The sequence below is a fragment of the Ictidomys tridecemlineatus genome, chromosome 15, assembly GCF_052094955.1.
Source record: "Ictidomys tridecemlineatus isolate mIctTri1 chromosome 15, mIctTri1.hap1, whole genome shotgun sequence".
In the NCBI taxonomy this organism is placed as follows: Eukaryota; Metazoa; Chordata; class Mammalia; order Rodentia; family Sciuridae; genus Ictidomys; species Ictidomys tridecemlineatus.
Window position 1 is genome coordinate 16400265 of NC_135491.1, and position 72089 is coordinate 16472353.

The 72089-nt window shown below is 38.6% G+C and overlaps 2 protein-coding genes and 1 pseudogene across 17 annotated transcripts in view; 2 read left to right on the forward strand and 1 right to left on the reverse strand.

The window, feature by feature from the left end:
* Nucleotides 1-220: 220 nt before the first annotated feature.
* Nucleotides 221-35073, forward strand: Znf793 (zinc finger protein 793). 6 transcript variants are annotated; one of them, XM_078033176.1, is made up of 8 exons: nt 409-663; nt 1446-1574; nt 3945-4039; nt 10659-10793; nt 14691-14736; nt 17453-17588; nt 18353-18448; nt 22271-27888. In XM_078033176.1, exons 5-8 carry the CDS (start codon nt 14722-14724, stop codon nt 23251-23253), a joined length of 1230 nt encoding a protein of 409 aa, XP_077889302.1. In that variant the 5' UTR covers nt 409-663; nt 1446-1574; nt 3945-4039; nt 10659-10793; nt 14691-14721; the 3' UTR covers nt 23254-27888. The 6 variants fall into 6 exon arrangements, with proteins under 6 accessions (XP_021576024.1, XP_040135440.1, XP_077889302.1 ...); XM_021720349.3 differs by lacking the exons at nt 409-663; nt 3945-4039 and adding an exon at nt 221-402; XM_040279506.2 differs by lacking the exons at nt 409-663; nt 3945-4039 and adding an exon at nt 222-354.
* Nucleotides 35074-43597: 8524 nt separating this feature from the next.
* On the reverse strand, nt 43598-59508 carry LOC120887947 (uncharacterized; annotated as a pseudogene). Its single transcript, XR_013431169.1, has 3 exons — nt 59037-59508; nt 51380-51657; nt 43598-46839 (listed from the first exon to the last, which is right to left on the reverse strand). The product of XR_013431169.1 is annotated as an uncharacterized LOC120887947 (transcript).
* Nucleotides 59509-59793: 285 nt separating this feature from the next.
* LOC110597012 (zinc finger protein 568) overlaps nt 59794-72089 on the forward strand; it is a 71950-nt gene continuing 59654 nt past the window's right edge. Inside the window, exons 1-4 of one of the 10 annotated variants that reach the window (XM_078033119.1) lie at nt 59794-59984; nt 61245-61307; nt 63859-64132; nt 66692-66750. In XM_078033119.1, coding sequence (XP_077889245.1) covers nt 64099-64132; nt 66692-66750 — 93 coding nt within the window. In that variant the 5' untranslated portion in view covers nt 59794-59984; nt 61245-61307; nt 63859-64098. Of the gene's footprint in view, nt 59985-60019; nt 60193-61244; nt 61308-63858; nt 64133-66691; nt 66751-72089 lie in introns of those variants that run through there. The other 9 variants (XM_078033113.1, XM_078033117.1, XM_078033111.1 and 6 more) reach the window with 9 other exon arrangements.

The window sequence follows — 72089 nt, forward strand, 5'->3', positions numbered from 1 at the left end:
AGCCCCGCCATATTGGTCACAGGAGGCTTGGGTGTCTTTGTCTCAAAGCAGGGGCGACTTATGTGTTTAGAGACCCAGGGGGCACTTGGTTCCTCTCTCCATTAGAGCCGCATCCTCTGGTCCAGCAAAGAGTTTAGTCATCCGTTGTACGGTAGAGTCTTAAAAATGGCCGCCCCCATCCAGTGTTCATCATGCCGGCGCCGCCATCGTTGCCTCCCGTTAAAGCTTTGAAACCCCAGAATCCTGTTCTCTGGAAGGTTACCGGGTGGAGGCTGACAATCTCTTAAGTCGCGACTGAGGCTGCGCACGGGTCACTAGGGATGGGAAGAGCTTATACCACCGTGAGGGTATATGGTAGGGCGATTGCAGATTAAAGGCGCCGATCCAGGATAAAAGGGAATGGTCAGTGTGAGAAACAGTCAAATATGTCTAGTGTGGTGACCGGGGACTACGGTGGCCTAACTGGATCAGTTATGGGTACCTGTAAGGGTCAATGTCGAAGGGACTGTGCTGTGATTGGATTCCGAGTCTCTTGGGGGGGAGCCGTATTGGGGGACGGAGGTTTGTAGGAGTCAGTGTCAGGGGTCTGTGAAGATGTTCTGCGAATGTATTGGAATTAATAAACGAAGGTTCTTTGAAGTGTCTTGATTGGCAGGATGCGTGGTCAGTTATAATGTTTTTTATGGGTCTGGGGCCAAGTGGGGCTCTTAGAAGGCATTGATTTGGGGAGCATTAGGGCTTCGGACCATCAGTGATTCAGACTTTACATCATCACTGGGGGATCTGATGGTGTTAATGATTGAACTTTTGTAGATCAGGGAATGAAGAGTAATAAGCAGGGGTCAGTGATTGGGACTCTGAGTTGTTCAAAGGGGTGGGACTGTGGAGGTCAGCTATTGATCCTGGATCATTGGAATATCGAGGTCAGTGTGGGCTCATAATTGGGATCTGTGTAATTTGCTGTTTGGCAAACGGATTGTATCAGTGAACTTTGTAGTCTCTGACCACAGTTTTGTGGTCAGATTTGGACATATGGGAATATCAGTAACTGCAAGAATCTCTGGGGATCAGAGAATGGGGGCCCATGAGTGGGAACATGTTATGTCAATGATTAGGACGCTTATGGGGTTTGGTGATGAGGAGGCCTGTGAAATTCAGAGGTAGGGGACAGGAGAATCAAGAATTTGAGGCTGCCACCCTGCATAATGGGAAGACATTTCACCCTTGTGACACTGCTCTGCTGAGCAGCCAGTTGCATCAGATCCCTCTTGTTGGCCCACCTAAAAACTCTTTTGAAACTTCCATCTTAAAAAGTTACCGGCGATAAAAATGCTTTAAAAGAAATCAAGTGCTAAACTTTATCTAAAGTAACATGTTATTAAAGATATGGCTTCTTTTGCTCTTGTCAGGAATTTGATGCATATTTCTTTTAATGATTTCTTTAGTGTTCTTTCTGGGAAAAATAATGACATGTCCATCTGTGACAGCATCTCAGAGTATGCCTGGTTTCTTACTTGGACGCAACCAAGATGGGTGTGACCGCGCCTGTGGTTAGACAACAAAGAATTTACTGAGTAAGTATCTAAACTAATAATGTAAGATTTGGCTGAAAGAGCAAACTGAGATTGGAAAATGCTTTTATCTAGATTCATCTTAAAAATAAATTATCAGAGGGACTGGGGTTGTAGCTCAGGGGTAGAGCACTTGCTTAGCACATGTGAGGCTCTGGGTTCAATCCTTAGCTCCACATAAAAATAAATAAAATATACTGTGTCCATCTACAATAAAAAAGAATAATTTAAAAAAAACAAATTATCGCAGGAAAAGAAACTAGATCTGGAATTCACTGTGTTCTAAGAGTCATTTCATGTTGTCATGTATTTTTTAGGGATGGCACATTTGACCTCCATGAATCAGTTCCTTATGAGTACTGGTAGAGCAATTCAATAAAGATAAAAACAGAATTTAAAGCTACTATTAGAAAATGTTGTTTATTAAGTTAAAATTGAACTAATAGTCACTAAGATGGCTGAGACAAGATTACAAATAAAATAGAAATAAAGAGATTTTAACTTAATGAAAAGGTGCATTGCTAAAACAATATTTTAATTGATTTTAAAATTTTTCAGTCCTTATGTTATCTTTAGACAACACACAATGCTTATAATATCTTAAGAAATAGAGGAAGCCAAAAGCTAAGGCAGGTAATATATATCAGAAACCATACAGGACAAATTTTTAATTTTAAGGTCAGAGAGTATTTTTCAGTTGCACAGAATAAAAGATAAGTAGTTGTTTTGTAAGCTGAAGTCATAAGCCAGAAAAAGGTGTTCAGGTATTTCCTTGTTCTCCAAGCAAATTCCCTTATTACCTACACTGTGCTCAGTATTACATTTGGGAGCAAACAATGGTAACATAAACCTTTTATTGAGATTTAAGATGCATGCAAAAATTAACATAAATATACAGCTTAATGAATTGTCACAAAGGGAGCACTGGTCATTAATACACTCAGATCAGAAAACAGTATTATAGCACCCCGAAGGTCCTCATGATGCTCCCTTCTAGTCACCCAACCAATGGGAACCTTTCTCCCAACTTCTTACATCACAAGCTAATTTGACCTATTTTGAATTCTAATTTAACTGAACTCTCACTGGGGGAATAGAATAGAATAGAAGCAAGATATAGCTCTGTTTGAACAAACTTTTTAAAGTTTCAATCTAGAATATTTCATTTCTAAAACAGACGTTCATCCAGGTAATTAAATATTCCTTTTAAAAAACTGAGATATAACTTACATATATCAGGTATGCTTATTTTAAGGGTACAGGTTAATGAATTTTTTGTATTACAGAATCATGTAGCCACAACCTAGATCAAGATATATGTTATTTCAGCTGGGCACAGTGGTTCATACCTGTAATCCCAGTGACTTGGGAAGCTGAGGCAGGAGGATCGAGAGTTCAAAGCCAGCCTCAGCAACTTAGCGAAACCCTAAGCAACTCAGTGAGACCCTGTCTCTAAATAAAATGCAAAATAGGGCTGAGGATGTGGCTCAGTGGTCAAGTGCCCCTGAGCTCAGTCAATGGTACCCTCCCAATAAAAAAATAAATGCATATATATATACATGTATATATTTATGTATATATATTATTTCTTGAAGCCTTTTTTACTAGTCAGTGCCCAAGGCCACCCAGAGGTATTCTGGGTATCTAAAACAATGGATTACTTTTAGTTGCTTTTCTTTTTGAGGGGGGTGTACTAGGGATTGAACCCAGGGGTACTTAACCAAGGAGCCACATCCCCAGCCCTTTTTATTTTTTATCTTGAGATAGGGTCTCACTAAATTGCTTAGGGCCTCACTAAATTGCCAAGGTTAGCCTCGAATTTGCGATCCTCCTGCCTCAGCCTCCTAAATTGCTGGGATTACAAGTGTGTGGCACCATGCCTGGCTATTTTTTTTAAATTGACACATTATAATTGTACATACTTATGGAATATAGTGTGAGGTTTCAATACATGTATACATTGTATAATGATCAAATCAGGGAAAGTATAAATTGCCTTATATATTTATCATTATTTTGTGGTGCAAGCTTTCAAAAGCTTTCTTCTAGCATTTTTTTTTTTTGTAGATGGACACAATGTTTTTATTTTTATTTATTTTTATGTGGTGTTGAGGATCAAACCCAGGGCCTCATGCATACAAGGCAAGCGTTCTACCACTGAGCCACAACCTCAGCCCCTCTTCTAGCTATTTTGAATATATAATACTTCATTGTTAACTATAGACACCCTGCTGTGCAGTAGTACACCAAAACAGATTCCTTCTCTCTACTTTTTGCTTTTCTTTCTTTCTTTTTTTTTATACTGGGGATTTAACCTAGGGGTGCTTAACTATGAGCTATATTCCTAGCCCTTTATTTATTTCTTATTTTGAGACAGGGTCTCACTAAGTTACTCAGGGCTTCACTAAGTTGCTGGCCTGGAACTTGGAATCCTCTTACCTCAGCCTCCCGAGTCACTGGGATTGCAGGTGTGTGCCATCACGCCCAGCCTCCTGTCTACTCTTAACTTTGTACCCATCAACCAGCCTCTCCCCATCTTTCCCTTCCTTTGACCCTCTTCAGTCTCTGGTAATCACTATAATCACTATTCTATTCTCTACTTCCATGAAATCAACAACTTCTCTCTCTGTCTCTCCTTTTTTTTTTTTTTTTTTTTTTTTTGGTACTAGAGATTGAACCCAGGGGTACCTAATCACTGAGGCACATACCCATCACTTTTTTGTAGTTTATTTGGATACAGGGCCTTGCTGAGTTGCTTAGGGCCTTGCTAAGTTGCTTAGGCTGACTTTGAACTCATGATCCTCTTGCCTCAGCCTCCAGAGCTGCTAGGATTACAGGTGTGCTCCACTGCACCAGGGTTATTTTTTATTTTGAGACAGGTCCTCACAAAACTGCTTACAGTCTTGCTGAGTTGCTGTAGCTGGCTTTGAACATGTGATTCTCCTGCCTCAGCCTCCCAAGCCACTGGGATTACAGGCATTTACTACCCTGCCTGGCTTGACATCAACTTCTTTACATTCCTCATATGAGTGAAATCATATAGTATTTGTCTTTCTGTATCTGGCTTATTTTGCTTAACATAATATGCTCCAGGTCCATCCATGTTATCACAGCTGACAGGATTTGATCCTTTTGTTGTGAATAAATAGTATTCCATTATGTATATAAGTACCACATTTTCTTTATGCATTCATCTGTTGGACATTTAGGTTTATTCTAAATATTGGCTATTGTGAGTAGTGCTGCAATAAACATGGAAGTATAGTTGTCTGTTCGACATAGTGATTTCATTTCCTTTGGTTGTATCTATTAGGGTATATTACCTATTTTTCCTCATAAGGGGATTGATAGATTATTTTTGCCTATTTTTGAATTTGAATTAAATCATATATTCATATAATTTGAATGTGATATGATTCAAATTGAATCATATAATCTGAAGCCGAACACCAGGATAAAATTCTAACCTGAGATCCTGGCTTGGCCACATAAGATTGCCCGTTTTTCTTTAAAAAAAAAATATATATATATATATATATATATCTGTGTGTATGTGTGTGTGTGTGTGTGTGTGTGTGTGTGTGTGTATAAATTGTCGTTGGACACAATACTTTCATTTTATTTATTTATTTTTATGTGGTTCTGAGGATCGAACTCAGTGCCTTGCATGTGCTTGACGAGCGCTCTACTGCTGAGCCATAACCTTAGCCCCTAAGATTGCCTATTTTAGGATATTCTCTCCACAAGCCAAAAACTTGCACAATGAAGTGGACCCTTAGAGTTTGGGGTGGATTTTCGGGCCAAGATCCTATCAGTGAAGTTAACAAGTTCAACAAATTGACAAGTGAGGGAAGCCTCTTCTCAACAGATAGTCTGGAATTTCAAAATCCTTTATCTCTTAGGGACTGACCATTCTATGCAGAGACCTGAGCAAAGCAAATAGAAAACAGATCTCAAAGGGGTTTCTGGCCTGGGTCCAAGGCATAAGGGCTCAAAAAATGCTGCATGTTTGGGGAGACTGTTGTGCAGGTTTCCAGGAAGATGGTACATTTACTTTGAGGCAGAGAACAAGCTTCTGTCTCTCACATTCAACTGATGTATCTGAGAAAAAGTGAACCTCTTCCTTCAACTCACAGGTCTTCCCTTCCGTCTTGTTCATTTTCTACAAACAAGGGTTTTTTTGTTTTGTTTACTTCTGTTTTAAAATAATTTCAGACTTAGAAATGTTACAAAATAGAGCAAAAATTGCTGTTATATCTTTCATTTTGATTCTGTTAACATTTTGCTATGTGTGCAAATAATTTCTTTTTCTCTATATATATGTGCACATTTATTAATGACATATGTGATAGTAATTTGTAGACATGATCCTCTACCCTTATGGCTCCTTAAATACAAGGACAGGGCTGGGGCTGGGGCTCAGTGGTAGAGAGCTTGCCTACCAGTGAGGCACTGGGTTCCATTCTCAGCACCACATAAAAACAAATAAAGTAAAGGTATTGTGTCTATGTACAAATTTAAAAATACAAAGACATTTTCTTACATGATCACAATAAAATTGTTGAAAGCATAAATGTTAAAATTTAAATATTAACATTTTAAATTGACACATTATAATTGTACATATCAAGCTATCGCTTGAGCCACATCCTCAACCCCTCATGATTATATCTTATCATTTTTGACCGTAACATTTATAAGGAGTAGAGACCAGTTATTTTTATAGAATGTACCTCAATTTGAATTTTTCTGATTTTCCTCTTATTGAGAGTCATGTTGTATATCTCTGACAAGAATAACACAAAAGTAACGTTATATACTTTTCAATGTGCTCCATCAAGTACACGATATCGTTGGTTTGTCACATCAAAGGTGATGTTAACTTTAATCACCTGGTTAAGGTTATGTCCATCAGACTTCTCCACTGTAAAATTATATTAATAACTAACTTGTGGAGAGATCATTTGAGACCATGTAAATAAGCTCAAAGTTTCTTCCACTAGTGTTAGGCAAGAATCCATAATGATTCTGGAATGAATTAATTACTATTATTATGGTTGCCAAATGGTGATTTTGTAGTTACATAATTCCTTCTGCATTTATTATCCTTTATCTGCTCTGCATTTATTTGTATGAATATAGTAATATGTCCTTTTTGCAATAAAATAGGAGATGTAGCCAGGTGGCACATGCCTATAATCCTAGGTACTCAGGAGGCTGGGCAAGTTCAAACCCAACTTTGGCAACTTAGTGAGACCCTGTCTCAAAATAAACTATTAGGGCTGGGGTTGTGGCTCAGTGGTAGAGCGCTTGCCTAGCATGTGAGGCACTGGGTTTGATCCCTCTAACTACATAAAAATAAACAAATAAAATAAAGGTATTGGGTCCGTCTACAACTAAAATATTAAAAGAAGAAGAAGGAAGAAGAAGAGAAACCTAAGGCCTGGGGTTGTGGCTCAGCTGTAGAGTGCTTGTCTAGCACGTTAGGCACTGGGTTCGACTCTCATTACCACATAACAAATAAATTAAAAAAGTGTTATGTCCATCAGCAACTAAAAATAAGAAAAGAAGAAGAAGAAGAGAAACCTATCTATCTTCACTTGGAGAGACAGCAAAACCGAGAAACTAAAAGCACATGATGTGCAGTGGATCTGAATCTCAGTGCTGCCTAATTACTTCACCTCTGCAGGGCACTATGTCCTGTCTGTAAATGGAGTAGAGGAGAGTGTGAGGATTGAATGAGTCAGTATGTGGAAATAACTTAGTGCCTTATTTGAGGTCAGGGCCTAATAAATACAAGCCCAGTTTATTTTTTCCTATTTCTGCCTTCTAAGTTTCAATAATGTTTTATTCAATGCATCACAGTTTTATTTGTTCTTTCCTAAGAACAGTTGCATTCCTCTGTGAAACTGCTTATTTTGATTTATCATGATTTTTACTATTATTACTATTGATATTAGTATATATTCAAATAAATATATAAACATGAGGATATTGATAAAGTCAAAAAATAAAGCATCAAAAAGGAAAATTCCTTTCAATTCCTTCACTCAGAAAAAAACAACAATCCATATCTTCATAGATTTAGACTTACATAATTTTTTTAAAAAATCTTGCTTTCACGCAGTTATAATTTATACATCAGTGTATATCACAAATGCTCTTCCAAGTCAATGAGTAGTTCCTTGTACCTTCATACTTCTCCATTTTTATTTATTTCTTTTTTTCTTTCTTAGTTTTTTTTAAAATTTATTTTTTAGTTTTAGGTGGGCACAATATCTTTATTTTATTTTTATGTGGTGCTGAGGCTCGAACCCAATGCCTTGTGCATGCCAGGCAAGTGCACTATCACTGGAGCCACATCCCCAGCCCTTGTTTTGTTTTGAGACAAAATCTTGATTTGTTTTCCAGGCTGGTCTCAAACTCTAGGGTTTAAGTGATTCTCCTACTTGAGCCTTCTGAGGAGCTGGGACTATAGGTGTTTACTACCACACCCAGATTTTACGTCATCCTCATTTATTATTGTTATTGTCATTATTTGTTGTTTGAGTGTTAGGTATTGCATCTCAGGGCTTTGCACATCTAAGCAAGCATGCTACCACTGAGCTCTATCCCCAGCCTTCAATTATTATTTCTAATGCCCGTTCCATCCTGTGGTTTATCATTATCAGTCAGCTCATTCTTCAATTGCTAGGACATTTTTATTGCTTCCAATATTTTATTTTTACAAGTAAAACGAAGATGAAGTTCCTTGTACCTTCATTCTTTTCCCTTATTCTAATCGATTAGATGGCTTTTATAAAGCCAAGTTAATTGTGTTAGTCAGGAGCAGAAAGCAAAGCAAGAAAGATTTTTAAAACCTGAATTTGGGCAGAAAAGTGTCAGTAAAACTGGAGCTAAGGAATGTGGTTGTTAAATGTATTATAGCTACTAAAGAAACACTAAAGACTGCCCAGAGACAATAAGAAAGATGGCTTGAGTATGTCTGAAGCATTGGCAAGACCACTCCCATCTCAGGCTCGAGGGTGTAAAAATAAAAATTCCTTTGCAAAGAGGCTGTACAGAGGGCCCTAAGAAGTTGTTCTACCATGCTCAGCCACACAGGTACTCAAGTATCACTAGCTTCAGAGGCTGCTGAAGCCATGGTTCCTGAGGGCTGGGCTACTACTAGAGATGGTGGCAGTCCTTGGTGCCAACCATGTGGTGCTGGTTCTGCAGCAATGCAGAATGCTGGAGTTAGGGGGCCTATTTCCTTATGTGTAGAAACAGAAACAGGCTGTCAGGCGCCAGAGAGCCTGGGTTCAAATGCAATCTCTAATATTTATTGGTGTGTGACACTGCATGAGCTACTTAGTCATTCTGTGTCTCAGTTTCCTCATCACTTATTTCTTATTTTTCCCTTCTTTGACTTACAATGAGAAAAAAAGACATTTTTCTCATACATTGTTCACTTGCCTCTCATAAACAATCTTTTTTGTTCTTTTTTGCTCACTTTTTGAAACCGGGGATTTCTTGGTTTCAAAATGAAGTTCTTAACTGCTGAGTTCCATGCCCAGCCCTCTTAGTTTTTTATTTTGAGTCAAAGTCTCATTAAGTTGCTCAGGACCTTGTTAAATTGCTGAGATGGCCTCAAACTTTCAATCCTCTTGCCTCAGCCTTTGGAGTTACTGAGATTATAGGCATGTGCTACCATGCCTAGTTCTATATTCTTCTTTTTTCTTTTTTTAAGAGAGTAAAACTTTATTTTAGGACTCACAGTTTCAGAGGTTTAGTCCATAGACAGCTGACTCCATTCTTTGGAGCCAGAGGTGAGGCAGAACATCATGGCTGAATAATGTGGTGGAGGAAAACAGATGGGAACATGGCATCAGGAAGCAGAGAGAGAGCTGTCCTCACGGTGACAAAATATAAACCCCAGAGGCACACCTACCTCCCAATGACCTGGCCTCCTCTAGCCACACTCTACCTGCTTATAGTCACCATCCAGCTAATCCCTACCAAAGGATTAATGCACTGATTGGGTGACGGCTCTGATAACCCAATCATTTCACCTCTAAGCCTTCTTGAGTTGTCTCACATGAGCTTTGGGGGGGTCAACTCATATCTAAACCATAAAATTCCAGCTGTGGCGCCCAAAAGCTCATGCCTATCTCACAAGGCAAAATACATTTAGTCCATTTCCAAGAATCCCCATAGTATCAACAGCTCCAAGATTGCCCAAAAAGTCCAAGTCCAAAGTCTCCTCTGAGACTCAAGGCAAACTTTCAGCATGAACCCCTGTAAAAGAAAGTTACAAATATACAATATATAAAGGTAGAGAGTAAACAGCTCCATTCCACACGGGAGAAATAGGGGCATAGAAAGAAGGGATGGGACGAAAGCAAGACCAAAATTCAGTTGGGCAAACAAGTCCTGTGGTTCATGTCTGGCATCTGGAGCACGTAGCATGGTGATGTTCTCTGTCCAAAGGGCTTGTATAGCTCCACCCTATGGCTTTTCTAGCTGCAGTCCACTTGGCCTCTCTCTTGGCTTGTTTCTGCTTGGTTCCTGCAGCTTTCCTCAGTAGACATTCCACATTTGGAATGTCTGGCATTTCTCAATCTTGGGGGGGTCTCTACTGCAACTTTGGCTTCCTTCTCACATCTCTACAGGGACTGCCTACAGGGACTTCAAGTCTGCTACAGCCTGCCTGGCCCCCTAACACTCCAGCATTCTGCATTGCTGCAGAACCAGCACCACATGGTTGGCACCAAGGTCTGCCACCATCTCTAGTAGTAGCCCAGCCCCCAGGGACCATGGCTTCAGCAGCCTCTGAAACTAGTGATACTTGAGTACCTGTGTGGCTGAGCATGGTAGAGCAACTTCCTAGGGCCCTCTGTACAGCCTCTTTGCAAAGGAATTTATATTTTTACACCCTCGAGCCTGAGATGGGAGTTGTCTTGCCAATGCTTCAGACATACTCAAGCCATCTTTCTTATTGTCAGTTGTGTTCTCCACAGGTCTCTGCAGGCTTTCCCCTTGAGGCCCAGGGAATATTTGGGGAGGGAGACTTGGCTGATACTCACCAAGGGATCGGCTTATTTTCAGGTTCCCAGGTGTCCTGCAGATGTTTGGATCCTGCCATCTTGCTGGACAGTAGGGCTATCCAGCTCCTGCCAGCCCTCAGGGCCACAGAAATTCGTCCACCTCTGCAGAAGACCCCGCCAGTGTCTGCAGCTAAGGGTGAGTGAATGCTATGAGATGAAACTGTCAGGGGTTGGCAGGCCAAGTAAAAGATCCCATCTGGTCTAGGAACAGGAAATTTGGAACAAAAATCCTCTTATGAAGGGGTCAACAAGGTCCAAGACATTTTTTTTTTTTTTTTGGTGTGTGTGTATGGGTACCAGGGATTGAACTCAGGGGCACTGAACCACTGAGCCACATCCCAAACCCTATTTTGTATTTTATTTAGAGACAGGATCTCACTGAGTTGCTTAGTGCCTCACCTTGCTGAGGTTGGCTTTGAACTTGCAATACTCCTGTCTCAGCCTCCCAAGCAACTGGGATTGGCTGACTTCTTTCTTTCTTTCTTTTTTGTACTTGGGATTTAACCCATGAGCACTTAACCACTGAGCCACATTCCCAGTCCATTTTCATATTTTATTTAGAGACGGGGTCTTGCTGAGTTGCTTAGCAAAAACTGGCTTTGAACTTGCCTTATCCTCCCAAGCCACTGGAATTACAGATGTGTGCCACCACACACAGCAATCCCAGACTTCTTGCCAGAGCAAAGTCTGCCAGGTATAAGGAAATAGCATCATCCCTGAGCTAGAAGCAAGAACCAACGTAAGGATGTTATTCTTTTCCTTCTTCCATGGAACCTCTGTGGCTAAATTATGGGAGAAGAGTTGACCCCAAGATCCAGGGAGACTAAGAGTGAGGGAGAGTCAGAGAAGGCCATGGTCACATTGTAGATGTGATAGGCGTGTTCTTTCAGAGGCACATCTGTCTAGCTTTTCATTCTATCATTGTAGGGGATGGTATGTGGCCACTTGTCATTTGTGCCACTTCACTTGGCCTCAGGGAGTATGGGGAATTAATTCTGTCTTGAACCAGTGGCAGAAAAATCCCTGAAACCTCAGAATGATGGTAGTAGCAGGATCTGTGGACCTACTGTCTGTAATTTTTTTAAAAATTATTTTTATTTGGAAATTTTATTTTTATTTGGAAAACTTTAAAGAATATTACTTATGTATCTTTTATGTATAGGGCTCATACGTATCCTTCATATAGATTCATCTAGATAAAGCTATGTGTATGCTTGTGTGTGTGTGTGTGTGTGTGTGTGTGAGAGAGAGAGAGAGAGAGAGAGAGATGTGTGTCATATGCTCTCTGTGATAAGTGACTGTGTTTTTTTAAATATTGTTTTAGTTGTAGGTGAACACAATATATTTATTTTATTTTTATGTGGTGCTGAGGATCGAACTCAGTGTCTCACGTGTATGAGGCAAGCGCTCTATTACTGAGCCACAACCTCAGCCCATGTGACTGTTCTTTGTGTGTGTGAGTATATGTATATATAATTCTTATCCTTTTTTACCTCAACTGTTTTAGTTAAGTTGTAGACATGATGCTCCTTTACCCATAAATACCTTAGTGTGTATTTCCCAAGAATGAGTATATTCACATAGCCAGCAGTTTTCAGAACCAGGCAGTTAACATTGATTTAAGGCTGTTGTGTAAGACAGTCTATATTCACATGTCAGCTAATAATGTCGTTTTATAGCTCCTTTTCTTTTATTGTTCCAGGATCCTATCAGGATCACATGCTGCCTTTAATTGACACTTTAGTCTCTCTTCTTTCTTCCATCCCTTCCCACCTTCCTTTTGTGTAGTGATCAATCCCAGGGCTCTTTTTTTAAAAAAAATATTGTGATTTAATGTTGTGATTTTTAAATATCACTACAAATTCATAGTTTTTACAGGCTAAAAGTCTGTGACATGCGCATTCATATGAAAGCACCAGACCATAAGATATTCATATGTTTAGCTTCAGTAGATATGACCAGTCTTAACACTCATTCTTGTATGGCTGGAGTCTCTTATGGCTAGCTCCTGTGTCCCTTGCCATGACCCACCCACTGAGGTAGTATCCTTGCTTTTTGATGCTCAAAATTGTGGAGGTATATCTTGTATTCTTTGTTCCAGATGTGTAATCAGCCATTTTCTAAGGAGCTCCATTTCTATTTGTTGAACATTAGTAGCAGAGGTCATAATTTGGATACTAGCTGGGAACATTAGGCTTTTCTACTTGAGGTGACATCATCCCAGATCATTTCAGTGAGAATGGCCACAAAAACCTAATTTGAAAACCTTATTACATTGGTGGTTTTAGCACAGTTCTAAAATTAAACATTCAGGTTCATCAGAAAATATTTGTTTATTCTCTTAAACTATAATTTGCCATTTTCTTTTAAAATTTGTCAAGTCATAGTATTTCTTATACATCTGGATTAAAAACAACATAGTTGTTTTATGTTTAAAATTGTTTTTTGTTTTTATTTTTGTTTTCCGGTTGGGGGTCTTACTATATTGCCCAGGCTGGACTTTTATTCCTGGACTCAAGTGATCCTCTTGTGTCAGCCCCCTGAGTAGCTGGGACTATAGATGTATGCCACTGCACCTGGCTTTGAAAATAATAATAATAATAATAATTATTATTATTATTTTAAATATTTATTTTTTAGTTTTAGGTGGACACAATATCTTTATTTTACATTTATGCGGTGCTGAGGATTGAACCCAGTGCCTTGTGCATGCTAGGCGAGTGCTCTACAACTGAGCCACAACCCTAGCCCCTATTATTTTTAATATATTTTTTTAGTTGGACATAATATGTTTATTTTATTTATTTATTTTTATGTGGTTCTGAGGATCGAACCCAGGGCCTTACACGTGCAAGGCGAGCACTCTACCACTGAGCCACAAACCCAGCCCCTGAAAATTAATTTTTTAAACTATATTTTAAAAATATTTGTTTTTTGGGGGCTGGGGATATAGCTCAGTTGGTAGAGTGCTTGCCTTGCATGCACAGAGCCCTGGGTTCAATCCCCAGCACTGAAAATAAAGTAAAAAAAATTTTTGATTTTTAGTTGTAGGTGGACAAAATAACCTTTATTTTTTATTTTTATGTGGTGCTGAGGATTAAACCTAGTGCCTCACTCATACTAGGCAAGTGCTCTAACACTGAGCCACAACCCCAGCCCCTTAAAAATTATTTTTACGACCACATTTAATAATCTACTAAATGAATAACAAGGTGTAGCTTCCATTAATTATTTAGGACCATATTTTGAGTATATTTTACTGTTTACAGTTAGTTTGTTTTTCTCTGAGTTCTTTGTGGGAGGCCATTGTCGCACGTGATTTGAGTTACCTCCCTGGCTGGGTGAGAGGTGCTTAGACATGTTAAAGCCACCCCACACCTTTCCCAGGTCCGAGGACTTGTCCGTGCAGAGGTGTGCCTGGACTGACCTGAAGACCCAATGGCCTGCCCTGACCTTGGGATGCTGCCCCCCTTAACCTTCATTGGATGGGATTTTCACTTGAATTTTTAGTTCCCCAATAAAAGCTCACTCCCTGGCATGAGCTCCCCCTCTGGCTAGTCTCTTCTGTAAACCTCACCACCGAATTAGGTGGCTGGTGGCGGGAGCTAGGAGAAGCCGAGCTGTGTTAAAGGTAATGAGAGTCTGACTCTTTAATTTAAAACTCACTAGCAATTACTTATGCATCGAACCTTCTTTTATGAAGCTCACGCTGGTCACATGGCAGAGTTCTTTTTAATATTTTGATAAGTTATCCCTTGTTCAGAATACATTTAGATCTAATTATTTAATTTTTAAGGTTTTTTTTTTTTTAAAAACTTCTACTTATTTTTTAGTAGAAGCTTTTCCTCCTTAAAAGGTCTGTTTTATGTGTTCACATTCTGACTTGAATGGTAGCCATTTTATTTTTTTACCACAGTGATTTAAAACACAGAAGATTTACATAGGGAATTTGCAAGTTCCAAGACAGATCCCATCCTCACAGCTGTTTTCTGTTCTTCCTCCATCCTCTTCCTCCCCGTCTCTACCTTCACAGGTCTCCACTCTTTTTCCAAGAACAGCAGAAAATGATTGAGTACCAGGTGAGTGTGACAATAAGTGGCCAAATTTCCCTTCTTGGGGAAAGTGTTATAGAAAACAATGTACCCATTATAAGCATAGACACTTTGTCATGGGATGATTCTCAGGAAAACAGATTTGGAGATGGATATTTTAACACAGAGGGTTTATTGAGGGGGATCTTGGAATTCCCCTGAGGCAGTGAAGAAAGCAGGATCAGGCAGAGGGAGTTCTAAACAGAGGCCTGAGCTGATCTTACAACATGGTGGTAGCTGGGCATGGTAGTACACCTGTAGTACCAGTAGAGGTGGGAGTTTGAGGCCAGCCCCTGCAACTGAGCAAGACCCTGTCTAAAAAATTAAAAAATAAAATAAAATAAAAAAGAAAGGTCTGGGGATGTAGTTCGGTAGTAGAGCACTTGTCTGACATGCTCAAGGTCCTGGGTTCAATCCCCAGTACTACCAAACAAACAAAAAGAAACTATAGAGCTGGGATATATACCTGAACTGTGGTAGGAAGTTCCCACTGGCCAAAGATAAATCTCAGAAAGGTTTCGAGCCTGCAGCATCCAGTCTTTCAGGAGGATTTGGGTGAAATACCACAGCCTCCTTTCTACACGTAAACATGATGGAAAGACACTTAAACATACTGCTGTACCCATAGTATTAATACTTAGAACAACTTTTTTTTAACCAAGTATATAATGCTTCATAGAGAATACATGGGGTATGACTGACTTAGCTAGTCTCCCGTTTAATGGACATTCAGGTAGTTTTCAAGTTTGATATTATGAGCACCAATGCAAGGAACATTTCTTGTTTGGAATACAGATGTACAAAGTAAAGAATCCAAGAAGAGGTCAGTAACTGTGATCTTCCTTGGAGTTCAACAAAAAGGCAAAGACAAATTAGCCCTTGGTTTGCATTGCTCCTAAGGAAAAAGCACATGTATATTTCTAGGGGAAAGCTAGCTTTTCAAGGTACTTCTTTATGAAGACATTTTCCTGAGAGGTTGAGGCAGAACAATACTGCTGCTTATAGAGTGGCCAGGGTGTATCTCCTTGGAAGGCTGTTAGAAATGCAGAATGGCAGGCCTCACCCCAGACTTCCTGGAGAGGGTTTTCTGTGGGTGATCCTGGGAATCTGTTTTTAAATGGCTCTGGGTGATCCTTGCACCCAAGGTATGAGAAGCAGTAATATGGTAGAGTTCTTACCAATAATAAATGCATAAATAAGTTTAATGTAGAGGTTCATTAGTGTTTCCCATGCAAAAACTCTGGAGTCCTTTGCTCCCCAATGATATGACAGTGTTGCTATTGTTGTCAGAGTCATAGGAAGTTCTAAATCCCTGTCATTTGTAATCCACATACATAATGTTAGATGTCCACCTAAAATGAGCAACAAGAGACCAACTCTATTAAAACAAAGTTGACTCAGGAAGAGCAAAGTACACATTGCCTCATATGTTTGTCATTTTTTGGTGGTTAAAGTGTTCAAAAACCTTCTTCTAGCTGTTTTGACTATACTGTACATTTTTATTAACTATAGTTACCCTGCTAATGCAGTAGTACCCCAGAACATAATCTTCTTACCTACTTTTTTTTTTGTGATACTTGGGATTGAACCTAGGGGTGCTTAGCCATTGAACCACATTCCCAGTCCATTTTAGTTTTTTTAAATACTCTTTTTTAAAATACCTTTATTTCATTTGTTTTATTTTTATGTGGTGCTGGGGATCAAACTCAGTGTCTCATGCATGCTAGGCAAGTGCTCTACCACTGAGCTACAACCCCAACCCACCCCCATTTTATTTTTTGAGACATGGTCTGGCTAAATTGCTGATGCTGGCTTTGAATTTGCGATTATCCTGCCTCAGCTTCCTGAGTCACTGGGATTATAGGGTTGTACATCTTCTATTTCTATTTCCCTTCCTCCTCCTCTTTTTCTAATTCTTCTTCCTCTCTCTCTTTTTTCTTTTTTTTTTTGTGTGTGTTTGTATAGACTCATTAAACATCTTTTAGAACTCCACTTTATTTCAGCTATACCTGTTTGCATTATGATTCTAGTGGTTACTCTAGGAATATAATATGCACCTTAACTCTCCAGTCTGCTTAGAGTTATATCACACCATGTCACTCATCCATGGCCTCCCAGATATGCTTTGTGCACACATTTATCCATCATCTCATCACTCAAAGGCCTTTGTGTACTTTGCCTATATCTCTGAGTAACTTGCCACCTTTAAAATCACTGTTTTGCCTCCGTGCCTTTGTTCACACAGCTCCCTGCAAAGGGTGCTCTTCATCATCCTGTAGAGAAGACTCAAGTCCACACAGCCCTGAGCTCTGAAGCCTAATCAGACCCGGAAAAGTTCCTTCTCTGCATACTATAGCATAGGTGTCCTGCCATTACAGCTGTCATGACACTTCCATGCTGATAATTCTACAGATTGTTCTCCCTATGCCAGACAGTAGCCCCATGAGGTCAGGAATCATCCATCACTGTGTTCCCACTAGCCAGCACTAGGCCACACATGAGGGTTGTTGACTCAAAGTATGAATGACAATGGGCGGGTGGCTTCCAACATGATTTTTATCTTTGCCACCAAATATAGCACAAAGGTAGGAATATAAATGACATCCTAGGTAGATGGCCTTGATAAGCTGTGACCTGTGAGAAGTATAAGTCAATACCATCCACCGCCACCAACAGTTTTCCACATAACTTACTGTCATTTCAGCTTCAGCAGAGACCTGTGTCATTCAAAGATGTGGTTGTGGGCTTTACCCAAGAGGAGTGGCGCCGGCTGAATCCTGCTCAGAGGGCCCTGTATCGGGATGTAATGCTGGAGACCTACAGTAACCTGGTCTCAGTGGGTAAGAACAGCTTCATTATACAATTCAGAGTATACATGACTTGCTCAGTTACCAAGGCTGACCTCCTGCCTCAGCCTCCTGAGTTGCTGGAATTATAGGCATGTGCCACCAGAACCTGGCAGGATACCATTTTGTATCTACAGTAGAAGTGCTTCTTGACCTTCTAGTAGTCAATACCAGAGGACAGTTCTGAAAATAACTTCAGTGGAACTATCCCTACAGAAAATACCCAAATACTAGCATTTTAAAAGCATATAGATTTAGTCAGCTTCTTAAACATTATATTTTAACTTTTCCACAGTATTTCTTTATCTACATAGTACAGTGGCATTGAAAGCCAGAATGTTGGATTTTTAAAAAATGTTAGCTGTACCCATCCATCACACTGTAGCCTAAAGTCAGAGAGCAAGAAAAGATGGGAAATAAACCTTTTTTAAAAACTTTATGAGGTGTAGGTACTTTTAAGTAGCATTATTTTGCATAAATGGAAACGAGGCACAGAGAAGTGCACTGATTTGCCCAGAGTCACCCCCCAGGAACACAGTGGAGCCAGAATTTGATCCCAGCAGCTTGGCTACAGAATGCATTTCTAATCCTTGTGCTGTGTTGCCTCAGTGGGTTTGGCCTGAGTTTTGATCATCCTGGATTACTAATTCCATTGATTCTAGATGAGTATACAGTTCCCTCCCAAGAGCATTTGTTGTGCAGCATTCAATACTGCTTGAGGAGCTCAGCCCAAAGCCTGGGTTATCTTCCTGGAACAGGTTACGAAGGCACCAAACCAGATGTGATCCTCAGGCTGGAGCAGGAAGAAGCACCGTGGATTTGTGAGGCAGTGTGCCCGGGCTGCCATTGTCAGGGTAAGTGTGATAACTCTAGCAGAAGGGGTACCATGGGAAGCCGGCACCTTTAAAGTTTTGTTTAGGGTATTGCCTGACATTTTTCTTATCACTTCAACCTTCTTGATGACACTTTGACCTCCATGTGTCCCCACATTATATCTGGGTGTGTTCCTCCTGCCTCTACTTTAAATCTCAGCTCTGCCCTTATGTGCTTGGTCCGTCTCCCTTCATCCAGAATCCTTGGTCTATCTCTTGAGGTCATGTACCCCTCATGTGTCATGAACATTCTGGCGTTCTTACAAATAATTCTATGATTCTTGCATTCCTGCTCTCTGTTCTAACACTTTCTCAATGAAATGCCTTGGATCTGCCTGCTGTATCCACAGTCTATTACCCCTCATTTCCTTACTCCTTGAACTACTCCTATAGATGGAAGAGTATGGGATTGCAGAGGAGGAAGCAGGGAACTCCACATGGGATAAGCTGGGCCCTGTCCTTTTTTTTTTTTTTTTTTTTTTTTTGGTACTGGTTATTGAACCCAGGGGCACTTAACCACTCAACCACATGTCTAACCCCTTTTTTACCCCTTTTTTGTTTGTTTTATTTTGAGACAGGGTCTTGCTAAGTCCTTAGGGCCTTGCTAAAGCTAAGGCAGGTCTCAAATTTTCTATCCTCCTGCTTCAGCCTCCTGAGTCACTGGGATTACAGGAGTACACTAACACACCCAGCAAACTGGGCCCATTTTAACCACTCAGAATTTTCTAAATGTAAAATATCCCAACAATACCCATGGTACATTGAGGGTTGGTGACCCATTTTTTTCTTTTTTCTTTTTTTTAAGTTGTAGATGGAAACAGTAACTTTGTTTACTTAGTTTTTTTTATATGGATTGAACCCAGTGTCTCAGAACATGTGCTAGGCAAGCACTTTACTACTGAGCCATAATTCCAGCCCTGGTGACCCACTTTTTTTTTAATTGTTTGTAGTTGTAGATGAACACAATGCCTTTATTTTGTATGTTTATTTTTTACATGGTGCTGAGGATCGAACCCAGTGCCTTACGCATGCTAGGCAAGCACTCTGCTGCTGAGCTACAGACCCAGCCCCTTGGTGACCCACTTTTAGGGATGCCTCTGAAGTACTGCTTCTCCACAAGAGTAGAGGAGGTTAGCCAAGCACAGGGGTATACAGCCTGTATTCCCAGCAACTTGGGAGGCTGAGGCAAGAGGATAGCAAGATTGAGGCCAGCCTTAGCAACTTAGTGAGGCCCTAAAAATAAATAAATAAAAATGACTTGGGATGTAATGCAGCGGCAAAGCTGCTGGGTTCCATCCCCAGTACCAAAAAAAAAAAAAAAAAAGAAAAGAAAAGAAAAGAAAAAAAAATCAAAAATAAGTATGGGTTTTGCAAGAGACAATCCCTGAATAGGCCCTGAATGGGACCTCTGTTCTGTTCCTAGATCTCTTTATGCCACTTATATTTTGCTGTCGTTAACTACACAATTGAATTAAATATTATATAAACTAAAAAATTAATAATTTTAATATTTCTCATCAAAACATTTTCTAACTACTCCTATCCGGGTTGCAGGGTTGCAGTAGCAGCACAGCATTAGAATTATTGGGTGGCAGCCTGTGTTCTCCATGTGCTGTGGTCTGCTCTGAGCACTTCACATGGATTGACTGATTGAACCCTTACAACACCTGTGAACCCAGGTTACTTTATTACCCCATTTACAAATAAGGAACAATAAGAGAACATATAAGTAAGGGACAGAACAAGAATTGGAATCCAGGTCATCAGGTTCTAGAACCACTACTCCTGACCTCTACACTTGGTATCCTCTGGGGTGTATTTCTGCTTCATTGAACTGCCCATTCATCTTCCTGAAACCAAGATGACCTGGCTATCAACTCTTCTTCTCCCTCTTTTGAGAATTTTATAACTGCAAATCCCACTTAACAGCTTTGCTTTCTAAGTGTTCTGTATTCTCTACATCCAGCCTTCTTCCAAGGGGCTGCCTTTCCTGGTTTTCATAAGTTCATTCTCTTCCTAGTCATGTCACTTTAAAGAACTCATCCATTCTGAGACCACACAATGCTCATAACTGGTTCCTTTGCCTTTTGTACCCTTGTGCCATCCAGCTCCCATTTTACCAGTCTGTAGATCATTTCCACAGGAGTGCCCACTTACCCTGTTCTTTGTATGTAAAAAACTAAGGTCATCATTATTTGTCCTTGCTGTTCCTCACGCCTTGCTTGCTTTCCTCCCTCCTCCTCCTCCCTCCTCCTCCTCATCCTCCTTTTGTGTATGTGTGTGTGTTTTAATATACATACTAGAGATTGAATCCAGGGGTACTTAACCAAAAATTTTTATAGAGTCTTGCCATTGCCTAGACTGACCTCAAACTTGAAATCCTGCCTCAGTCTTCCAAGGAGCTGGGATTATAGGCGTGCACCGCAGCACTCAGCTTCACCTTGTATTTCATCCCAGACCGTTGCCTGTGTGTGTCCATTTAGAGTCTCCCTCTTCTACCACTCTGATTGTTCTTCCCACATACGCTGGGTTTTTTTCTTTCTATAGAAATGGCTTTCTCCCCACTTTTCACTGACATCTCCTAAAATCACGTCCAGTTTAGCTCATGCCTGTGTGCCTTTAAGTCAGGGGTTCTTAATTGCTTTTGTGCCATGGACTTCTTAAGCAGTGTTGAATACCCATTTTTTACACATAAAAATAAAATTCATAAGATTAGGAAAGAAACAGATTACTAAAATACAGTATCCTTAGTGCACTTTGCTATTTATAGTTAGCTAGCCTGTCAGAATAAACTCTGATAACTTCTGTATGCATGTTTGTCAGACTCTGACATGTTAATCATTTAGGCATTTTGCTAAAATAATTTCTAGGGCTAGGGTTGTGGCTCAGTGGTAGAGTGCTCACCTTGCATATGTGAAGCCCTGGGTTTGATCCTTAGTACCACATAAAAATAAATAAAGGTATCATGTCCATCTACAACTAAAAAAATTTTTTTAAATAATAATAAATTCTGATTCGGCAGATCTGGGGTAAGGTCTGAGATAGGCATATCTAGCAAGCTCCCAAATAAGGCCAAAGGTGCCCCTTAAAGACCCTTGTGTTGAATGGCAAGATTCTGTACAACATTTAACTGCATTTCTATAGCAGGGTTCAGAAAACCATGGCCTACAGATCAGCCATCTATTTTTGTGAATAAAGTTTTATTGAAACACAGAGTCATATGTTTACATATTGTTTGTATTTTTCTGCTACAATGGGAGAATTGACTAATTGTGACAAAGACCCTATGGTCCACAAAGCCTAAAATGTTCACTGTCTGGCTCTTAAAGAACAAGATTGCCACCAATATATTTATAACACAGCTACTCAGGAGGTTGAGGCAGGAGGATTACAAGGTCAAGGCCAGCCTGGGCAACTTATGGAGACATTGTCTCAACAAAGTAAAAGACAAAAAGGGATGAGGATATAGCTCAGTGGTAGAGTGTAACAGGTTTAATCCCCAGTACAGCAGAAAACAAACAAGCAAAACAAAACAAAAGCCCTCATTGCCAACCCCTGCTGTGCATCATCCCACCTTCTTTGGAATTATTTCTCTGCATGTACTCCCCTCTATTTGTGCTAGTGTTCCCAATCTTCACCACTCCTAGAACTCTTCTCCCTTGTATTGTGTTCTTCAATTATCATACATTCTCTCTCTTCAAGTACTGTGAATCCTTTAAATTTTGAGGGCATTTCTAAAGTTTTATTCCAGATCATAATAAGTACAGACATTTATAAGGGATGATTCACTTGTACTTTCTACAGAAGACTTCTGGTCAGTTAATATCCAGAGGAATAGACGGCAAGATGTGCTTTTGGGGCAAGGTGCATTCATCAGCAAGAAAACACTGCCCACAGGAAAACCCCATGAATGTAATAAGTTTGAGAAAATACCACTTTTGAGCACTGATCTTTTTTCTTCAATTCAAAACCCTAATAACTGGGATTCTTGTGGAAAGAGTTTGAACCATAATTTAGACTTGATTTGTTGTAAGAAAAACTATGCAAAAAAGCAAGATGGATGTTATGGATATGAGAAATTGGTACAGCGTACAGACCATGATAGAAGATCTAATGGAGAAAAGCCCTGGGGTTGCCGTCTGTGTGAGAAAGCTCTCAGCTGTAATCCAGCAGTTATGTATAAACCAGCAACAACCAATTCTCTTATGTACAGACCAAAGAGGGTTCCACCTACAGAGAAACCCCATGTCTGCAGTGAGTGTGGGAAAGCCTTCTGCTACAAGTCTGAATTCATTAGGCATCAGAGAAGTCACACGGGGGAGAAGCCTTATGGATGCACTGACTGTGGGAAAGCCTTTTCACATAAGTCAACACTTATTAAGCATCAGAGAATTCACACTGGGGTAAGACCCTTTGAATGCTTTTTTTGTGGTAAAGCCTTTACCCAGAAGTCACATCGCACAGAACATCAGAGAACACATACAGGAGAGAGACCCTTTGTGTGCAGTGAATGTGGCAAGTCATTTGGTGAGAAATCATATCTCAATGTACATCGAAAAATGCACACAGGGGAAAGACCCTATCGTTGCAGAGAATGTGGAAAATGTTTCAGCCAGAAGTCATGCCTCAATAAACACTGGAGGACTCACACAGGGGAAAAACCTTATGGTTGTAATGAATGTGGCAAAGCTTTCTATCAGAAGCCAAACCTCAGTAGACATCAGAAAATTCATGCTAGGAAGAATGCCTATAGGAATGAAAATTTAATAATTGTGGGAAAGCCTTGAGCAAGACACAGAGCTTCATTGGGTTTGGAGGAATTCAACTGTAGGAGAAATTTACCAATTTAATGAATTTGGACAAAAAGAGTTTTATTACAAGGGAAACCATGCTCCAATTTGATAATGAACATATAGAAAAGGTTAGAGAAAATACTTTATGATATTTACACATGGTTACTCTGGCAGAGAAAAGTTTAAGGATTTATTAGATAGAATGCAAGCAGAACACAAATGTATGCAAAGAGACTTAGAAGTATATATGGTATATTCCTCAGCGAGCTGCATAATAACTATTTGTATTTTAGCATTGTAAATGTGAATTTAATATAAATCATGACTGTCAAACCCTATGTCACAGTCTATTAGAGTGCCATTTACCAAACTTTTCCACTTTAAATATTGCCAGTATCTTTTATTGTGTTAACAATTTAAAAATAATAACACTACAGCCCAGCTATTTTGAGAACTCTTAATATATTACACCAGCTGCATTTTCTCTGCCTTGTTTGTAATAAATATAAATGGCAAAGCAGTTGTTGTTGACCCCTTTTCTGAATAATAAAGCAATGTTTTTAATGTATTTTGATGCCAATTAAAAAGTGTGATTGTTTATGTTGAAAATGAAAGCTAAGGAATAGTTTACCTTCCTGACATTGTATAAACAAAACACTTGTAAGTTCATTACTCAGTACAATATTTGACCAAAACAAGTGTTGCCCTGTTATAATGGACACTTTATTTTCTTGGTACTAATTAAAAATATCTTTCAGCAACTTAGAAGAATTACTTTTTTTTTTTTTTTGAGACAGGGTCTTGCTAAATTGCTGAGTTTGACCTCCTGCTTAAGCCTCCAGAGTTGCTTGGATTGCAGGCATGTGCCACCACACCTAGCATAAGAGACACCTTTTGTACAGGTCTTAGAATTCAGAAATATTTTACACAGAAATCAATTAAGTGGAATTTCTTTTTTATTGCAAATTGATGCAGCATCCACCTTTCTTCCCCCATACCTTTCCTTGTGATTGTCCTGGACATGTACTCCAAGTTTTCCATCATTCCAGTGTTTTAAAAACATCTGCTTCTTTGAGTTGCCATGTTGTCTTTATAAGAAAAGAAATGGACTTGAAATCCATACTTTTCAAGATTTGCCTCCCTGTATGATTGCCTGATCTGAATAAAAAGAGATATAACCACAGATATAGACATGATTAAAAGAGTAATAAAAAGATTCTTGTATAACTCTAAATAAAAATGTTTTTAAAATAAAGGAAATGGATCCTCTCTAGCAAACTATATGTTATATAAATTGCAATATGAAATAGAAACTTGTAGCTAGGCATGGGTACACACCTGTAATCCCAGCAATTGGGAGGCTGAAGCAAAAGGATCGAGAGTTCAAAGCCAGCCTCAGCAACTTAATGAGGCCCTGTCTCTAAATAAATAAAATGGGCTAGGGATTTGGGTCAGTTATTAAGCACCCCTGGTTCAATCCCTGGTGCCAAAGAAAGAAAGAAAGAAACAAAGAAAGAAAGAAAAAAGGAATAGAAAACTTGATATAACAAGTACCATTGAAGAATTTGGTAATGTGATTAAGGACTTATAATCGAAGACTGCTTCAGGCCCAAATAACTTCTTGATTAATTCTGTCCACTCTTCTAAAGAAAGCATTACCAGTGTTTTTACAATAATTCAATCCATAGATGATTGTATAATCTAGTTTATTTTATGAAGTCCATATAATTGGAAAAGAGAAAACTCCTTATTGGTTTTACTCATGAATATAGAAATAATAAAATTACAGCAAATAGAATTCAGCTATAATATACCTAAAGAATGATATAATATGATGACCTTGTAAGAGTTATCCCAAGAATGTAGAGCCATTTCAGTACTGGGAAATATATCAATAAGGTTAATAAAGAGAAGACTCTTAACTATCAATAGATGATAAAAGGCATTTAAGGGGCTGGGTTGTAGCTCAGTGGTAGAGCACTTGCCTTGCATATGAGGTTTGATCCTCAGTGCCATATAAACATAAATAAACAAAATAAAGGTATTATGTCCATCTACAACTAAAAAAATTCTAAAAAAGGCATTTAATCTTATATTCTATAAATTAAATTGTAATCAAAAGTAACCACTTAAAAGGATTTCTTTAACAAAGTCTCATAGTATATGTTAAGCTGAAGTCATATTTTTAAAATCAGTAGTTTAATGTTGTCTTGGAGATTCCAGTGATGGCAATAGAAAAGAAAAATATTTAATATAAACAATAGAAAAGGTAAAGCTATCCCTGATTGCTGATGATATGGTTGGATACCAATAATTAAAGAGATTTTATTTGTTTTAATTAAGGTAATTTTCTAAGAATGTAGGATGACAGAAATTAAGAGCTGCTCTGTCTACTAACAATATAACACCTATTAACTATATGTTCTTTTAGAATTGCCTTAAATGATTTTTTACTTATGTGTGAAATGATCTTAAAATTAATATGAAAAATAAAAGCCTGAGAATCTAGAGAACAACCATATGAAAAAAGAATATGGCACCCCAGTTACCAGAAGCCAACATGAAATCATGCTAATGAAATTACTATACTATTGGCAAGGGAACAGATAAATAAAATATATCCATAGAACAGAATAGAAAATTTAGTAGACCTTGGTGTATATGAGTTTTCATGTATAGAAAACATATATTCTCAAATCACAGCAGGGGAAACTAGTTTTTTAAAAAGAATTATGGCATGATTGGCTTTTAATTTAGAAAAATAAAAAGTTGAATCAATAGCACAAATAATATCCAAAAGCAAATTCCAGGTGGGTTTAGATTTAATATTTTTAAAAAATTCTTAAAATAAGTCAGAGACCACACAATCTAGCAGTTCAGAAAGACTAATTTTACCAACATAGGACACTTTAAAGCCATTAAAAAAAGGCTGGGGTGGTGGCTCAGTGGTAGAGTGCTTATGTGAGGTGCTGGGTTCAATTCTCCAGCACTGCATTTAATTAAATAAATAGTAAAGATGTGGCCTACAAAATCAATAGGTAATTAATTGGGGGAAATATTTTCAGAGGTAATTAGGGAGAAAGGATTTTTCAAATTGATATGGCCAAGAATATTAAATACACTTGTGAGAATAGTAGCTAATGAACTATCAAAAAATGCTTGCTTTGGGACTTAGGTTGTGGCTCAGCACTAGAGTCCTTGCCTAGCACATGCAAGGCACTGGGTTCGATCCTCAGCACTACATAAAAATAAATAAATTAAAATAAAAACAACTAAAAGATTTTTAAAAATGTTTAGCTTCAATCATTTTTAGGAAATATATGTTAAAGTTGGAATGAGATAATACTATTCAAGATTGCTTTTGGCTTTCAGAACAAAGATTGTTCTTAATATAGTATTTTTTGAAACCTAAATTTCAAAAAGCAATTCAAATTGCTTTTTTGAAAAACAATATGGTAATATCTTCTAAAACTTAAAATACTTTTGTCAATTTGGAGAATCTTCTTAGAAGTAAAAGTCCCATCCAGGTGCAGTGGTGTCTATAATCCCAGTGACTTGGGAGGGAGGCAGGAGGCTCTCAAGTTCAAGGTGACCTTGTCTCAAAATAAAAACATTAAAAGGGCCAGGAGTGGCTAGTGGTTAAGCACTCCTAGGTTCATTTCCCAGTACAAACAAACAAACAAACAAACAAATACACACACACACGCTCCAATACACAAAGAATAGTGAACATTTATTTTAAAATTGTTCCTCATGACAAAAAAAAATCACTAGGGTCAATATAAATGCCTATTGGTGGAGAAATTGGGTGAAGGAATATCCATCCCATAGAATGTTTATGCAAGCAGTAAAGTGGACAAATTAAAACTATGCTAGTGGACTTGAATGGAATTACACAATGTTCAGTTAAAAAAAAAAAGCTGGATAGATACAGAGTATATAAAATATGACCCTTTTGTAAATGAATAAAAAAATGTCTCTAGTTGTTTTTAAAGGATAAACATGTATCCATGTATGTTTATGTACGATTTTATATGCATGGAAAAAATTATGGAAGACTGCATTGGTTATGGGGTGGGTAATGCACGCAGCTTATGGCGAATCAGGAGGAGAAGGAGGAGGGGGAAAAGGGACACAAAAGGGAAACCATGTAAATGACCAAACCAAGTATATCTCAAATGTGTGAATAAGTAAAGAAATTTGGGTATAGGAATAGGGAAAGGGAGCTAGAACTCTCATATGTAGAGATGTTTATGGTATATTGTTAAGTGAACTGGACAAACTGCATAGTGTATGAGATTCTATTTTTATAGTAAAAATCTGAGTGGGGATGTAGCTCAGTGGTAGAGTGTTTGCCTAGCATGTGCAAGACCCTGGGTTTGATCCCCAGCACTGTCAAAAATAAATAAAAAATAACCTCCCCTATATGTATATATGCATGTTTATGTTTACATGAACAAGGATTTGTGAAAGGATAGACAACCAAGTTGTTAGCATTGGTTACCTTGGTGGAGAAGGGGAATATAAGTACTTATTTCATTGTATATCTTTGTTTTATATTAATTGTTAACATATATTGCATTTGTAATTTGAAAAACAAAATAAAGAGGAAAGACATTTCTAAATACATGAAGCATTGAAAATGTTTCTATTTTCTGACAAGATGGCACATTGGCATAATCTATTCCCTTTCCTCATACTCAATCCTGGGGACATCATGAGGATAAAAGGAAAGGTGCAGATCTGAAGAGCAAAAGAAAGGCTTTGAGAAACCCCCAAGTAATGTCTTTTTTTTTTATTTATTTTTAGGAATGGGGTTGTAGTGCAGTAGTAGAGCACTTGCCTAGCATGTGTGAGACACTGGGTTCGATTCTCAGCACTGCATATAAATAAATGCCCATTGATGACTAAAAAGATTAAAATATTATTTTAAAATAATTTGACTTTTATAAAAACATTACAAAATAATTCTTATAATCTGGGCACAGTGGCACATGCCTATGATCCCAATAACTCAGGAGGCTAAGACAGGAGGATTGCAAGTTCAAAGCCAGCCTCAGCAACTTAGTGAGGCCGTCTCAAAATAAAAAATAAAAAGGTCAGAGGATGTGGATCAGTGTTAATTACCCCTGGGTTCAATGCTTGGCACCAAATAAAACAAAACAATTCTTAGTTTTTACCCAGTTTCTTCTATATTAACATATAGCCACAGTTTAATTTCTGAAAAAGGAAATTAACATTAATATAATAATCATAATTAACCTTTAGTCCTTACTTAAATTCAAATGTTGTCTTGTTCGACACCCAGTCTAGGGTCCCACATTACTTACTACTTCTCTTTATTCTTCTCCAACATGTAACTGTTCCTCAGTATTGTCTTGTCTCATAACTTAGATATTTTTTGAAGAATACTGGCCAATTATTTTGTGGCATCTTTCTCAATGTGAGTTTATTATATTAAGGTTATACATTATATACCACATTAATAGTCATCTTTTTGTTGCTATGACCAAAATACTTAATAAGAACAACTTAAGAATATGAGTTTATTTTGGCTTACCATTTCTCGGTTGCAATCAATAGTCAGTTGCTCCATTGCTCTGAGCCAGAGGTGAGGCAGAACATCAAGGCAGAAAGGAATGGCAGAGGAAGGCTGCTCAGCTCATGGTAGCCAGGAAGGAGAGAGATAGAGGCATCAGGGATAAAATATAAACCCCAAAAGGCATTTCCTTCAGCCATGCCCCACCTGCCAAAAACCAACCTGTGCAGAAGTCCTTTCAGATTATTAATTCATCAATAGTTTAATCCACCAATTAGGCTACAGCTGTCATAATATAATCATTTCACCTCTAATCATTGCCACAGTGTCTCCTTAGCTTTTTGTAGGATACCTCATATTCAAATCATAATACCACAGAAGTGATACATCCTCAGTGCATCACATCCCACCTCTTCCCCAGCTTTATTAAGGTATAATTGACAAATCATATACAGTGAACAGTGTTTTGAAATGTGTATACATTGTGACATAATAAATCATGTTTATTAATATATCCATCACCTCATCTTGTGTGGTGAGCACAATCAAGATCTAATCTATTAGCAGTTTCTAAGTATACATTAACTCTAGTCACCACACTGTCTGACAGATCTCCAGAACTTATTCATCCTAACTGAAACTTGTCCCCTTTAACCAACATCTCTTCCCCCACCCTCCAGCCTCTGAATCACCATTATACTCTACTTCTGTGAGTAATTTCCGTTTTCAGACTACCAGTCAGCTGAGATCAGTGGGGATCATCTTAGACCCTACTACCTTCTCAGGGAAACATGTATCTGCTGGGCTTCATGACTGTATATTCAGACACACTTGGTGCAAATTTTCCACTAAATAGAATTAATATATTCATTTATACATAAATACATACTGAGTGCTTTTTTATGATTGAGGCACTCTTTTAGGATCTGGAGAGTAGAAAACAGAAGGGAAACATTAATTATTAAGACCAAAAAAATAAGCTGGGCATGATGACGCACGTCTAATTCCAGAGGCTCAGGAGGCTGAGGCAGGAGATCATGAGTTCAAAGCCAGCCTCAGCAATAGTGAGGTACTAAGCAATTCAGTGAGACCGTGTCTCTAAATAAAATTTTTAAAAAAAGAAGAAGGAAAAAGAAATGGGGATGTGATTCAGTGGTTGAGTTCAATCTCTAGTACCAAAAAAAGGCAAAAAAATAAATAAAACAAGGGAATATTAAATAATAGGGGAATGAGATTTTATATAGAGTAACCAGGAAAGTCTTCAAATGTGACCTTTGCATATAGACCTGAAGGAAGTGAGGGATCTAATAATGCAACTGTATGGGGGAAAATTGTTCCAGGCTAAGGGAACAGCAAATGCAAATACCCTAAGACAGGGAATGTGCCTGGAATGTTGGAGACCACATCAAGGGAGATGTATTCCTACTGAATCAAGAAATTATCCCAGAGCTGGGGTTGTGGTTCAGTGGTAGCGCTTGCCTAGCATGTGTGAGGCACAATCTTCAGCACCACATAAAAATAATGAATAAAATAAAGGTATTATGTCCATCTATAACTAAAAAAGTTTTTAAAAAATTATTCCAAAACATTATCAATGTTCTTTCCAAACTCCAGCACATGGGAGATCCAATGCTAGAAACCTGCCTCATGCCCAGTCCATGGCTTTTCTGGTTTCTGCCCCCCACAGGGGAATCAGCCTTTCCAGCACTTCTTTGAAAACAGTGGCTCCCAATCCACCAAGACTGGTTGCATGGTGCCACTCTTTTTTTATGAATGCCACCATGTTGATTGAGAGAATAGCAACAGACAGCTGTTTCCTGAATCAGTGGCAACTTTTCTACAAAATAAAGAATAGCTTTTCTAAAATTTTCATCATGAATTCTCTGATATAAACCATGGTATATAGCATTGTTAAAATCCTTTCCACAAACAATAATAGCAATAAAAGCTACTAATATCAGTATTGGATAACTTTCATTAGATATTATTACATATTAGAAACAGTCCCAACACTTTGCATTTCCTAATTCATTTACTTCTGAGTAACCCAACACACACAATATTAGTATATATCCATACACATTTATACAGAAAATTATAAAGCAATTGCATTTCTCTATAAGTATTTATGTATATACACATACATACATACATGTATGTACATACAGTAAAATTCTGGAAGGTGGGGCTGGGGATGTGGCTACAGTGGTAGCCTGCTTGCCTGGCATGTGCAGGGCGCTGGGTTCGATCCTCAATACCACAAAAAAAAAAATAAAGATATTGTGTCCACCTAAAAACTAAAAAATAAATACATTTTTAAAAATTCTGGAAGAAAAAACAAACTGATAACATGATTACAACAAAGATTAGAAATGTACTGGCAAGATTTTATAGGGAAAAATGCTCATTATTTCCACATTTAAATATAATTTTTTAAAAAGCATTACAGTTGTATTTAGAGGACAACTTTTATCATTGAAAAGCTTCAGTGTATACCATGTTTGTCAGTAGTTATTTGACAACATAATAGTTGTCACAAGTTGACAGCCAGACATTATAACAGCATTAAAAATAATGATAAAGATGCTATTTTCTGAAATAGTAATCATGGTATATTTTTATTTGGGGGGTATCAGCTATTGAACACCACTCCCATATGCTGGAGTTCAATCCCTGGGGATTGAGTGGGTACTAGTGGTATACTGTACTACTGAGCTATATCCCTCCCTTTTTTATTTTCAATTTTGAGACAGTATCTCATTACATTGCTCAGGCTGGCCTCAAACTTGTGATCTTTCTGTCTTAGTATACTTTTTCTTTTCGGGGAGGGGGGAGTACCAGGGATTGACTCCAGGGACACACAGCAACTGAGCCACATCCCCAGCCCTATTTTGTATCTTATTTAGAGACAGAGTCTCACTGAGTTGCTTAGCGCCTTGCTTTTGCTGAGGCTAGCTTTGAACTCACAATCCTCCTGCCTCAGCCTCCCGAGCCATTGGGATTACAGGTGTGCGTCACCATGCTCGTCTCTTCTGCCTTAGCATCCCGATGTGCTGAGATTTCAGGCTTGCACCACCAAACTGGACTCCCATGGTACATTCTGGCATGATAAAAGAAAATTATGATATACAATACATATTATTATTGCACTTAAAAAATTTTTTTGTAGTTGCAGATGGACAGATTGCCTTTGTTTATTTTTATATGGTGCTATGGATCAAAACCAATGCCTTATACATGCACTCTGCCACTGAGCTACAGCCCCGCCCTGCACTGATTTTGTTTTTTGTTTTTGGTATCAAGGATTGAACTCAGGGGCACTTAACCACTGAGGCACATCCCCAACCCCTATTTTTGTATTTTATTTAGAAATAGAGTCTCACTAATTTCTTAGGCCCTCACTAAATTAATGAGGTTGCCTTTGAATTTGTGATGCTCCTGCCTCAGCCCCCTGGGCTGGAGTGCACCACTGCACCAGGGTTATGATTACACTTTATAAGTTTGGAAAGATCTGTTGTAATAATTTGAAAGCAGTCATCTCTGGTCAGCAGGATTAAAATAGCATTGAAATAGTCTTCATATGTTTCTTTGTATTCCTGTTTTCCTCAACTTCTTAAAAAAACAATAAGAAATCAATTCTGGGTGAGGTGTACATTACTGTTAATTCCTGCTATTCAAGAGGCTGGGGAAAGGAGGATGGTCAGTTGAAGGCCAGCCTGGGCAACTTATTGAGACTATGTCTCAAAAAAAGGGATGTAGCTCAGTGGTTGAGTGCTGGTTTAGCATGTGTGAGGCTCTGGTTCCAAAAAGTAAAGAAAATGAACTGCTTTCAAAAATAGTTTTTTCAAGAGTTAAGAGTCTATGTAACACAACTTACAGTGCAGTATTGGAAGCACAGATTTATAGGTCACAGCAATAAAAAAAGATGTCCCTAAAACATAAGGTAATATAAACAAATTAAGGAGGGAAAAATGAGGAAAGAACACTGAATAAGCCAAGCAGTTTGGGAGATAATTTTTTTTTTTTTGGTCAGGGAGAAGGGAGGTTCAGTTTAGACCTTAAATTTATACTTTAAAATAAATTTTATAAGAAGGTTATAAAAGGAAATTGTAAATACATTAGACAAAATAGGTGTTATAGTTTGAACTATGTCCCCCCACCCCCAAAATATAGTGATGTCTTAACCCCTGGTACCTGTGAATGTGATCTCATAATGAAATAGGATTTTCACAAATGTAATTAACTCATGATGGGATCATACATTAAGTGACATACAATATGACTAGTGTCTATGTTAGAGAAAATTCAGAGATACGTAGAGAGACTGCAAAAGATGGAGGCAGAGTAGAGATGCACCTGTAAACCACGGGATGTCAAGAGAAAGGCATAAAACATATTTTCCTTCAGAGTTATTCACATAACCTTTGTAAGTCCTTATAACCCCAACTTTGATTCTGGATGTCCAGGCTTCAAAACTGTGAGGGAATAAATTCCTTTGTTTTAAGGTACCAAATTTTTCTTGATTCTTTGTTACAGTATCTGGAAAACTTAATACACAGGGAACCTTCATTCCTGGATTATTTTCATTACATGTTTTTTAAAAAATAAGTGTTCACAAAAGGGTCTTACTTTCTTATCATTTACCCAGTATGAATTCCCTCATGGTGAATAAGGTCTGAGTGACTAACAAAAGCCTTTCCACATTCCTTACAATCATAAGGTTCTCACTAGTGTGCATTCTCTGATGTCTAGTAAGGTTTGAGCCTTTATTAAAGGCCTTTCCACACTTGTTATATTCACATAGTTTTTCATCTGTATGGATTATCTGATGTTGAATAATTTCTGAGCTCTGAATAAAGGCCTTTCCACATTCTTTACATGCATAGAACTTCTCACCAGCATGATTCTGTGATGGTTAGTAAGTGTTGAGGCACTGCTGAAGGCCTCAACACTTTCCTCATTCCTTACACGCGTAAGGTTTCTGACAGGAGAATTTGAAGTAAACATGTTTTGATGAAGAAGGGTGCATAAGTTAGAAATATGTGTGAGTTAGATAAGGACATAAGGTAAACATGTGCCTCGTGTGATGTGATGAAATCTGGTGTGAATAAACCGAGCATTCGAAAAGGCATATCGTGTGCAGCGACTTCTTTCTTCAGGACACGGATCGTTGGCTGGGAGCGGTTACCTGGAGCAGAGGTGATCCTGACTCCAGGACCACCTGGGGATGATCACGGGACTTCGCTGCAGTCCTGCTTGTGTCAGTTGGCGTAGTCGGCAGGATCATCATCATCACCATCATCATCACCAAAGATCTGGAGAGCGCACAAGGAACCTGGGGGTAAGTGCTTTCCCCGAAACACACGTTCGCAATCCTACTCCGTTTGTGGACCGAAGTCACCGTGATTGTCCAGCACCCGGGAACCCAACGGAGTGAGGAGGGGAGTGCACCTGCTTAATCCTTCATGGTGACGGCGGCCCCCAGCGAATGAGCTGGTGTAAAGAAAGGATAGGAGCTTGGGCTCAAGTAAAGTGGGAAGAGAATTTAAGTAGGCTCCTGGGCAATATAGAAACATATGGCTGGATCCAGTGGAATTGGTCTTTATATAAGATTAGGATATATCTGAGTATAGTAAAATGGGCCTACGTGAGGCAATAGCAAAATTAAAAAGGTGCACCATAAGAAAGAAAAGTTTAGAGAACAGTGAACTAAAGCCTCAGTCACCATGGCGGCCACTAGAAAAGGTAGTTCAGGCAAAGATGCCTGAGTTCCAAAAAGGAACCACCGTGGAAATAGCGTTAAGCAATCCACAAACAGTAAAGCCTATAATAGAAAGGGCCGATAAACATGAAATCGCGGGAATATTATGTAAGATCATTAACGATGTAGATGAAGACAGACTTAGAGGAAAACGCCTAGTCCAGGAAGCTCTTAAGAAATGTAAAAACCCATTCCTACAAGATATACTAGATAATGAGCCATGTTATAAGTCAGAACCAGTCTCAATTATTCAAACATCTACGCCCGGAAGTGCCGCAGGCTGCGCGGCTGCCGGGCTCTGAGGCGCGCCTCAGCCTCGCCACCTTCCTGCTGGGCGCCTCGGTGCTCGCGCTGCTGCTGCTAGCGCGCGCCGGCTTGCAATGCCGCAACCCGGCTGGGCACAGAGACACAAGCCGTTTGAGTAGAAACAAAGTTTTATTTTTAAAAAGGCCGCCAGTGGTCTGTGTGCATCCCGCTAGCGAGCCGGTCCACACACGTGTGTGTGTGTCTACCGGAACCGCCCCCCCCCCCGCACTTCCCCGGGAAAACCCTCCTACCATCCTTCCCCAACCAATGGGAACTTTCCGGGAGTCCCATGAGTCCCGTGACAGGCCGAGGTGAACAGCAGGAGTCCAATTTCCATATGAATGTAAATCTTAACATACTCATATCATCTCAATGGCTAGCTGGCAGTCACCTAAAACAAAGGTGCCATGTATTATAATACTTTTGCTGTGGCTCCTAGCACGGAAGGGGACGCCCAGACGGGTTGGAGCAAACAATAGAAACGAGGGATATGACCTGACCAGAAATGTTGCAGTTGAGACAAGATTTCTCGCAGAAAGGGTCAACCGATGGAGAATTTTTGTATAATGTATGGTCAAAGGGAGGAGAGAGTGTTAGACTCTCTGGACGAGAGATGCAAATAGTAAGCATTCAGATAGACCATCCTGGAGTAATGGAGGCACTACAGAGAATGATCGAGGAAGAGCCATTAGAGGTAAAAACGTTGTTTAATTGGATAGCTAGTGCCTGGAAAGAAGGGATTCCCCAGTTAGATCTGGGAGCTTTCGAAGGCAAGGTCCAGTGGAGAACTCCAACAGAAGGAATAAGGATGGTGAAGAAGTTAGGAGTCTTCTGCAAAATATATGATGAAAATCAAGGACCACCGTTAAGATGTAGATTAACTCCAATGCTCAGACTAATAATAGTGAAGGGGGCGCCCGAACAACATCGGGTGCTACTTTCCACTATGTTAGCTGGGGCCACAGACCTGTGGGATGTGGTGGAATTTCTGAAGCAACATAGGGAGCTACAGATAGACAGTAAAATGTCCTTTGAGGCTACCCTAACCTTTATGGGAAAAAATGCCAGGGGAGTCGCGTCTGACCAACGACGACTCCAACTCAGCCGGCCATTTCCGGAGAGGTGACGTCAGGAAAAAAGAGACTGGAGAGCTTTAAGACCAGGACAAGGGTGGCAAGGACAAAAATTTACAAACATGAGGATACGGGGTCCAGACATCAACCCCCGAGGACAGTCAGAAAACAAGATAGGAGGGGTAAATTACAACCGAAAGAACACAGAACCCCGATACCAAGACCCTCAAAATGCACGGAATTGGTCAACGAGAAATCGCTTCGGCAAACCGCGTTTCGATGCTGCGCGTTTTGGAACGCAGACTCGAGACCGTTTATCCAACTAACTTTTATTATAGATGGACAAACATGTTCAGACTCGTTTCTGGTAGATACTGGAAGTGAAGTAACTATTATAAGAAATGATTTTGTAAATAGGAAAATAGAGGGTGAAAGTGTAAACGTTCAGGGAGTGTCTGGACATGTCCAAAGCATGAAATGGTGTATGGTGGGGTTGCTGGTTTATGATAAGGAAATGGAAGTGTCAGTCTTGGTGGGCGAATACCACATTCAGTATTAGGAATAAATGAGATAAGAATGCTGTTTGGAGAATGGTTGCCTATCAAGAGACTTAAGAGTTGTTATGTAGGTAGCATTCCAGAAGTAAAAATAGAACCAGTAAAGCTGCCACAAGTACCACAGTGTTTTACTAAACAATATCCAATTAAAGGGGGGCATAAGGAAATTTCAGAGACAATTAAGGACCTATTGAGTAAAGGAATAATAGAAAGGACACAATCCTTCCATTATAATAGCCCAGTGTGGCCAGTTAAGAAGCCAAATGGGAAATGGAGACTGATAGTAGACTATAGAAATTTGAACAAGTTGACTCCCACCATGCCGGGTTCCTTGCCCGATATCGAGAGTATATATGCAGAAATTAGAAGCTTTTCACCTACATGTTTTTGTGCAATAGATTTAAGTGATATGTTCTTCGCGGTACCTCTTCACAAGGATAGTAGAGAAATGATAACTTTTACATGGAACTAGGTACAATACCAGTTCACAAGGGTGCCGCAAGGATATAAAAATAGGCCAATCATAGCACATAACGCTTTACAGTTTTCATTAGGGGAATTACAGTTACCAAGAGACACTAAAATATGGACGTATGTTGATGATATTTTATTAGCTGGTAGGAGTGAGGATACTCTAACTACTGCCAAAGATATGTTAGTGAAGACCCTAGTGGAGGCATGATGGAGAATAAATCCAGAAAAGATTCAGGGACCAAGCACATCTGTAAAATATTTAGGCATTGTATGGAATGCTAATGGTCCTACAGTGCCACCAGCCGTAATAAACAAGATAGAGAACCTGGCATCACCTAAAAACAAAGCTATGGCACAACAAGCGATAGGGATTTTAGGATATTGGAGACTACACATTCCATATCTGCAGGTGTTGTTGGCACCAATATATAAAATAATAAGGAAAGCATCAGATTTTGTATGGACGGATGCACAGGAAACTGCATTTCGTCAGGCAATTGAGTATGTAAAAACATTTTCCCAATTGTATGTGCCACAGCCGGGAGAAGTGATTATCCTGGACGTTGTGTTTGCCAATGATTTTGGTAACTGGGGCATTTATACAAAGAGTCACGGGCAGACAAAGCCGGGTGGATTTTACTCTAAACGTTTTCTGTATGCAGAAAATAAGTATTCGTTCTTTGAAAAAACCGTTTGGACGGCTTATTGTGCTTTTCAGTCGCTAGGGTTCAGTATAACCGATAGGCAGGTAATGATGAGATGCCCAATGCCTATACTAGATTGGGCTAAGATGCCAGATAATGCATTAACAGGGTTACCAATTGAAGGGAAGGTAATGCAATGGAAATGGTATATAAATAACCTAGCTCAGGATACATCAATGATGGGGAGTTCAAGAATTACGAAATTAACTGAAAGCGTGAACGCCCAGCCTATGATACCTGTCCCGGTAGCGATAGTGGAACCTAAAGTAGCACCTATTGGAAAATGGGGAGCATCCGAGACACATGCTAATGCATGGTTTATGGATGGCTCCAGTGCAGTGATAGGAAAGAAAACAAAATGGAAAGCAGTTGCGTTTAGGCCCCATGATGGTAAAATTCTATCTAAAGAAGGTTCAGATGATTCTGCCCAGTTGGCTGAACTTTTAGCAGTCCACCTTGCGGTGGAAGAATCCATAAAGGAGGGAATAAAATATGTACATATATTTTCAGATTCATGGGCGGTGTGTAATGGTATCACAATTTGGTCAGCAAAGTGGAAATTAACTGATTTTACGATAAATGGTAAAGATGTATGGGGAAAAGATACATGGAAATGGTTGGCGGAAGCTCCAATCCAAATCCTGATTACTCATGTGGACGCCCATACAGGACGCCAGGATGATGTTTCTAAGAATAATGATATCTCGGATAAATTGAGCAAAATTCCAGTACAATTAACTGCTATTAAGTTGAGAAATCCAAACCAATGGGAGGTAGATAAAGCCTCTGATACAAAGCTAACTTTAAAACGTAGACCTAATTGGCATGTAGTTAAACCCCCAATGGAATCTGATATCACATTGGATGAAATCAGACAAATTCATGCGAATCTTGGACACATTGGAACACATGGTCTGTACCAATGGTTCGACTCTAGAAACATTAAGGCGACCTGGAGTAAATGTAAGCAAGCGATTGCTGGCTGCGAAAAATGTGCGGCCAGTGGGACCAGATTCAGACGCAACCCACCAAGCACAAGAACGGCCCCAGCAGGATTTAACCAATTGGTGCAGATTGATTATATTGGGCCATTGAGAAATGGAAAATATGTATGTAATATGGTGGATTGCAGTACGGGTCTTGGAATGGCTTACGGATGTACAAAAGCAAACCAAACGTCCACCATAAATAGTGTTTGGACGTGGTGTGCTCGATATGGATGTCCATGGAACATAGCCTCAGATCAGGGAACTCACTTTACTGGAGCACGTGTTCAAAAATTGGCAGATATATTGCAAATTTCATGGGATTTCCATTTGGCCTATAACCCCACTGCGGCAGGTGCAGTGGAAAGATTCAATGGATTACTGAAAACGAAATTACATATGTTAATGGACACGATGCCTTTTGAGAAGGCCCTGCTAATTGCAGTCTTTGAACTTAACTGCAGGCAGAGGCTGCATAGGAGTTCTCCTTTTGAGGAAGTGTTCAACAAAGTTATCAAGTATCAGGAGGAGGACGAGGAGAAACCGTCGAATCGTGCATCCAAAGTCTGGATCAAAGATAGGAACAGTACAAAGGTAACTAAGGGTGAAATCGTTGCCGATGGGCAAGGAAACACGTTTTGGATATCAACTAGGAAAGGAGACCTTAGGCTAACTAAGGATAAAGATGTCTGTACGCGATAATGCATGTCGACAGATTTGGAGCATTGTGCTGTTCATAATTGTTGTTGTGTATAGTTGTACCTTGTTATCTGGCTACTTTCATTGTAATGAGTGGCAAAAACATAAAAACGACACATGTGTAGGATCCATAGGAGAGGAAAAAATGAAAAACGTTATGAGATGTATTATGCTTAATTATACAGTGTGTTTTTGGTAGACACTTTGAGATAATAACTATGCTGTTTTGACGCTGGACATTGTATTTTGCTATTATTTGTGTAACGACAGACAGCACCACTAGCACTGGTGGTGGTGCTAGCAGCAGTGGTGGTGCTGGTACTGGCACTACTTCCACCACTACCACCACTACTACCACTACAACTGCTGCATGGAAGTGGATTGAGTCACAGAGTCTGTCAAAAAGTCAATGGTCATATAAGCGATGGGTCGAAGAGTACCTACAGTTTCCACAATCTATGAAAGAGGTAAACAATGGCACTGTAATACCACAACACTGGAGATCAAGGAAGTTTTTGCAGAATCTAACAGCGATTCAATACTTATACTATCACAAATATGCATTTTGCACACACTTTAACAGGCATTATGCGCCAACATCTTGTGCATCATTTTACGAATGGAATACAATGGGTATATATTCACCTTTATTCAGGACTGTGTCAGAAGGTGGATACACAAATGCGTACGAAACTAACCCGTTGCGATGTCATCTGATGGAAGCCATTCTGGATCAATGGGCACAAAAACCACATTTTGTGTATCATTTCCGGAAAATGAAGACGAGTATGTGGGTAACACAATACAATGCTACAGCGGCTTTGCTGAATAGACCTGCAGAAGAAATTTATGTCTTGGAACCAGATGATGACAGTGATCTCTTTACTTGCAAAAAAGCTACAGATATCAGCATACCCGCATTACCGTTCCAAGCATGGGCAAGTAACCAGCAGAATGATTATCATGCATTTGATTATGACTACAAAGAGGATGAACCCTCTCACTCCCCTTTCGACTCTTACGAGATAGAAGACAACGGGAACGCCACCCGTAGTGATGACAATGCAACTAATGATGATGCAACAACGACTATCAAGACGACAACTATGGGAATAGACCTCCTACCCTACAATGAGTCCCAAGAAGTGCTTAACAAATGGTATGGTTTTCCACGACATTTGCAGGGAGCAAGACCAGTCGCAAGATGGCCAGAAGCTCTCAAGAAACCGTATGGGGCCTATTGTCCAAAGGAATTACAGGACTATTTGGACTTGATGAGTTCTGAAGGTCATAAGATGACAATCTGGTTAGATGACTTGCAAAATAAAACTTTGGGATACACAGACTTTGTAACATGCGTTGCGGACTTTCCAAACCTTCCGATATTTGGTGCATTTGACATCCTGTCTACATATCGTTCAGACATACATATTTCCAACATATCTTTCATGCCAGTGGAAGATTGGTGGAAAGTGCTGACTCTAGGAACAGAAACATGGAGATCACCGGTGGTATTGACTGACCCAATTCCACAGCCGTTTACGCATAATATGGCACGATGGGCGTATACGCCACCAAGTAAGCTTAAAAATATAGGGTATGTGTGTGTTCGAAGTATTTTTGGAGAAATGCAAAATAGGTCAGCAGGTGTTGCATTCATAGGACGCGTATGTTTTCCGTATGACCTGGGACTGATAGTTTTGCAAATACAGGTATTGGTATAAGGTATCAGGACAGGTGTTGGATACAATGTCCTATCCTCAAATGGTACCATGTATGTTCCTGCATCCTTCCAGACTAGATCCTACGTGGCAGACGCCACTTTTTCCCATGTTCCATCACGAAGGATGGATCTTATATCATAACAAAACCAGATGATATGCGTTTAAGAATACAGTAAAGGAACGGGATACAACGGAAATAAATGAAGGTGTATGCCATGAACGACATACCAACGTGAGTAGCATTCAGTTTGTGACCTTCAATCAATCGTTCTGGACTGATAATAGAATCCTTAACAGAACACAAAATCCCATGTGGAACTAGACATGGTGTTACAATTTTTCAAGGGAGAGCTGCATACTGGAGGAAGATCATACTGTTCTACTTAATGCAACACATATACATCTAATAAGAAATAAAACACATGAAGTGTTCGACTCACCATGGCAACCAGTTTTAGTAATTACACCAACAGACATACTGAAAGGATTAAAATGGAACGTGTCATTCTTACAAGTAGACTATTCATTCAACGGATCAGCATTGGCAGAAAAAGGAAAACCATATTCAGATTTATCCTATAAATTTTATGATCACTTTATGTCATCTTTAATACCTGTGTTTAACATATCCAACTCAATAATTAGAGACGCCCTACATAACATCAGTATACCTATGATGGGCAAGAAGAGAATCTACAACGATACGCAAGGAGTACCTGTAGCATTAGAAAGATCCAACTGCAGATGGTTCCCATCTAATATCGACATAATACATGGAGTTCACAGATCCATTGAAGATAATGTGTCAGTATATGACATCCCAATGGATGCAGTAAATGCTTCCCATATAACGACATATTGGGAATCTACAGTGAGACATACATTGAAACCAAGGGCAACAGCGTTAACATACAAATATCCAAAAATAGATGAAGTAACGTTATTAACAAAGAAGACTGTGATGGATGATGATGTGGAACCAGAAGATGGATGTCCAAGTACGCAATTATGGGACACTAAGATCCGGTATCACGTAGAAGCTGCAGACAACAAGACCTTGCGATGGTGGATAACAGCAGGCATGGACTTTTCCAAATGGAAAAACGTAATACATACAGGAAAACTGCCATACTATTGGTATATGCTACTGCCAGCATTGGAAAACGACAATTCCTGGTGGATGTATGACATTGTGTCTCATGATGTCTTACGGAATACAACGGACATTTACGACAGTTATGCAGGAACTCATAAGATATATGCCTATAAGATGACAATGAAAGACTGCAGAGTGACGCCCGAATCGCTCAAACCATGTTTAATATACAGAGTTGGATTCAATGAAACCAGGGGGTGGGTGACAGCCCACTACCCTAGAAGTGTCCTGTTTCCGCCAAAAGGAAAAATGACGACCACTGAAGCCCCAGCATATCTGCCACTTCTAAAACAACCACTGAGATTCCTGGTGCACCCTGCGATCCAACCAGTGAGACTACGGCTCTCACTTGGACAAGCATTCAGGGATACTGAAGTATGTGGCTCAGAGAAATGGCAATATGTGCTGCAGATTTATTTTACAGCATAGCACGAAATGCCGCAGGACGACGTCCATTACAGCTAGCGGCGGTAGGTGCTTTCATCGCTGGAGCCGCTCTTGGAGCGTTGATCGCAGGTGCAATGACGGAAGAACTCAGAGTTGAAATTAATGCATTAAAAAGTTTACAGGGTAAACAAGCATCAGTGATTGCAGGTATATCGAAGAATTTACACTCTGCATCAATACTGATTGATAGAATTAATATAGAACAAGCGATGCTAAAGAAACAAATTGATATCCTCAATACAGTGGTGCAGACGACGAATGAAGTATTTGAATCAAGGTTGAAACATTTAGAAGCAAACCAAGAATGTGCTCATATTGGAGCAATGCTGGAGGCATCGTTAGAGGATTTACGAGTGTTGTTCCAAACAGGTATAGGTATGGAAACAGTGACTTCTTTCACAGTGTTAGACCCCACACAAGACTTGCATTGCGATATGGGAGATTGTGTGATTCATCTATGGCAGATATCTACAACATCAGCGGTTATTGGATATCCAACAAAACCAGTACCACGTAAAGTTGGAGATGTATGGATATTACCATACGAAACTTTTTATTGGCTAACATGGAATGATACGTCATTCTATGTTCCTGCAGATGCAACCTACAGTTTGGGTAAATCAACGATGATTGCTTTTAACTTAGTATCAGACGAACCCTTAACATCGTACATAACAATCTCTATGCCGCAAAGCACCTTGATGGACCTAGGTAACTACAGATTGCTGACATGTCATCCCATGGACTATATGGTGAGAAGATGGCAAAACATAACTTATAATGAAACTCTACCGTTGAAAGCAGGATGCCATATACATTATAACACTATGATGATTGAACACATGAACGCAACTCGTAAGCAACATCCATTCTGACGAATTAACTCCACAGACCCAGATTACACCAACAGACTTTTGTCAGATGTCATTTTTATTTCCAATCACACATTTGGCCTACACGTATTTGTACCACCTCCTCCGGAATCTCAGCTATATGAGGAAGCAAAGAAAGCAGTGGAAACCTTGAACAAACATTTTGCAGAACATGGTAAAATCATAGAGGCTGTTCATAACCAAACCACAAAGATGATACAGCAGTTTCAGGGTGAAACACATAAGATTAAGGTATTGGTAGACTCAGGATATTTAATACCACGTGACTTTAAGTATACTTATGACTGTTCGGTGATGGGATGTTTCAGGTTAGTCCATGCAGATTTTACGTGTATAATGAGATGGAATCCTTTTCATTGGTTTAAAGAAATCCTTTTCTATGTATGTTTGTTTTTCCTTCTAGTAATATTAACTAAGATTTGTTTGAAGGTGAATAAGAGAACTGCTCGGAAGACAGTTGTAAAGCTTGATAAACGAATGTTTTACAGGAACCATGAACAAGCATAGGAAATGCAGAAGACAATCTGCGCGTCGTGCACAAGACGCAGAGCGGAATGAGATTTTGCACTATGCAAGTTGTGAGCTATGCTTGAGTTTTCATGTACGTAACTTTTTCTGGTATGGTGCATTAAAATGTTATAATGGGGACACGCTATCTTTGTTGCTCCATTTGGTGAATACTTGGGCACCAAGGGATTGTGGTCTACATACGAAGATACAGGACAAGATACTTCGAGTCCCATCAATCATCGAGTTTTTACGTCATGTATGGACTCATCAATGGTACATGACGGTACATCGAATAGAAGTGTCCGATGGCGAGAGATACCCGGAACATAATGTTTTTGATGGGGATCTTCACGGAATGTATGAGAACGTCACATCGAGAACAGAATGTACGAGGATGGCCATGGGCATGGTATATCAATAGTGTCCTTCTTTTCAAGCAGGATGATGACACCATATCCTTGCCAGTGTCTTTGTGTCGACCAGGAGCACCGTGTAATAGAGCACCATTCAATGCACTAGATTTGCAAATGCTTTGCTGGAGACAAATTATTCTTCCTTATTTTGTACACATGTGGAAATATACGCTTAGACACGTGGCCCTACCAAAACTATATCAAGAATATGTAGGAAGTAATTTTCCTGATTTACTATCTATCGATTTACTTTGATGTGTGAACCTTACTTTTGATTGGAACATTATGAAATCAGTAAAATAATAGCCATGTCTGTTGAGAATAGTTATTGGTCCTGCAAAAAAAAAAAAGTGGCGGTTGAATAATAATGTCCGAATAATAAGTGAGCTGATCTTGTGGTACCCAGTAAAACGGGCAACTTCCACGCTTGTACTGCAACCTAAGACAGGGGAAGGGGCCTCCCCAGAAACAGGTAAGTAGTACAAGGGCAGTGGACGACCTAAGACAGGGGCTGCTTGATTCCCTTTGCATGCAACCAATATAAAAAAGAGGAAACTTGAACACAAGTCTCCCTAAGGGTAATACTTATCCCTGGCCCCGGGGGCCCGATTTAGCCCCAATTTATTGTTTTGCATGAACAAAGTGGACAGCTCATTCGGACATGACGCGGAATTTTTCTTTTAGAGTTCCACACCTAAGAGATATGTGCCTCACAATGTGCATGGGCCTTTCTTTTCCCAACAATGACAGACGTGTTAACTGAAACAAATGTTTTAATTCTTTAATTTGTGCCATATTTACTTGTTGATAGTACTAGAAAGAATCTTGGGTCGCCAAAAGAAAAACCAACTATTGGAATTTGACAGACACAACCCCGAGTGCTCCGGTACCACTGATTCCACTGTACGAAGAGACAGAAATAACGGGACCCTTGAGAGTATGCCACGGAGCAGTAATACTTTTGAAGAACATAAATAATGGACAGTTGCGACACAAGTTGGAAAATTATCCTAGCATTGTACCTTACCCTGTGTGCTGTGAAATTTGGAATTCTTTAGTTCAATATCTCCCGATGTGTATGGTAGGATTTTGGACCTCTACAGGATGCAATCATTGTATGTTACAGTGACACTTCTTTGGCACCTTTGCAGGATAGTGGTGTCGTTGGCTATTTAACATACAGTGGTGTTATTATACAGCCATCGTGTGATGGATGGTCATTGATACCTTCACCCCTTTTATTGGTCTCGGTATCAAGGGGGTGGAATGACAGGAGAATTTGAAGTAAACATGTTTTGATGAAGAAGGGTGCATAAGTTAGAAATATGTGTGAGTTAGATAAGGACATAAGGTAAACATGTTTTGATGTATTTTAGCACAAACAAGTGTGGTAGTTTAGGATAAGTGTGTTGTGATGCAGTGTAAACATAATCTGTGAGGATAGGATAAGAAATAGAAGCCACGACGTAAACATGTTTTGGTTTGAAGTGTTGTAAACAACTAAGTATTTAAGGGCCAGGAAGGCTGAGCTCTTTGGTCAGTTCAGATCCACGATGCCAGTGGGTCAACATCGAGCGAACTGAGCCCTGCCAGTCTCTGTTCCTGTGCTTCGTGTGATGTGATGAAACCTGGTGTGAATAAACCGAGCATTCGAAAAGGCATATCGTGTGCAGCGACTTCTTTCTTCAGGACACGGATCGTTGGCTGGGAGCGGTTACCTGGAGCAGAGGCGATCCTGACTCCAGGACCACCTGGGGATGATCACGGGACCTCGCTGCAGTCCTGCTCGTGTCAGTTTCTCACCAGTGTGCATTCTGTGATGCTGAATAAGTCTTAAGTGTTGAGAAAAGGCCTTCCCACACTCCTTATACTCATAAGGTTTCTCACCGGTATGAATTCTCAGATGAGGGAAAAATTGTTAACTTTTTGTAAAGGCTTTCCCACATACTTTACATTCATAAGGTTTCTCACTAGTGTGAGTTCTCTGATGATCATTAAGGTTTGAGCAATAATTAAAGGCTTTTCCATATTCCTTCACTCATATGGTTTTTCACCAATGTGAATCTTCTAATGTTGAGTAACAAGTGAGCCACGACTGAAGGATTTCCCACACTCCTTACATTCATACATTTTTCTCTGATGTTGAATAAATTCTAAGTTCTGATTAAAAGTCTTCCCACATATCACAGATTCACAGGGCTTCTCTTTGCTAATAGTTTTTTGATGTGGAACAAGAAAAGTCGGATGAATAAATGGAGGCATATCTTCATGGTAAAGTATTACCTGATCGAAATGTTTCTTTTTTAGAGATAATATTTTGGTCATACTGATTCTAGATCTGAAAGAAAATAAAAACGTACATATATTCATTCTATTCGGAAGTTAAATTTCTTTAAAAAAAAGGGAGGGGCTGGGGATGTGGCTCAAGTGGTAGCACGTTCACTTAATATGTTTGGGGTTTGATTCTCGGCACCACATAAAAATAAAATAAAGATATCGTGTCCACCTAAAACTAAAAAATAAATATTAAAAAATGGAAGATTAAATTGAAAATAACACCCAGCAAAGATGCTTATATGGTTCTCAAATATGGCTAAGCAATTGTAAAACACAGAAAAGCACAAACACTAAGGTCAGATAATAATAGAAGCTGAGGAGGTGATTAGGGAAGCAGATGGCTTCCTCAAATTTTGCTGTGATCAGAATCACCTTCAATACACAACGCTCAGGGCTATCCTCCATACTGTAGTGATTTTAATCATACCTACGCATATATAAACATATGGTTACAAATGCCGAATACCATACTTTGTTTTATAATTTGTAGATAATTTTCAGACCTAAAAGAAAGGGCTATTAGGATAAATGGGTTGAAATGTACAAATGCAGGTGTGGGGGATCAATAAATATGAAGAAGTATACTGTTGGCAAATTCACATTGGGAAGACAGTTTGTAACAAGTCTAAGATGCTGAATGAAACTGTCAGGAATAGGAGACAGGCAAATCTCATCTATAGATAGGACACAATATGAATTGCAGTTTCACTGGAAATAATTTCCCTTGGAATTCAGGCGTGTTGACCTTAAAAGGAGGAATGGATCCTTAATTCATAGCAGTGACTAAAGAGACTAAGAGAAGATGAAATATACTCTGTGAGGAGCGGAATGCCATGTCAACATATGAGAAGGTGAGCTCCAGTTTTATGTTCCGACAAAATTTTTGAGTCTTCTAGACCAGCATCACCTTTCTTAAATCACTATAGGGATCTCCTAAGTCTCCCCATTAGGTTCTAGTACTCTAATCCATTCAGCACCTGGAATGATATTTCGTCTAGCCTTGTCCTACCAAAAATCTAAAACTATTTGGGGTTTTCTCTTTGTCTAGCATACTGCACCCTCCATATCATCACTGGCTGTTAATTGCTGCTTACCCTTTAGGCCTCTGCTCAAGTAGCATCTCTTTAGTGAGGTCATACCTGATCTAAAATTATGTCTTACAGATATTAGGCCTTAGTTCATGCTTTTTCTTTAATAGCACTTATTTTAAGTTATATATGCATAAGGTCCAGTGAAGTCAAAAGTGTCAATTATTTTTACCAATGGATATGATACTCAACATTGTATGTTTTGGCAAATGCCTAAAATATAAGAAGCTGAATAAATAATTTATTGAATTACTGAGGCAATAAATGATTTTTATATGTACTATTCTTGGAAGTTTTAAAAAACTCATATGATCAACTCATTATTCATAGTAATTATGTTCTTTAAACTCATCATAAAAAGTGAATTATACAATACTGAACTGTTGCTTTCATCAGTTGAGCATGTATAATCTTGTTTTACATATACTTCTATTTAAAGACACTTTACTTTTGTTGATTACTGCTGAATGCATGACCAATAGTACTATAACTCATGCTGGTCTAGAGTACAATAATTAGAAGAAGGGTTCCAAGAAGTAATTACCTAAATTTGGCCAATGACCAACTGGGGAGCTGGAAGAAAAGGGGCATGTATTTGGTTTGAGATAGTGGAACCAGCATTACTTTGATGTCTACAAGCCACTTCATTTTCCCATTTGCCATGACATTCTTCCATAATAATTGCTATCAATACTGAGTGCTTACTTTATACCATGCTTCTCTAACACAGAGATTATCTCCTTAAGGCACATAAACCATCTTTGTTTTCTTAATATTTTTTAGTTGTCAGTGGACCTTCATTTTATTTATTTATATATGGTGCAGAGAATGGAACCCAGTGCTTCACACATGCTAGGCAAATGTTTCTACCTCTTGCATTTAGGAACATTAGATGACACAGCACTATGTTTAAGGGGCATTTTATTTATTTGTGCGGTACTTGGGTTTGAACCCAGGGCCTTGCACATGCTAACCAGGCTCTTTACCACAGGGTTACACCCCAAGTACTTGCCTGCCACTTTAAACAGTGAATTCACCAACAGAAAGAAAATGTGCAAAGTATTATTTTTATAATATGAGAGTTAAAATAAGAAGTCAGAGCAGGGCCTTTTTAAATATCAATTGGAATAAATATGTATTGGAAGACTTAATTTTTTTGCCACTCTGTATATGACCATGAGAGCTCTGTATTGATTTTGAGTAAGTGAATTTGCAATATGGAGACTGTGAATAATGAAGGTTGACCATACTATTTTAATTTAAAAGGGGCATAATTTGTTTAAAAATTGGCAGATTGTATCTAAAGAGTTTATCATTGCTTACTCATGAATCTATAGTAAAAGTTTAACAAAGGTCAAGAAAAACTCCACTAAGACAAAGGATACTGGAAATGAGGCAGCAGCAAATAAAACTTGGAAGCTAAAACGCCAATGGATGAGTAATAAGTGACTCTGTACACAATAATCAAATTCTAAGCCTACAATGGATTATTTATATAATACTGAATCAGGGTGCAGTTCTCTATAGATGAAGAATTGAAAGCATCTGCCACTTCACACAATGAGGTGAACAGAAAATACTGAAAGCTAAGGCATGAGATGAAGGATTTTATTAGTTTATTAGAGACTACAAGATCCCCTCTCCTATTCCACAACAGAAAGATGATTATACTTCTCTACACTCATAGGAAATCAGAAAATGGAACAAGAGAGAATATGGACTCAGGAACATCACATATAGCTATGGGCATGGATTCTGAACTAAAAAAAAAGGATTAACATAAATTATACCCACTTGGGATTTTTGTTTTGTTTTGTTTTTGGTATTGGGGATTTAACCCAGAGGTGCTTTACCATTGAACTACATCCCCAGCCCATCTTTTAAAAAATATTTTTATTTGTAGATGGATACAATACCTTTATTCATTTATTTTTTATGTGGTGCTGAGGATTGAATCCAGGGTCTCACACATGCAAGGCAAGTGATCTACCACTGAGCCACAACCCTAGCCTCTCTACAGGCTATTTTGAGACAGTCTCACTAAATTGCTGAAGCTAGACTCAAACTTGTGATCCTCCTGCCTCACTCTCTTGAGTCACTGGGATTATAGGTGTCAGCTATGGTGCCCAGCCAATTTGCATTATGATAAAGACCAGTAAAGAAAATACCTGGGTTTTGTTCTGGGTTCTTAGCTCAGAGCTTCAAACCCCCTTGGAATTACCAGGTAAGAGTGACATTCATTACTTACAAATCCCTTTTGATTATATTTGAGTTTATAAAAATGATGTGATTCATGATAGGTCCACAAATAATTTCAAGGGAGAAATTTGCCAAGAAAGACAAGTCCGTGATTAGATGGTTGGAACTTTCAGCCCTAGCCCAACACCTGACCACTAAGAATGATTGGAAATTGAATTTAATCATGTAGCCAGGGAGTTAATCTGTCATAGCTATGTAATGAAACTCCAATAAAAAACTCATGATGAGGCTTGGGAGAATTTCCTAGTTGGTGACCAGGAGGGTGGCATACTCTAATTCCATGAAGATAGAAATCTCCTGTGCCTAGAACCGCCCCCGCCCAGACCTTGGTAGTTATTCTTACTCACCCCCCAGATCTTGCCCTATATATCATTTAGCTGTTCTTCTGTATCTTTATATAAAACAGTAATCATAAGAACAGTGCTGTCACAGGCTGGGGTTCAGTATTTGCCTCATATGTGTGAGGTACTAGGTTTGATTTTTCAACACTACATATAAATAAATGAATAAAATAAAGGTCCATCAACAACTAAAACAAAGAAGAGTGCTGTCATGAGTTCTGTGAGTTGGTCTAACAAATTATAGAGGGATTCTGAGGTGCTAATTATATTCTATTCTTGTCTCTAGGGGTGGTTAATACTTGATTTTTTTTTTAAAGTAAGAAAGGTGGGGCTGGGGTGGTGGCTCAGTGGTAGAGCATTTGCCTAGCATTTATGAGGCACTGGGTTTGATTCTCAGCAATGCATATAAATAAATAAAATAAAGGTCCATGACAACTAAAAAAATATTTTTTAAAAAAGAAAGGTTCTCTCTACTTTTTTAAATGAAAGAATGAACTATTAAACTCAGGACAAGCTGTTCAAAGAAGGTAATTAGAAAATAGATAAAATGAAAACCAGTACAAGAAAGAAAAATAAAAAATACATTTACACATGTATTTTCCAAAAGATTCTTCTATTATAGAATTTGAAATACAGCATATCTTAAGAAGAAAAAAATTTAAATATAAAAAGATAACTGTTTTGGAAATAAAGAAAGGTATTTACTCTCATGGATAGGGGAGAAAGTATAAGAGCAAAAAAGCATGAGAGCTCACATAGCAGAGGGGAGGTTTTGCCCTCTGAGGGGAGCTTCCTGATAAAATCTCTAGAGGGAATGTCTCTTCGTGGCCCTGTTCCTGTCTTATCATCTCACCTCTGGTCAGCTTTCTGTCAATCATCCAGGACTCTTTTCCTTGTTCCAATAAGGAGATCACAGCTGGCTTAGAATTGGAAAGTGCTGCTCACAAGAAAAGATATGGGACATGGTTATCCTGTGGATGTCCCAGGAATCAGATCCAGTCCCTTGGTGGTCAAGGAAGAGATGTCACTACAGGAAGGACCAGAGGAAGATGGAGAAGATGAAGCTTCAGCCACAGCCCATTGGAGCTTCCCATTTTCAATTCTTCCATTCCATTCCAACTCAAACCATTCCTTGGGGAACAGAGAACATAAATTCAGCAGGTTGCCTGAAGTGAAATATTCATTTGCCCAAGGATTATGAATTTGGGGGTGGGGTAGTTATTCTCACCCACTGAAACCAGGTTTCTGAAATTCTCCAACATCATTCTTTTTTTTAAAGAGAGGAGAGAGAGAGAGAGAGAGAGAGAGAGAGAGAGAGAGAGAGAGAGAGAGAGAGAGAGAGAGAATTTTTTAATATTTTTCAGTTTTTCAGTGGATACAACATCTTTATTTTATGTGGTGCAGAGGATTGAACCCAGTGCCCTGTGCCAGGCAAGCGCGTTACCGCTTGAGCCACATCCCCAGCCCCTCCAACATCACTTCTTTATCTAAGTTCATCTGAACAGAGTCCAGGCATTCCCATTCCTCCTGAGAGAAGTAAGTCTATGGACACATCTGTGAACATCATTGACCCCTGAAACAATAAACAAACTACTCAAGAGAAATGATAGTGGAGGTAGTAAAAGGCTCTGCAGGAAGAGATAGAGCAATGGAAGAGGCTGGAATCTTATCTCCTAGAAATGGACAACCATGGCGGACTTTCCCAGTGATATGAATTAAAAAGCAACCAGCTCAATGAGTAAGTGCCTTCCCCTCTTTCCTTTTTCTTTAAGTTCCAAGAGGGAAAAATGTGATGGACTTTCAAAAACAGTACATGTTAGAGTAAAATTTCAGGATATGGGGGGGGGGACAGAACTTTCTAAAAAGCTTCCAGGAAGAAAACATGGATCACAAAAGCTTTTCAGAGATCAGAATGGCAATGGAATTCTCAAGAGCACTGTTTGAAATTAGAAGAGAACAAAGCAATTCTTTCACTACTATTAGGAAAAAAAAACAAATTCTGGCTCAGAAATCTATAACCAGTCAAGTCACTAAGCCAATGTGAAGATTAAATCAAAACAATTCTAGAACTGCAGGGAATGATGATATATCTCTGATATAACTCTTAGGAAACTAGTGGTCTGTGCTCCATCAAAACTAGGAAGTACACAGGAAAAAGAAATGGTATTATATTTAGAATCAGGAAAACTAACAATGAGAACCATGTATGAATTCCCAATATAATTGTAAAAGGCAAGTTCCTGGTAGCAGCCCTGGAAAATAACATCCAGGAAGAGAAGGAAAGCAGACTCTTAAGGGAAGGAGGTCTCCAGGGGAAAATATGTTTGGTCATGTGGAAAATATTTACAGATAACTGACAACAATGCTAGAGGGTTTGGGAAAAAAATAGTGACAGGTACATGGGCTCAGGAAAATGAAAAAACAAGGCAATGTAGGCTAAGAAAAATGAAAATTAAACTAGAAAGAATCTAAGATCTTAGTAGCTTATGACTTGGCTTAGATTAACAATAGTTGCAAGGTCCTAATCACATGGATAATGATGATTTAAAAAGAAACAATGATATAACTCTATTGCAGGGACAGGAAATAAGGACTGTTGAATAGGAAAATCTGGCAGGAGGCCACTAGAAAAATAACACAAAAATATAGGAAAAATGCCAAGAGAAACAGCAAGAGTTGAGGGTAGCCACAAGGAGAATGGGTACTGGGACAATGACCATTTTCCTGTCTTTTAACATTTCTTGAAACTTTAAAAAGTACAATTAGTTAAATATGAAGTTAAAATATCAGTATCTTAGCCAATAGCATAAATTAAATTTCTTGAAAACATAGTTCTTTTTTTGAGAGAGAGAGAGAGAGAGAGAGAGAGAGAGAGAGAAAATGAGAGTTGTTTTAGTGTTTATTTTTCAGTTTTCGGTGGACACAACAACATCTTTGTTTGTATGTGGTGGTGAGGATTGAACCCGGGCTGCACGCATGCCAGGCGAGCGCACTTCCACTTGAGCCACATCCCCAGCCCGAAAACATAGTTCTTTTATGACTACTATAAGAATTGTTTCTTAAAAATATAAATTATTTAACTTTATAATTTTATAGTGGCAGAAATTTTCACAATATAAATACTAATAAACAAATCTTTCATTCCAGATATTTTGTTAGGCAAAATCCTTAAGATCCTATTCAAATGTACACCCCTCTCCCTATACCTCATACTATTCATATCTACCATTTTGCAGTTTCTTAGTTGCATCCTTTATAATAAAACTGTAATCAACAGTAAAATCATGCATTGCTTAGTAACAAGGATACATTCTGAGAATTGTGTCATTGGTGATTTCAGTATTGTGCCAACATCATAGAGTATATTTGCATAAACCTAGATGGGATAGCCACTGCAAACCTAGGATATATGGTGTAGTCTATTACTCCTAGGCTATAGACCTGAATACCATGTTACTTTTCTGGATATTGTAGGCAATTTTAACATAGTGATAAACATTTTTGTATCTAAACAGAAACAGGTATAGTAAAAATAATGGGCAATAAGACTTTTCTGCTTCATTTAATTTTATGTAAAAACCCATTAGACATGTGGTTTATCATTGACCAAAATGTTGTTATGGTGAATTATTTGAACCTAAGGAAGGGTTATGGGAACTCCTCAGATTGTGTGGATGGCTGCAAAGAAGTACAGTGCCTTAGAGACACCTAAAGTAGGGGCAATTCTGTGAGACTAAGTTCCTTAACCTCTGGTTTTGTATTAACTCCAGGTAGTTAGCGTAAGAATTGAGGGCCGGGGTTGTGGCTCAGTGGTGGAGCACTCACCTGGCACATGCAGGGCATTAGGTTCGATCCTCAGCACCACATAAAAATAAAATAAAGGTAGTGTGTTCAAAATATTTTAAAAAAAGAATTGAACTGAATTGTAATACATAAGCTGGTGTCAATAATTTATTGTTGTTTGGAAAAGATCAGACATTTCCATACCATAGGAGCAATGAGGGTATTGTTGCTTCACTTTAGGCCAAATAAGGGGAACTTAAAGATTCCAAAGTAGAATGGTGAGATTTTGGGGGAGAATTTCTGCTGGTCCCTCTGGAGTTTATATATCATAAAAATTGGTACCTATTCTTCTTGGACCCAATGAAGGAACAAAGTGACCTCCACAAAGGAGGGTATCACAAACTACCAAGGTCCATGCCAAGTATTCCAAGTAGCCATTTCAAAGAGACATGCTGCCACATCATAGGAAATGAAATTAGAGATTCCCAATAGGGATTTCTCAAAGAAATTCATAAAAGTACCCCACAAAAAAGAGTCAGTATTGAATATCCATTAAAACAAGAGAAACCAACACAAAACCAGTCTTTCAACAAAGTCTTTTCGGTCTCCTTATCTCTTCTTGCCCATCCCTTTTCTAATCTCATAGGATTCAAAGACTGCCTATTGGGCAGGATAATGAGAAAGTCAGGATTAGGAAATGAAGAAGGTTTATATGTCCCCCTTTACACACTGCAAGCATCAAGTTGAATGCAGGAGGCTTTGCATGAAATTTAAAGATTATTAAGCTGAACCAGTGGTTGTAATTAATCAAATGAGACTGTTCTTGTGACTGAAAACTATCAAAGAATACCAAAAAGAATGATCAAAATGATTATAGAACTACTTAGGTTTTCATCTAGGAAAACAATCAAAAAACTAGCCCATAGGGAGGGTTGAGAGTAGAAATGATGAGGGGGGAAATGCTTCATATGGAGTCTTTCTTTCTTCCTATTTTTTCCCCTGTACTGGGGATTGAACCCAGGGGTGCTCTGCCACTGAACTACATTCCCAGCCCTTTCTAAGTTTTATTTTGAGAAAGGGTTCTACTAAATTGCTTAGGCTGGCCTCAAACTTATGATCCTCCATCCTCAGTCTCTCAAGTATTACAAATGTAACCAAACCCAGTAAATCCTTCTTATTTCAAAGTCCTGGTTATGAACACTTTTGGTTTCTAGGTATAGGTATATTATTTGCAAAAAGTGATAATCTCACATCTTCTTTACTAATATGTAACAAAATTTTCTCTTGTCTAAATGCTTTGGTTAATATCTCTAAACAACATTAAATAATATCTGTAAAGGTATATATTCTTTTTTTCCCTTTCTTATTTTACTGGGAATATTTCAAATATTCCCTGATTAAATATTAGGTGAGTTCACAAAAACAGAATTCATTTTATTCCTTTTACATTTCATTTTTTATTATGGTACATTATTTCCCTAATGCATTCCCATTAATATTAGGCAATAATTTTCACTGCAGAAATGGTTAAGTATAGGGCTGGCGGTGTGGCTTAGTGGTAGAATACATTTAGCATATACAAGGCCCTAGTTTGGTCCCTAGTACCTAAAAAAATAAATTAAAAAAAAGTTTTAGGGCTGGGATTGTGGCTCAGCAGTAGAGCACTCGCCTAGCATGTGCAAGGCCCTGAGTTTGATCCTCAGCACCACATAAAAATAAATAAATAAAATAAAGATTTAAAAAAATGTTTTAAAAGGTGAGTGTAATTATAGGCTGGTAGGAGAGGAAACAGATACTTAAGCTGAATAGATTTGGGAAGACTTATTCTTATCCTAGTTTTCTTTGCATCTATGCCAAATATACTTATTTTAAATATTGAGTAGACCCACTCAGTGTTCAAAATTGATACCTTGGGAAAACACTGTCCCTATTCTGAGTTCTCTACCCTTTTACCTTTTAATTTTCAGATTAGAGAATCATATGGTGATCGGATAGCCTTAAGATTTAGTAGGTTCTCCAGGGTTATAAGTATTAAAAGTATTTAATACTTTCAGTATTAGACATGTTTTTACTATCACTTGATAAAAGACATTAGTTGCCTGTCATTCCAACCCTACTTGAGATAAGCTTCTTTTGTTCACTTTTTTATTTTTACTTTTTGGTACAGTGATTGAACCCAGGGGTGCTTTACCACTAAGCTACATCTCCAGCCCTTTTTATTTTTTATTTTGAGATGGAGTCTTAAAGAGCTTTGGCTGCTGTGAACTTGCAATCCTCCTGCCTCAGCCTTCTGAGCCACTAGGATTACAGGCATATGACACTGCACCAAGATTAGTACTATCTTTGAATTGTCAACTCTTAAAACCAAGAAGAGATCAAGAGACAAAAAGAGAAGAATGAGATCTAACCTATGTTTTGGAATTGTCAACTCTTAAAACCAAGAAGAGATCAAGAGACAAAAAGAGAAGAATGAGATCTAACCTATGTTTCACTAGAACCTGATAAAGAAAGGAAAGGATAGAAAATGAAGCAGAGGCAATCTCTGAAGAGACAGTGACTGGGAATTTTTCTGTACTAATAATAGATACCTATCCACAAATTTAAAAATGCCTACAAATTCCAAGCAGATACATAAAAAAGAATGCACTTAAGATATATTACACTAAATTACAGAAAACAAAAAACAGAGAGAAAATCCTTAAAAACAGCCAGAGGAAGAAAAGACAGACTACCTTTTAAGAGGAGCTCAGGTAATCAAGATTAGCACAAAGATGTACAAATAGACCAATGGAATAGAATAATGAGCTCATAATACACCCATATACATATGGACACAAGATATCTTTGCAGACCAGTGAGAACACAATGGATTTTCCTAAACATGGTACTGAGAAAATTATTAAAGGGGAAAAAAATCTGACCCCATACTTACAGCATATACAAAAGTCAGTTAAAAATGGATTGAACATCTAAATGGGAAAGCAAAACTTACAGCCTTTAGGATAAATATAGGAGAATATTTATATGAACCTGGGACAGGGAAGGAGTTCTTAACAAGATACAAAAAACATTAACCTTAAAGGAAAAAAAATTGGTAAACTCAACTTTTTTAAAATTAGAATTTCTGTTCACAAAACCACGTTAAAGTGACAGAACAATCCAAATAGTATGGACATATAATATAATAAAAGCTTACTATAAATAAAACTTATTCTAAGAGAAAAATGTAGAAAATTTGAAGAAACATATCACAAAACAAACCCTAATATAAACATATGGAATGGTGATCAACCTCATTAACAACTATGGAAATACAAATTTAAACTTGCATGTATATGTATAAATATCTAAAAGTCTGATACAATTGAGTTAATGCAAAGTAGAAACCTCAATTCTTTCATACAAAGAAATGTCTGTGAAAAATGATATTCCAAGACCACTACACTCTGTAGTGAAAATGTACAGTATAAAATGTAAATGAGGGCTGGGGATGTACCTCAGTGGTACACTGCTTGCCTTATGCACAGAAGGACTTGGATTCAACCCCCAGTACTGAAAAAAAATGAATGAAATATAATTTGACATTGGCAAAAAATACACATTTAAATATTAATACTAGTTAAGTGATCAAATTTTTTTCTTGTAATTCTGTGTTTTTGAAGTCTCTAAAATAATCATGCTTTTTATTTACTTTTTATTTTAATAGTACCAGGGATTGAATGCAGTGATGCTTAACTACTGAGCTACATGCCCAGCATTTTTTATTTTTTGAGATAGGTTCTCCCTAATTTACTCATGGCCTTGCTAAATTGCTGAGGCTAGCTTTGAAATCATGATCCTCCTGCCTCAGCCTCCCAGACCGCTGGGATGACAGGCCTGTGCCACCATGCCCAGCTCATGCTTTTATTTTAAAATAATAAATATTATACTTATAAGAAGAATTCAGCAAGCAGAAGTGAACATTAGGTATATCGAGAGTATTCGGCTTTTTTTTTTTCTTTTGGTACCATGGTTTGATCCCAGGGGTGCTTAACCACTGAACTACATCCCTAGCCTTTGTTTAAAATTTTTTATTTAGCGACAGGGTCTCACTGAGTTGCTAAATGCCTTGCTAAATTGCTGAGGCTGTCTTTGAACTCGCCATCCTCCTGCCTCATGCAGCCCCCTAAGAGGTTGAGATTACAGGTGTGCCCACCCCGCCTGGCTTATTAGGCTCTAATACCAGGCATACCCATCCTTTTTCTCCAATGGGGACATTATAAGGATCTATATTCAAATGATATATCTTTTTTATTTTTGTTTTTGAGGTACTGTGGTTGAAGGGGGAGGGTGCTTTACCATTCACCTACACCCCCAGCTCTTTTTAATTTTATTTATTCATTTAAATTTTGAGACAGGGTCTGGCTAAGTTGTTGTGGTGCACCTCGAACTTGCGATCCAAGTCACTGGGATTATAGGTGTCATTTTTTCCTAAATACTTATTTTTTAATTGTAGTTGGACACAATACCTTTATTTTATTTATTTTTAAGTGGTGCTGAGGATCAAACCCAGGACCTCGCTTTTGCTAGGCTCTGCCACTGAGCCACAACCCCAGCCCCCATGGAAACATTTTTATTAAACAACAATTTTCAGAGAAAGGAAACTATAAAAGAAACCCTACTATACCCTGGATATTACTTGTCGAAATTCATCATGCATTCTTTCCTTTTCTTCTTGGGTGGCTCACCTGGAGAAAGGTAGAAATGGTAGAAGAAAAGTAACTCTAAGATAGCAGGTTTTTCCTAGTACCCTAGTTAGTTAGATTGGAGGTCATTATCAGCTCCAAAGTCGTTACCCACCACACACAGGGTATGGCGATCGGAGGAAAATGGGGCATCCTGTGCAAGTTCACTGCTGTCCTGGGCTAGAACCTAACGTCAGAAAGGTTTCCTGGGGCTAGAGTTCTGGAGTCACAGTCATAAAGGAGACAGGAGCCCCATACTAATACACAGTGTCTCATCCATTAAGGGACGGTCATACTAAAGCCATAACTTCACAACGACCAGCCATCTCATGTCCATACACAAAGCCGTAGTGTCATAATGTGTCCAGACAATCCCACAAACTCCCGTGTCCAGTGCGCTCTGCCCGCACAGCCCCAAGGCTCCAGCTCCTGACCCTGCGGACCTGAGGCGCTTGTCCCGCCGGATCTAACGGTCCCGCCAGATCTAACGGTCCCGCCAGGCTGGACTCGAGTTCGCCGGAAGAGCGAGAGGCCACCAGGCCTTCTGGGAAATGTAGTCCAGAGCAGGTGTCCACGTCGATTCCTCTCAGGGCCCAGCGTGGGCCCATCCGAAATGACTGCGCGGGCAACTCCCCCAATCCAGAGCAGTTTCACCGCTGGTACTTCGCCACAGCGTGGCGCGCTGCACTGCCCCTTCCCAGAGGACCTGGCTAATCCCTCCTGGGCACTGGAAACGCGGGCAGCGTCCTGGACGGAAGTTGAGTTGGACCGCGTGGCCTTCTGGGAGGAGTTTTGCTTGGAACGTAGCGGTCACGGAGAGCTCCTTCGGCTCACCTGAGCCTGTCCCTGACCTGCTTGCTCGTGGGCTTCTCTCGGTCTCTTAGAAACCGCGCGCTGGCTGCGCCTCCGGCTGTCCTGGGTCTGTGAAGCTGCGGGTGCCCGCCTTGGGAGGTGAGGGCGGGGCTCCGACCGTCCGGTTTGGACCGGCCGCGGGCGGCTGACGGGGCGGAGGCCCTGAGGGGGCCGGGAGTGGCCGGGCTAGCGGAGGTGGGATGTAGCGGCGGTGCGCTGGAACTACTCGTGGGTCGTTGGAGTGGTTCGAGTCGTTGGGACGGAAAAAAACGTGGTGAGAATTAGCGAGTGTTTATGATTATCGAAGGTGTGTGGTTATTGTGTTTGGTGATTATGGTGTATGTTTGTGCTTGTGTGTGATTGCGGTTAAGGGTGTGGTGTGGTGTGGTGTGTGAAAGCCTGGCGAAGTGCAACTTCGATGTGTAGTGGTTCTGGTCTGTCTTGGGCTAGTTTTCTCTGTTGTGTTTTGACATAGTTGACAAGTACGTTTGAAATACAATTCTGTATTTTCTAGCGGGCCTTTCTTTACGTTGACCCCCTGCCTTTTGTTTCCTTTACCGCCCCTCCCCCACAATTCTTGACCGTTATGTAGCTTTCAAGTTTTCCGTGATGATCTTTCCCAGGTTTGCCACCATCATCGTACGGCTTGCATCCTTTATTATGTGCATTCATTTATTTTTTATTTGGTTTTATTTTGTGGTATTGGTGAAGGAACCAAGGGTCTCTCACGCATGCTAGGCAAGCGCGCTGCTACTTAGTTACACCCCCATTCCTGTCTTGGTTTAATATTGCTTAAAAACCCACCCTTAACCCCAGCAGCATACCGTAGGTAGCGTTTATTTTCTTATTCAGGTTATTTGGTTTACTATATTCAGCAGATCGAGGCTGCGTTTTGTTTGAGTGGCAGAGCCATAGGAAGAACTCATATCTGTCCTGCATTTATTCTTTCTGGGGCTCAGGCTTAAAAGAACAGTGGTTACTAGGGCATTTTCAATCCGGGATGGATTTCCAGAGCATAGAACGGATCATGCAGATACCCTTAAAATATCTGCTCCCAAATATACTGATATTTCATTGGCCAAATAAAGTAAGTCAGGTGCTAAGCTTAACATCAGTTAACAACCATAAAGCATAACTAGAAATGGAATAGTTACCGGGAAAGTAATGTGAATGTATAATAACCCTGTTAGGGTTGAAGAATTAGGACTAGGATTCCAGTCTGCCACAGTGAGAAACATAGTTCTTTATTCTGGCAAATGCCTTTTAGCCCAGGTTCTCTTGACTGATGATAATCCTTTTCAGATTTTGTTATTGTGTTTGTCAGTAATTTCGATTTTCAATCCTTTGTCTTTGTTTCAGGTTTCTTGAGGGGAGCACATTGCTGAGCTTTTAATCCTTTTATCCTGTTTGTCATTTTAATGGGTGAGTATAAGTAGTTACATTTATTAAAATTAGTGATAAAATTTTTTTTTATTTTCTATTTTTTATTGTGCAGGTTTATCTCTTTCTCTCTCTGCTGGTTTAATTTCTGCTCTTATCCTTGAATTTTTAATATACATGCCTAATAAAACCCAAACTCAAGTAAGATTTTCAAACACTTGAACTCCAAACTACGCATCCTTTTATCTTATTCATGTCCAATGTATTACTTTCTCCTAGTTTTAAGTCACCAACTACATATTTCATTTGATACATGTATGTATATATATTTATTTTTAAATTGTAGTAAAACACAGAATTTACTGTCTGAACTATATTTTACAGTTCATTGGCATTGAGTACATTTACACTGTTATGCTTTCATCATCACTGTTCATTCCCAGAACTCTTTTCATCTTGCAAAACAGAAACTTGGTACTCATTAGCAATGACTTCTTGTTTTGCCTTACTCCAGTCCTGGCAACCACCATTTTAGAAGAATCATAACACATTTGTCCTGGCTTAACTTAATATATAGTTAACAGTGTTGTTCTTCTTTTTCTTCTTCTTTTCTTTTCTTTTTTTTTTTTTTAAGAGAGAGTGAGAGAGGAGAGAGAGAAAGAGAGAGAATTTTTTTTTTTAATATTTATTTTTCAGTTCTCGACGGACACAGCATCTTTGTTGGTATGTGGTGCTGAGGATCGAACCCGAGCCGCACGCATGCCAGACGAGCGCGCTACTGCCTGAGCCACATTCCCAGCCCCTTCTTTTCTTTTTTTAAAAATATTTTTTAGTTGTCGATGGATTTTTTTAATGTTTTTTAGTTGTTGATGGACTTTTATTAATTTATATGTGGTACTGAGAATCAAACCCAATGCCTCACACATGCTAGGCAAATGCTCTTCGATTGAGCTACAACCCCAGCACTGTCAATGGAGCTTTCTATTATGTATTTATATGTGATGCTGAGGATTGAACCTAGGGCCTTACACATGCCAGGCAGGCACTCTACCACTGAACCACAACCCCAACCCCTTAACAGTGTTCTTAACATTTGTCTACACTATCAAAATTTCCTTCCTTTTTAAAGCTGAATAATATTTTTCTTCTTTTTGTATATAATGTTTATTCATCCATTAACGAATACTTGGGCTGCTTATATTGAGTGTTGCAAATAATGGTACTCTAAATATGAGTGTACGAACTTAGATCTAAGTCCCTGCTTTCAATTATCCTGTGTGTATACTTGAGAAGAATTGTTTGGTCATATAATAATTCTGCTTTTAATGTTTTGATTGCCATACTGTTTTTCACTATGGCTTATATCAACACACTTTCTGAACAATACTTGTCAATGGTAAAACCAGGAAAAAAATTTTTTTCATAGAGTTTTTATTGGGGAGGGGATAAATGGATTGTGTATGTGATAAATAAATTACATAGTATTTTTAGAAGATAATAATTGTCATGAAAAATAGTAACCATGTGAGGGGTATAAGAAGTCTATGTCAATTGGGCTGGGGTTGTAGCTCAGTGGTAGAGGACTTGCCTAGCATGTGTGAGGCACTAGATAGATTCTAAATAAATAAAGATCCACCAACAACTAAAATAAATAAATAAAGAAGTCTATGTCAAGCATAGCCCTTCTCAAAACTTACTGTAATTGTTCAGTATCTTTGTGACACAGGTATAATTCTCATTTCAAAGGAGAATTCTAAATTACAACTTCTTGACCTCAGTTGCCATGGTAACTCAGAGAATAGAATTACTGGACCAGCTCTCTCTTGGTCCAAATATGGGGCTATTGCAAATCTAAGTATTTTTTAACTCATTTTTATATCTGTCACTTTATCAAGTTTATGCCTTTATACTTTTTAGAGAGTATTTGAGGAGCAAATATGTGAACATCACTTTGTCTCTAGACTCTTGGTGTCTCTGTTGAATATTTGGTTCAGCTTCAGTTGGTGAGTCTTTTGAGTTTTCCTCTCGACGTCTGCTGCATTCTGCATCCATTACCTCTATTCAGTGACTATAGGGAGTGTGAAGCAAGGAAGATAAGTGGTTAGGGCTATGTTAATCTATTACTATGCAATAAATTTACTTAAACACTTTGAGGCATAAACAACCATAATGTTAGCTCATTATTTTTGTGAAATGTGACTTGCTGGTTATTTTGGCTTTGATATCTCATACAAAGTTGAAGTCACAATGACAGCAGGGCTGCAGGCCTAAGAAAACTAGATTTGGGTTGGAGGATCTGCTTCCAAAATGGTTGTCAAATTAGTGTTAGCTGTTGGCAGGATGCCTTGCCTGACTTCATAATATGACACCTGTCTTTGCTTAAAATGCATGATCTTAAAATGTGTAAAATGGAAGCCCCAAAGTATTTTATGATCAAGTCTCGGAAGTCACACACTGTCATCTCAATCCTCTTCGGTGTAGGAGGGGTTTGGTTTGAGTTCCAGAAGACAGCGATCATTGGGAAACATTCTGGAGCCTGCTTACCACAGGAATACAGTGAGAAGACAGTAGGTAATTAGATTTATGTCTTAAGCCCACAGGTTTGATTCCACAAGGATAAGACAGATCTATGGTGTGAATAAAAAGAAGCCTGAGGAACAGAAATCGTGGAAAGAGATCTCTTGACTTGAAAGTTTCCCAGAAAGCTGGAGAGATCTTGAAAAAAGATAATCCTTGAGTTGCTGCACCTGCAGACTACTTGACCATTTTTTCCAGAGTGGGCAAGGTCTGAATATCTCAACCTTCAGTGGTCATCAATAATAGATGTGGGACAATGGCACGTTTGACCCAGATGATGGAAAGGAGAGGTAAGATGAGTAGAGTTAAAAGAGTATATTCAGTACTGTTTACAAGAAAGTTCACATGGGTGTTATTGACTCTGCAGGGAAAAATATATGTTTTTTTTTAATTCATCTTTTAAAAAAATTTAGATAAAATTATAAAATGTTATTTCTGTTTTACCTAGAGGATGCATTTAAATATATTTTTAAATGCTGTTTTTTAAAAATACTATTTTAAAATAGTATTTTTTAAAATATGTATATATATAATATATATATATATATTTTTAGTTTTCGATGGACCTTTCTTTTTTTTTATTTAAAAGTGGTGCTGAAAATCGATCTTGGTGCCTCACACATGCCAGGAAAGAGCTCTACCACTGAGCCACAACCCCAGCCCCTTAAAATAGTATTTTTTTAAATACTATAAATGTTTTCTATTCCGTTTCTCCTTATTCCTGTTGCCACTCCCCAAAGCCAACTGCTTCGAACATATTTTTGGATATTCATCATCTTTTTTTTTAGTTGAAACAGTACCTTTATTTTATTTATTTATTTATTTATATGTGGAGCTAAGGATCAAACCCAAGGGCCTTGCACTGGTAGGTGAGTGCTCTACCACTGAGCCACAACCCCAGCCCCCATCTTTTTTTTTTTTTAAATAACATCCTTATATAGCTAATGTCTGGTTTCTCATATTTTATGTTTTCAATTGATTTTTGACAATGTACATAATAATTTAGTTCTCTTTCTCTACCTAATCCTTTCCATGTTAGCCCCATTCCAGCACACTCTTCTTGCCTTTCTTTCTCGTATGGTCCTGGAGATTGACCATGTATCAGAATCTGTAGGCATTTTCTGTTGGGCTAGTCAGTTACTCCAGCAAGAACTCCTAGATTTGCTTGAGGAATATAAGCCAGAACTCCTGCTTTTGAGGAGTCAAAGGAAAAAAATGTGTGGAGGGGCATTGCCTGAGAACTTTCATTTCTCTTTTTCTATATTGCTTCAGCCCTGTCTTTATCTGAATCTGATATGCTGATAATCCAGAGCCTGTCCAATTCATTTATATAAGAGAAAAAAATTCTTAGTTTTTTTTTCTTTTTGTTAATGTAAAAGGAATTGTTACCATGTAATATAGGGTTAAAGAAGATAATATGAAGTTTAACACCTTTTTTATAATGCCTTACATTTCAGTTCCCTGTTTTTCATCCCTATTTTCAAACTTCTGTCTGCAGAACTACCTAATACCACCCCCCATTTCTGACCCTTTTTAGGATAATGTGATGGCTCTCCTATCCTCACCCCAACCCTCACTTAAACATTAGCTCTCTCTTGTTTAGATAACACTCAAATGTCTGCTCTCTAGCTTCCAGAGTTTTATTAAGATCTCGTACCCATTGAAGTCTACTATTTTATTTGTCTTTGTAAATTTTAGATTCTTTGTTGCTTTAACTAACATTTTGATTGGGTTTGGGAGATAGCAGAAATAAGTACATGTATTCAATCTTCCATTTTTAATCAGAGGTCCACCATGCGGCCAGCGCAGTGGCTTCATTAATGAGGTTCTTGGCATAAAAATTAGCTAGCAGAGATCGAAATAAAACACACAGACTCAGTTACCTTATTTCTATGACCAGGTCTGAGACGGCTCCCCTCTCTGGTTCCCACCTCTAACCGCCTGGCAAGGCAGCAAGGATTACTCAGGGCTAGCAGGAGAGAGACAGAGAGAGCACGCCAGGGAGTAGCCTTTTATTGGGGAACAAGAAATTCAGGGGAGAATTCCATCCAATGAAGGTTGAGGGGGGCTGCACTCCAAGGTCAGGGTCAGTGATTGGGTCCCCGGGGGCAGTGGTCAGTCACACCCCAACATGGACGGGTTCTCTCATCAGGAGAGAGCTGGGAAAGTTCCGACACAGCCAGAACGCCTCAGACCCAAACCGGGAGTCGTCCAGTCACATGTGAGAATGGCTCCCCACACAGAGGCCTTGAATGTTTTAGGGTGAAGAAACATCAAGTTATTATAAAATGAAATTAGAATCATGACTACATTTCCTCCATCATATGAATATTCCTCAGTACCTAAAACTAATATCTCATTAATGTCTTTTTTCTAAATTCTTTAAGAGTAAACCTAAAGACTATCCTAATCATTAAATCTTTGTGGCTTATATACTTAAGGTTAATTTCCTATTGGCATTAAAAATGACAGAATTTTTGAGAAATACTATATTGTTAGTAAATTCATTGGACACCCCATCCTTAGCCGTTAAGAAATCTTCATCAGGGCTGGAGTTGTGGCTCAGTAGTAGAGCGCTTGCCTAGCATGTGCAAGGCCCTGGGTTCAATCCTGAGCACCACATAAAAATAAATAAAGTTTTTTTTTTTTTAAAGAAATCTTTATCAGATCCTATATGATGAAATTAGTTATCCACATACAATTCTGTGTCTATAGCTTTATGGTGTTACATTTCTCATGGCTCTGAGGATCATTCATCTGTAGGAGATCTTATGGTCACCTGGTACTAAAATTTTCATATTCCTTTGTCTGAAACTCTGAAGAAAATCTATTTTGTTTTTTTTCCTCAGCTTGGTGTTCTCAGGATTCTGCCCTTTCTGCAGAAGAAAAGAATACAAGCAGGTCTCTTGTAAGTTTTAAGTGTTTGTTTCCTGCATTATTTTGGAGTGCAGTTGAAAATAGATTACTGGGCTGGAGATGTGGCTCAAGCGGTAGCGCGCTTGCCTGGCATGCATGCGACCCGGGTTCGATCCTCAGCACCACATACCAACAAAGATGTTGTGTCCGCCAAGATCTAAAAATAAATATTAAAAATTCTCTCTCTCTCTCCTCTCTCACTCTCTCTTTAAAAAAAAAAAAAAGAAAAAAAGAAAATAGATTACTGTACCAGTAAGGTGGAAAAAATTAAGTCAGTGAAAATAAGTGAGGAAAAATACAGATAGTAAATCAGATCCAGTGGGGAAATGGGGACATATCTCTTTAAAAAAAATATATATATATATATTACATATTATATATATGATATATATATATATTATATATATATATATTTTTTAGTTGTAAATGGACACAATATCTTTGTTTTACTTACTTATTTATTTTTATGTGGTGCTGAGGATCGAACCCAGGGCTTCACACATGCAAGGTAAATTCTCTACCACTGACCTATAACCTCAGCCCAGGGGTCATGTCTTTGAAGAAATAAGTACCTACAGAATAATTCAAGTTGGGTTCAAATTTGAATGTGATTTGAAGAGGCAAAGCAAAATGGGACACAAAGTCTCTTCCATAATTGCATTGTTTAAGCTCAGTGTTTAAAACATTGATCAAAGATCAAAAATTAAAATTACTTAGCATGCATAAGACCCAGAGTTTGGTGCCCAGCACTACAAAAGCAAACAACAATAAGAAATCAGCTAGAAGAATAAATGGAACTTGTGTTTTTCAAATCATCCTACTTACTTACATGTTTTCTTCAGTTTGAATTTTTGGTACAAGTTGAGTTAAATTATATTAATGTTCTATGGCAGCATCTTGTATTTCTCACTCATATTTGTAGTTTTCTACATTTTTTATTAATTTAATTAGGTATATATGACTGCAGAATGCATTTTGATTCATTGTACACAATTGCAGCACAACTTTTCATTTCTCTGGTTGTACACAATTAGTGTCGAACCATATGTGCAGTCATACATGTACCTAGGGTAATGATGTCCATCTCATTCCATCATTTTTCCTGCCCCTATTCCCCCTCACCTCTCCACCCCTCCCTCCCCTTTGCCCAAAGTTGTCCCCCCTACCCTAAGGATCAGCATCCACTTATTTGATAGAACATTCAGCCTTTGGTTTTGGGGGATTGGCTTACTTCACTTAGCATGATATTCTCCAACTCCATCCACTTACCTGCAAATGCCAAATTTTATTCTCTTTTAAGATATATACCACAGTTTCTTTATCCATTCATCTATTGAAGGGAATCTAGGTTGCTTCCACAGTTTAGCTATTGTGAATTGAGCTGCTATAAACATTGATGTGGCTGTGTCACTATAGTATGCTGATTTGAAGTCCTTTGGGTATAGATCAAGGAGTGGGATACCTGGGTCAAATGGTGGTTCCATTCCAAGGAGTCTTGGAATTCCTAAGGAATTTCTAAGGAATCTCCATACTGCTTTCCAGATTGGTTGTACAAATTTGCAATCCTACCAGCAATGTATGAGTGTGCTTTCCCCCCCACATCCTCGTCAACATTTATTGTTGTCTATATTTAAAAAAATTTTTTTATAATTGTAGATTATATGCTTTTATTTTATTTGTTTTTATGTAGTGCTGAGGATCGAACCTAGTGCCTCATGCACGCTAGAGAAGTGCTCTGCCATTGAGCTACAGCCCCAGCCCAGTTGTCTGTATTCTTGATAACTGTCATTCTAACTGGTGTGAGGTAGAGTAGTTTTGATTTGCATTTCTCTAATTACTAGAGATGTTGAACATTTTTTCATATATTTGTTTATTGAATATATGACTTCTTTTGAGAAGTGTCTGTTCAGCTCCTTAGCCCATTTATGTATTGGGTTGTTTGTTTTTTTGGTGTTAAGTTTTTTGAGTTCTCCAGGAGCTAGATACATAAGTGTGAGTGTGCGTCTGTGTGCGTGTGCGTGCATGCATGCGTGTATGCGTGCGTGTGTATATATACATATATATACACGCACACGCACACACATTAGTGCTCCGATTAGTGCTATGACACAAGTGTGGCAAAAGTTTGCTCCCAAAATGTAGGCTCTCTCTTCACCTCATTGATTCTTTTGCTTAGAAGAAGCTTTTTAGTTTGAATTCATCCCATTTATTAATTATTGAATTTTTTTAATATTTATTTTTTTAGTTATATATGGTCACAATATCTGTATTTTTATGTGGTGCTGAGGATCGAACCTAGTGCTTCATGCATGCTAGGTGAGCATTCTACCACTGAGACACAGACCCAGCCCTAATTCTTGATTTTTATTTCTTCTACTTTTGGAGTCTTGTTAAGGAAGTCACGGCTTAATCCAATGTGATGAAGATTTGAGCCTACATTTTCTCTGTTAGGCACAAGGTTACATCTATTTTATGGTCATAGAAGATGCATTGTTCTTCATTGTCTCTAAATATTACCTGATTTCCTCTGCTCTTGATTTTTTTTTTCCTTCTGCCCTGGAAGATGCTCACATACTTGTATATTTCCTACTTCACTGCCCTTTCTTCAGATAATACTTTGTCATCATGAAACACACATTTCTTATGAACATATGATCCTACAGCTCATCCTCTTAGTCTAGTAGTTCTCTGATCTTAGAGACAGACTTGAGTTCAAATCTTTGACTTAGTGACTTAGAAAACATACAATCATGGACACTCTTTGCATCATTTGTAAATAAGGAAAACAATGGAACTTATCCCCCTAAAACATGGGGAGGGTAAATGAACATCATCATCACCCTAAAAAGAAAGCCTGTATCTCTTAGCCATCACTTTTTTATTTCCCTCAAGGCAGGTTACAAATCTACTTTATGGATTTGCCTATTCTGGACACTTTATATAAATGGAGTCTCATAATACATGGACTTGTGGTTTCTTAAACTTAGCTTAAGTTTTCTGAGTTAATCATTCTGTCACTTTATTGGCACTTCATTTTTTAATTTCTGAATAATATTCCATTGTTTAGATATACCACAGTTTGAATTTGTTTGTTAATGGATATTAGAGTCATTTGGCTATTATAAATATAGCCTCCACGAACATCTATGTAAAATTTTTATGTGGATACAATATGTTCAATTTTCCCAGGTCTGTAACATAGGAATGGAATTGTTGGATCAGTGGTAGCTGTGTGTTTAATCGTTTAAGGAAATTATTCTGCTATTTTCCACAGCACTTGTACCATTTTACATTCATACCAGCAATGTATGAGGGTTTTATTCTTGTCATCATTTATTATTTTATATCCTTTTGACTATGACTGTCCTAATGGGTATGAAGTAACAGCTTATTGTGATTTTGATTTGCATATACTTAGTGCCTAGTGATATCAAGCATTGTTTAGTGCTTATTTGCTGTGTGTGTGTGTGTGTGTGGTTTTTGTATGTGGTTCTAAGGATCAAACCCAGTGCCTCACACATGCTAGGCAAGCGCTCTGCCACTGAGCCCGAGCCCTAGCTTACTTGTATATATTTTTGAAGAACTGTCTATTTAGTACTTTGGCCCACTTTTAAATTAGTGTTTTGGGTTTTTTTTAATTAATATTGACTTTGTAAGAGGTCTTTAATATTAGCTACAATTTTCATGAGATAAATAATTTTGAACTGTTTTCTGCTATCCTGTGGGTTGTCTTTTCATCTTTTTAAAAATACTTTATATGGTAAAAATAAAGCAAAAGTGTAGTATCCAATATAACTAAAAAGTAAAGTATCAAAATGAACCTAACTTTATAAAAAAAAGGATTACCTCATTTAAAAAAAAAAAAAAGATCTACCTTTTTGAGCCAGGGCAGAATACTGGGGACTGAACTCAGGGGCACTTGGCCACTGAGCCACATCCCCAGCCCTATATTTTTGTTTTATTTAGAGACAGAGTCTCACTGAGTTACTTAGCGCCTCGCTATTGCTGAGGCTGGCTTTGAACTTCCTTTTATCCTGTCTGAGCCTCTCGAGCCACTTGTATCATGGGCGTGTGCCACTGTGCCCAGATCCCTGAAGAAATATTTTTAGCTTTTATATGTAGGTCTTTCATTTAACTTTTATATGTGTAAATTGTAGTGATTTATATTTTTTGTTTTGCATGTAAACAATCCATTTTCTCAGCAAAATTTGTGCAAAAAACTTTCTTTTTTTAGTGAATTGTCCTGTCACTGTGGTCAAAAATTTGTTGACTATAAATGTGAGGCTTATTTCTGGTATCTGAGTTCTATTCCATTGATCTATTATGTCTATTCTTATGGCAGTACCACAATGTCTTGATTATTGTAGCTTTGTAGTAAGTTTCGAAATCGGGCAATATGGATCTTTGTGCAAAATTGTTTTAGCTGGCCTAACATATTGGCAAATGCTGTAATCTCATCTTGTTGGGAGTCTGAGCCAGGAGGATTACAAGGTTGAGGCCAATCTGGGCAATTTAGCAAGAACCTGTGTCAAAATACAATATTTTAAAAAGGGACTGATAGAACAAGACTAGCATGGCATGCATGAGATTCTGGTTCGATTCCCAGTACTGGAAAAAAAGAAAAAAAATTATGTTGGCTATTCAGGGTCCCTTGCAGTTTTATATGAATTTTAGAATCTGCCTGTTCATTTCTGCAAAAAAAGTTGGTATGTTGTGGATTACATTGAACGTGTAGATCAATTTGGATGTATTATCGTCTTGACCATGGAAGTGTTGTCATTTTGACCATAGTCCTTTTTTAAGAAAAATTTTTAAATGTTTTAGTTGTAAACGTTGGACACAATACCTTTGTTTTATTTATTTATTTTTATGTGGTGCTGAGTATGGAACCCAGGGCCTCGCACACGCTAGGCGAGCACTCTACTGTTCAGCCCCAGCCCCAGCCCCAGCCCCAGCCCCAGCCCCTTGACCATAGTCTTTATCATGCATGAACATGAGATGTCTTTATTTACTTAGATTTTTTTTAAATTTCAGTAATAATTTTACTTATTTTGTTAAAAGTTTTTCCTAAGTATTCTTTTGATGCTATTGTAAATGGTATCACTTTCTTAATTTTCTTTTTGGATATTTTCTGCAAGTGTCTAGAAATGCAAAGTTTCTAGACTTTTTTATATTTATCTTGCATTTTGCAACCTTGCTGAACTTGTATATTCTAATAGTTTTTTTTATACAAAATGATGCATCATAATAAATGTAACAACAGATGCTTTCTCCTTAAGGTCAGGAACAAAATAGACATGTCCACTCTTCCACTTCTATTCAGCATTGTAG

What these genes read in the sequence shown, in the direction of transcription:
- Znf793 (XM_021720349.3), top strand. An exon ending in CAGTAACCTGGTCTCAGTGG is followed by an intron (nt 17,589 to 18,352) that starts GTAAGAACAGCT and finishes TTCCTGGAACAG; the next exon opens with GTTACGAAGGCACCAAACCA. An exon ending in CCCGGGCTGCCATTGTCAGG is followed by an intron (nt 18,449 to 22,270) that starts GTAAGTGTGATA and finishes TACTTTCTACAG; the next exon opens with AAGACTTCTGGTCAGTTAAT.